The following is a 72,089-nucleotide window of genomic DNA, read 5'->3' as shown; positions in this document are numbered from 1 at the left end:
CCCTCACTATTCTAAACTCCAGTGAAAACAGTCTGTCTAACCTTTCCTCATAAGACAACCCGCACATTGCAGGTATCAATCTAGTAAACCTTCTCTGAACTGCCTCCAACACATTTACATCCTTCCTTAAATAAGGAGACCAAAACTGCACACAGTATTCGAGAGGTGGTCTCACCAATGCCCTGTATAACTGAAGCATAACATCCTTACTTTTATTTTCAATTCCTCTCTTAATGAAGGATAGCATTCCATTAGCCTTCTTTATTACCTGCTGTACTTGCATATTAACTTTATGTGACTCCTGCACTTGAACACCTAGATCCCTCTGTACCTCGGAATTCTGCAGTTGTTCTCCATTTAAGTAATACTCTGCTTTTTTATTCTTCCTGCCAAAGTGAACAACTTCATATTTTCCCACATGATACTCCATCTGCCAGATTTTTGCCCACTCACTCAACCTACCTATATCGATCTGCAACTTCCTTATGTCCTCTTCACAACACCCCCCTCTGTCCTATCACAGTTCTTCCTTATTGTTCTTCTTCCCCCTCTCTCCTTTTCACTTGCTCAAAGACTGTTACATTTCTAACTTTTGCCAGTTCTGATGAAGGTTAACTCTGTTTCTCTTTCCACAGATGCTACCAGACCTGCTGAGTATTTCCAGCACTTTCTGTTCTCATTTCATAAAATAAAAACAATCCTGCGCTTGGACGGTCTGAGGGCTCTCCGTTTCTTCCTTGAACAGAGGTCCAACCAGTCCCCATCTACCACCACCCTCCCCCGCCTGGCTCATGGGCCCCAAACCCTCCTTCCAGGTGAAGCAGCGATTTACTTGTACTTCCTTCAATTTAGTATACTGTATTCACTGCTCACAATGTGGTAGCCTCTACATTGGGGAGACCAAATGTAGATTGGGTGACCACTTTGTGGAACACCTCCGCTCAGTCTGAAAGCATGACCCCATGCTTCCGGTTGCTTGCCATTTCAACACACAACCCTGCTCTGCCATTTCAACACACAACCCTGCTCTCATGCCTACATTTTTGCCCTTGGCCTTCTGTAATGTTCCAGTGAACATCAACGCATGCTCGAAGAGCAGCACCTCAGCTTTCGATTAGGCACTCTACAGCTTTGTGGACTCCACATTGAGTTCAACAATTTCAGAGCATGACTGGCCCTTTTTTATTTTTTAGTTATTTTATTTTTTTAACCATGTGCCTGTTTTTCATGTTGTGCTTTTGGACACAGCTGCTCATTATTCTGCCATTAACAATTTCTCTCGACTAATGCTTTGGCTTTCACCACAATCATTAACATGCTCTTTGCCTTTATGATAATTGTACAATGTTGAGTGGCAATCACAACTCCACAGATACCAAAGCAGTCCATGTCAATATGCATCAAGATCTGGACAACATTCAGACTTCAGCTGATAAGTGGCAAGTTACATCTGCACCACATAGGTCCCAGACAATGATCTCCAACAAGACAGAATCTAACCATCTCCTCTTGACATTCAACAGCATTACCATCGCTGAATCCTCCACTGTCAACATCCTGGGGTTACCATTGACCAGAAACTGAACCGGAGCAGCCATATAAATACGGTGGCTACAAGGGCAGGTCAGAGGCTGGGAATTCTGTGGCAAATAACTCACCTCCTGACTCACCAAAGCATGTCCACCATCTTCAAGGCACAAGTCAGGAGTATGATGGAATAGTCTCCACTTGCCTGATGAGTGCGACTCCAACAACATTCAGAAAGCTCGAAACCATCCAGGACAAGGCAGTCCGCTTGATTGGCATCCCATTCTCCATCTTAAACATTCACTCTCTCCACCACCAACATTCAGTGGCAGCAGTGTGTACCATACACAGGATGCACTGCAGCAACTCACCAAGCCTCCTTCGACATCACCTTCCACACCCGCAGCCTTTTCGACCTAGATGGACAAGGGCAGCAGACATGTGGGGACACCATCATCTGCAACTTCCCCTCCAAGCTACACAACATTCTGACTTGGAGCTATATCGCCGTTCCTTCACTGTAACTGGGTCAAAATCCTGGAACTCCCTCCCTAACAGCACTGCGGGTATACCTTGTTATGATGGAGGTGGGAGGAGTTTCAAGGTTTCAAGATGGCTCCTGGGCTGGAAGCTCCCTAGGAAGCTCCCTTGCTGTTCAACTCTATCCATGGCCATCTGCTCCCATCCCTAACGTTTTCTCCCCCAATCTGCCCTCTTAAACTGTTTAAATTCCCCTGGCTCTTTAAATCAGTTCATTTTAGCCCTATCTAAAAGTTAACAGTTAGTTTAGTGTATGTTACCTGGGCCCACTGCCCTCCCCCAGCCACACCTGCTCTTTGTTTTCTCAATGAAATTGATCCGGATGAAACTGACGAGCACAGCTGCCGATACTTTAATCTCCGATCCTGCTGTCTTCACAGTCCAGAGTGTCTGCAGCCACGGCATGCGGTAAGTCCATTGAGGTGAAGAAGGAGCTGCGGGACCCGAGAGAAGTCCTGTGAAAAGGTGCCCCGAACACCCAAAACATCCACGAACGGCCCCCCCGCCCGCAACTTCAAAGCGCCCGCGGGAGATGGCTCGGAGAGCATCTGCAGCGCACTGTCGGCAATGCTGCATGCCTTTATTTAAACCACTGCAAAAAAAAAACCCTTAGCAAATGTAATCACCTCTAAGTCTGCCAAATGATGCTTCACCTCCCGAAGGACGTGGATGAGCTTTCCGGACGTCGATGGTGGGCACTGAGGAAATGGCTTATTTACCTGCACCAGATTCCACCCCCCCTCCCCCCCCTTCCACCCCCCCCCACCCCCCGTCCCCTTCCCTGCTCCACCCTCTCAGCTCACCCCCTCACAACCCCGTCCCAGCCCGCCCCCCCCTCGCACCATCTTCACCCCGCACCCCCTTCCCCTGCACCCCCCCCCCACCCCCTCCCTCTACCCCTCCCCCTTGCATCCCCTCCTCCCACCGGCACCATCCTACACCTGTGTAGGGGCCCCAACAACCCCACTGCCTTGTGGGCGTCTCGGGAGAGACCAAGGCTAAGGGAGTAAACCCTAACAGAAAATCCGGAGCGGAACCCCGTAGGCGGTCATGTGTCACCTTTGGCATGTTTCCGGCAGTTCCTGCAGCCATACTGGTGCCAAACGTCGTGTCCTGCACTCCTTTGGACCCCACCAGAAAGGCCGAGAGGGGGGTTTTGACGACTGGGCAACTCTCAACCTCCATAAATTTGCCCAGGCATGCGCCATGGAGAGGTCACTCCATAGTTGCCTCACAGCGACTGAAACAACACGGAAGGCAGCAGTTACGGGTTATAAGTCCAGATAAATTGGCGTAGAAACTGGGCGCCACGGGTTGCCTTTGTCGGTGGGAGAGGTCATTGCACCTCACTGGACAGCTACCGCCCGCCTCAAACCGGGCAGCCCCCGGTCAATAAGGTTCTGTCCCGCCACAGTCTGCCTGCTTCAATGGGTGCTTGGAGCTCAGGGTCATTGCCCGAAAGGTGGACTGATACACCGCACCAAACAACATGAAAAAAGGAAAGAAGGTACCAGCCCTTCGCTTTGCAAGCTGGAACGTCAGAACTATGTGTCCTGGCCTGTCGGAAGACCTTACACAAATCAACGATTCTCGGAAGACCGCCATCATTAACAACGAGCTCAGTAGACTCAATGTGGACATTGCAGCACTTCAGGAGACTCGCCTCCCCGCGAGTGGCTCTCTAGCAGAGCAAGACTACACCTTCTTCTGGCAGGGCAGGGATCCTGAAGAACCAAGACAGCATGGAGTGGGCTTCGCCATCAGAAACTCCTTGCTCAGCATGATAGAGCCTCCCTCAAATGGCTCGGAACGCATACTGTCCATCCGACTGCTCACCACCTCTGGTCCAGTACACCTACTCAGCATCTATGCTCCAACACTCTGTTCCGCACCTGAAGCTAAAGACCAGTTCTATGAACAACTCCATAACATCATTAGCAGCATCCCCAACACCGAACACCTATTCCTGCTGGGGGACTTTAATGCCAGGGTTGGGGCCGACCATGACTCATGGCCCTCCTGCCTTGGGCGCTATGGCGTTGGAAGGATGAATGAGAACGGGCAGACACTGCTTGAGTTGTGTACCTATCATAACCTCTGCATCACCAACTCGTTCTTTCACACTAAACCCTGTCACCAGGTTTCATGGAGGCACCCAAGATCACGTCGTTGGCACCAGCTAGACCTCATTGTCACAAGGCGAGCCGCCTTAAACAGTGTTCAAATCACACGCAGCTTCCACAGTGCGGACTGCGACACCGACCACTCCCTGGTGTGCAGCAAGGTTAGACTCAGACCAAAGAAGTTGCATCATTCCAAGCAGAAGGGCCACCCGCGCATCAACACGAGCAGAATTTCTCACCCACAGCTGTTACAAAAATTTCTAAATTCACTTGTAACAGCCCTTCAAAACACTCCCACAGGGGATGCTGAGACCAAGTGGGCCCACATCAGAGACGCCATCTATGAGTCAGCTTTGACCACCTACGGCAAAAGTGCGAAGAGAAATGCAGACTGGTTTCAATCTCATAATGAAGAGCTGGAACCTGTCATAGCCGCTAAGCGCATTGCACTTTTGAACTACAAGAAAGCCCCCAGCGATTTAACATCCGCAGCACTTAAAGCAGCCAGAAGTACTGCACAAAGAACGGCTAGGCGTTGCGCAAACGACTACTGGCAACACCTATGCAGTCATATTCAGCTGGCCTCAGACACCGGAAACATCAGAGGAATGTATGATGGCATGAAGAGAGCTCTTGGGCCAACCATCAAGAAGATCACCCCCCTCAAATCTAAATCGGGGGACATAATCACTGACCAACGCAAACAGATGGACCGCTGGGTTGAGCACTACCTAGAACTGTACTCCAGGGAGAATGCTGTCACTGAGACTGCCCTCAATGCAGCCCAGCCTCTACCAGTCATGGATGAGCTGGACATACAGCCAACCAAATCGGAACTCAGTGATGCCATTGATTCCCTAGCCAGCGGAAAAGCCCCTGGGAAGGACAGCATTACCCCTGAAATAATCAAGAGTGCCAAGCCTGCTATACTCTCAGCACTACATAAACTGCTATGCCTGTGCTGGGACGAGGGAGCAGTACCCCAGGACATGCGCGATGCCAACATCATCACCCTCTATAAAAACAAAGGTGACCGCGGTGACTGCAACAACTACCGTGGAATCTCCCTGCTCAGCATAGTGGGGAAAGTCTTTGCTCGAGTCGCTCTGAACAGGCTCCAGAAGCTGGCCGAGCGCGTCTACCCTGAGGCACAGTGTGGCTTTCGTGCAGAGAGATCGACTATTGACATGCTGTTCTCCCTTCGTCAGATACAGGAGAAATGCCGTGAACAACAGATGCCCCTCTACATTGCTTTCATTGATCTCACCAAAGCCTTTGACCTCGTCAGCAGACGTGGTCTCTTCAGACTACTAGAAAAGATCGGATGTCCACCAAAGCTACTAAGTATCATCACCTCATTCCATGACAATATGAAAGGCACAATTCAACATGGTGGCTCCTCATCAGAGCCCTTTCCTATCCTGAGTGGTGTGAAACAGGGCTGTGTTCTCGCACCCACACTTTTTGGGATTTTCTTCTCCCTGCTGCTTTCACATGCGTTCAAATCCTCTGAAGAAGGAATTTTCCTCCACACAAGATCAGGGGGCAGGTTGTTCAACCTTGCCCGTCTAAGAGCGAAGTCCAAAGTACGGAAAGTCCTCATCAGAGAACTCCTCTTTGCTGACGATGCTGCTTTAACATCTCACACTGAAGAATGCCTGCAGAGTCTCATCGACAGGTTTGCGTCTGCCTGCAATGAATTTGGCCTAACCATCAGCCTCAAGAAAACGAACATCATGGGGCAGGATGTCAGAAATGCTCCATCCATCAATATTGGCGACCACGCTCTGGAAGTGGTTCAAGAGTTCACCTACCTAGGCTCAACTATCACCAGTAACCTGTCTCTAGATGCAGAAATCAACAAGCGCATGGGTAAGGCTTCCACTGCTATGTCCAGACTGGCCAAGAGAGTGTGGGAAAATGGCGCACTGACACGGAACACAAAAGTCCGAGTGTATCAGGCCTGTGTCCTCAGTACCTTGCTCTACGGCAGCGAGGCCTGGACAACGTATGCCAGCCAAGAGCGACGTCTCAATTCATTCCATCTTCGCTGCCTTCGGAGAATACTTGGCATCAGGTGGCAGGACTATATCTCCAACACAGAAGTCCTTGAAGCGGCCAACACCCCCAGCTTATACACACTACTGAGTCAGCGGCGCTTGAGATGGCTTGGCCATGTGAGCCGCATGGAAGATGGCAGGATCCCCAAAGACACATTGTACAGCGAGCTCGCCACTGGTATCAGACCCACCGGCCGTCCATGTCTCCGTTATAAAGACGTCTGCAAACGCGACATGAAATCGTGTGACATTGATCACAAGTCGTGGGAGTCAGTTGCCAGCATTCGCCAGAGCTGGCGGGCAGCCATAAAGACAGGGCTAAATTGTGGCGAGTCGAAGAGACTTAGTAGTTGGCAGGAAAAAAGACAGAGGCGCAAGGGGAGAGCCTACTGTGCAACAGCCCCAACAAACAAATTTCTCTGCAGCACCTGTGGAAGAGCCTGTCACTCCAGAATTGGCCTTTATAGCCACTCCAGGCGCTGCTTCACAAACCACTGACCACCTCCAGGCGCGTATCCATTGTCTCTCGAGATAAGGAGGCCCAAAAGGAAAAAGGAAAGGGAGGAGTGCACTGTTTTCTTGGCTGGTTTTCTCCAACTGCCTTCAAAACAGTTCACACCCCAACACACTACCCAAAGCAAAACCAAAAACAATACCTCAAGAGTCAAGCCTCCTGGCCCCTATAAATCTTGACCTGTCACTTCTCCGTAAACATCTCCCCCAAATCAAAAGTCCCTGCTGGCTATTTATCTGGAAGACAAGTGATTTCCAGTAAATGTTGTTTTCAAACAAGACCTCTCAGTGCCTTTTCGATGACCCCAGTGTAAAAGGCATCCATGGAATCCTTTGCAGCAGTTCTGATGAAACGTCACAGACCTGAAACGTTAACTTTGTTTCTCTCTCCACAGATGGTGCCAGACCTACTGAATAATTCCAGCATTTTTTGTTTTTATTTCAGATTTCCAGCATCTGCAGTATTTTGCTTTTATTTTAGTCCATAATTCTAAAATACATGAGTCCTCAAAAAAACTTAACAAAAAATGGAAGCACTTTCGTTAACAACTCCATCCTTGCAGGAATGAAACACCCTTTCCAAATGCATTTCATTCCAAAGTATGGACAAAACAAAAGATGAAAAATATTAAAACACATTTACACACTTTTTACCTGTAGCTAATACAGTTCTGCTTTGTACCATCTTTGTACTCAGATAACTCAAAGCAATGTTAGATTCTAGACAAAGCATCCACAATCACACTATTTTTTCTCGCAATGTGGATATTCTTTAAGTGATAAGGTTGCAATAGCAAACTCCATCAGAATAGTCTGGCATTCTAGTTTTTGAATTTTTCCACAAAGGCTAGGGGGTTATGATCAGTATATACCAGTGCCTCTCTGTAGTCGTGGCGGACATAGACTTTAAAATGCTTAAGAACTAGTAATAAGCCAAGAGTTTCTTTTTCCATGGTTGAATATCTTCTTTGATGTCGCTTTTTGCAATAGTATTCCACTGGCCTTTTTATGCCTGATTCATTGTCTTGTAACAGGAATGCACTGACCCCCAGGTCACTAGAATCAATTGCTACCTTGAAGGGCTTAGTGAAATTTGGAGCAGCCAACACTGGTTCATTAATCAAAATGGCTTTCAGCCTCTCAAAAGATGCTTGGCATTCCCCTAACTACACTACCTTGGTTTTCTTTTTTCATAGCAAATCTGTCAGTGGAGCAGCTATAGTACTAAAATCTGGTACAACTTGCGGTAGAAACCACACATCCTCAAAAACCTCATGATTTCTTGTTTAGTCTTAGGGGTAGGGAATTTCACCAATGCTTGTACTTTTGCTGTTCCTGGCAACACTTGTCCTTGCCCTACTATATGCCTGGGGTAGGTTACTCTCACTTTTGAAAATTCTCTTTTGGCAAGGTTGATCACTAAATCAGCTGATTGTAATTTTCTAAACAGAGCTTTTAGTTGTTCCAAGTGCTCCTTCCAAGTGCCACTGTATACCATCACATCATCAAGGTAAACTACACAGTTAGGAACACTAGCTACCACTTGGATCATTTGTGTCTGAAAAGTGGCTGAGGCATTTTTAGCCCGAATGGCATCACTCAGCATTGGAAAAGACCATCTGGTGTGACAAAGGCAGATATTTCTTTAGCTCTGGCTATTAAAGGAACTTGCCAGTATCCCTTCAACAAATCTATTTTTGTAAGAAATGTGGCACTGCCCACTCTGTCATTACAGTCTTCCAAGCGAGGAATTGGATAGGAGTCTTCCTTTGTTACTGCATTAATTTTTCTGTAGTCTATGCATAATCTAGTTTAACTATCAGGTTTAGGCTCTAACACCACTGGGGAACTCCAGCTGCATTGACTGGGTTCAATTAGGTAGTTTTCCAGCATGTATTGGATTTCTGCTTTTACCTGGACCTTGAATTAAGCAATAAGGATGCTGTTTTAGAGGAAAGGACATCGACATCATGTGTGGCTAAGGTTGTACATCCTGGCTTGTCCCTACAGACTCCTTTAAATTCTGTGAGTAGCCTTGTTAGGTCTTCTCGTTTTTCTGCAACTAAATATGAAAGCATAGTGTCCAATTTTCCTAACAATTCACCATTAGCTAACTGGATAGTAGGAGGTTCAATTTGAGAATTGTCTAGGTCTCCTTCTGCCTCATCCTCACTATCCCTCTCATCCTTCACTGTCCCTACTACCGGACATACCTGTGCTTGTTTATCCTCCTCCCGGCGATGATATTGTTTCAACAAATTGATATGAGATAGCCGATTTAGTTTCCTGCTATCTGGGGTGTCCAATAATTTACTTCACCAATTCTTTTGACCACTTGGACCACTGAATTGTGCTTTCAGCAGTTCACCCTGTAAAGGCAGTAATACTAACACCTCATCCCCTGGTTGAAATGTTCAGATCTTGGCATGCCCGTCTGCCCATTTCTTCATGGTTGTTTGGGAAGCTTTCAGGTGTTCCTGAGCCACTTTGCAAGCTCTTGTGAGCTGTTCCTGGAACACAGATACATAATCTAACACAGAAGATTCATTAATCTGCTCTAAAAACCTTTCTTTAAGTAGTTTTAGAGGACCTCTTATGTCCATAAACTAATTCAAAAGGACTAAAACTGGTGGACTAATTCGGTGAATCCCTAGTGGCAAACAAAAGAAATTCTAGCCCTTTATCCCAATCATGGGGATATTCATGACAGTATGCCCTGATCGTTTGAGGATCTGATGGTGCCGTTCTAAAGCCCCTTGTGCCTGTGGCTGGTATTCTGAATACTTTAACTGTGTTATACCCAAATTATCCATAACTTCATGAAAAATTTTGGACATAAAATTGGAACCTTGATCCAACTGAATCTCAATCAGTAATCCATATCTAGTGAAGAACTGGGTTAATTTCTCTACCACTACCTTAGCAGAAATTGTTCTCAAGGGAATTGCCTCTGGGACTGAGTAGCCGTAGCCATATCCATGATAGTGAGTATATATGCTGGTGTCTCGCTTTTGTTTTTGGTAAAGGTCCTACACAGTTTACCAACACCCTGCTAAATGGTTCCCGAAAAACTGGTATGGGAATTCGAGGTACCGGTTTTATGGCAGGTTGCAGTTTTGCCACAATCTGGCACATATGGCATGTTTTACAAAACTGCACCATGTCCTTGGAAAGACCTGGCCAGTAAAAATGTCCACCTATAAGTGACTGGATCTTCTGGATCCTCACATGTCCCGCCATAGGAATTTCATGGGCTAGCCTTAATATTTCCCGGCGATACTTGGGCGGTACCACTTCAGAATCTCATTTTTAATATAGTAGCCTTTTGGAACTCCCTTTGCCTCAAATTCCGTTAAAGCCGATTATGCCAATTTATTTAACTCTGGATCAACTTGCTGAGCCTTGATTAGAGAAGACTTATTGAAGATTTCCTTCGGATTATCCAAACCCCAAAGAAAGTTTCAGATATTCGACCATCTGACTGTGGTGCTAATTTTCCCTCCGACAATGGAACTTGTCTAGCCATTGCTCGGGTCACTACACACGAAGGAAAAATTCCAGGAACCTTTTCTTTTCTGTCTCTTTAACTTCACTTTGGAGAAGCTTCTACCTTCGCTCCGGCAAAATCATTACCCAGAAGTAGGTCAACTCCGTCTACAGGAAAATTATGGACAACTCCTACAGTTACCGTTCCAGACATTAGGTCAGACTCTAGGTACACCTGATACAAAGGTATGGGTATGTACTCTCCACCAATACCATTCAATAAAACCTTAGCATTCAGTGTGCTCTCTAGTGGAAAGGTTATGCCTTTTACCAGGAAAAGAATCTGGGTGGCTCCTGTATTCCGAAGTATAACTATAGGTTTACCTGCTTCATTTGAGGAATAAAGAGTTATTTTTCCTTTTGACAAGAATTCCCTATAACTCTCAGGTATCTTATTCACGTCCCCCACACTCACAGTAGTTTTTGCAATTGGCCTTACAGCTGCAGTCAGAGCTACAGCCTGATCTGTTGTACTCTCGGTCAAGGCCTCTTTCTCTACATTGACTTTGCATACCCCAATAAGTCCCATGAGTTTACCCCACAACTTTCAGCATTCTGCACAAAGCTGCCCTATCTTGTGAAAATGGTAACACTTAGACTTGTGGATCTCACTTCCACCCACAGCATCTTCCTTTCTGGCCTGAGGAGGAGAGCCCGGGGCATTCCCAGCTGTCCTTTCTTGTCCCCGGCTACTTGCCTTCCTCTCACCCTCCCACATTCTATCCTTCTTGGGTTTGTGGGGGTGACGGACAAAGGGTTTGGGCTTATTAGCAAGCTCATAATCATCAACGATTTCCGCTATCTGTCTGGCTGTTGAAACGTTCTGATTCTCTACCTGGGTTCTTACCAACAGAGGGAGTGAATTTTTAAATTCTTCCAGGTGAATTAGTTCCCTAAAGGTTCTCATACGTGGCCTCTACCTTCAGTGCCCACATCCAACGATAAAAATTAATTTACCCTCTCAAATTCTATATAAGCCTGCCCAGACTGCTTCCAGTGATTCCGAAATTTCTGCCGGTAAGCATCAGGGACCAACTCATAAGCAGCGAGAATAGACTTTTTTGCTATAATCTGCAGAGACCTCCTCAAAGCATGGCATAAACTTCATGAGCTCTACCCATCAACCTGCTTTGCATAAGCAGTTTCCAGCTTTCCTTCGGCCACTTCATCTGTCTGGTTATCTTTTCGAAAGAAATTAAAAATGCCTCTACATCCCTTTCCTCAAATTTCAGGAGGGCTTGCACAAATTTAAACAGCTCTCCACTGGTTCCTGGGCTGGAGTCAGATCTTTCCTCACCAGAATTTTCCTTGGAGCCAAGGCCACTCTTTTGACAATTCCAGTTTTGAATTCCCGTTGTTCTCTTTCTCTTTGAAATGCTCTCTCTTTTGTCCTTTCCTCTCTGTCAAGTTCAAGTTTTTTCATGGTCAATTCTCTTTTCTGTTCAAGCTTAAGTTTTTCCAATTTTTCCTACTCAAGCTCATTTTTTTTCATTACCATTTCTTTTTCTTTGTCAAGTTCAAGCTGCCTCATCTGCAACTGAATTTTAGCTAATTCAACTGAACTACCTTTACGCCTTTTCCTTCATCCAATTTCAAATGCTGTGCTATTACTTCAATTATGTTTGCTTTCTTAGCCTCTGGGTTTTAACTCAAACACCAACAATTCTGCCAAATCCTTTAGCCTAGCCTTGATTAAGTTTCTCAAATCACTCAAGGATACATCCTCATTCCCCAGAAAGGTCGTAGCAACTAACAAAGACATTCCGGTAGTGTTACCTTTACTCTAATGCACAAGAAACCTGTTTTTTTATACTTTTCCTCTTTTCAATTATTATTACCCCACTTACAATTGTATATCATCAGTGTTGGGTTATCCTGCACAGAGCCCCCAATTATATGTTATGACCGAGGGTGGGTGGAGTGCACTGTTTTCTTGGCTGGTTTTCTCCAACTGCCTTCAAAACACACTATCTCAAAAGTCAGGCCTCCTGATCCCTATAAATCTTGACCTGTCACTTCTCTGTAAACAACTCCCCCAAGTCAAAAAGCCCTGCTGGGTATTTATCTGAAGACAGATGACTTTCAGTAAATGTCGTTTTCAAACAAGACCTCTCAGTGCCCTTTCAATGACCCCAGTGAAAAAAATATCTGTGGAACTCTTTTCAGTTTTCCCAAATTAAACAATGTCCATAATTCTAAAATACGAGTGCTCAAAAAAAAACTTTACAAAAAATGGAAGCATTTTCGTAACAACTTGCACCAGATGGTCTGCAATTGGGTTCAAGAAGGCAGCTGACCACCACCTTCTCCAGGGAAATTAGGGATGGGCAACAAATACTGGCCTAGCCAGTAAAATCAAATTAATTTTCAAGTACTCTTATTTCTCCTGTGCAAAGCTAAAGCAGTATGAGACCAACTTTTCATGAGTACAATAAATATTTTTAACTGTTAGCAAGTGACTTCTGTAACTATCTGTTACCTTCTGGGTTAATGTTGCCATATGATTTGGTGATTTCGATGAAAAATTGGAAATTGGTGTGTACTGAAAGAACTGTCTTGTGTCTATTTTGAACAAGTAATTGTCAGTGTCACTATCTGGAAATCGCAATGGATACTGTTAGTTGCAAGACTGTTCTGTTCATGTCACTATCTAATAATCTCACTGCCTGGTGATAAGCATGTTACTGTCCTGATTGTTCTGTTTAATTGACAGTGCTAGTAGACCAGTGCTAGTCCAAATAGGACAGGTGAGGGTGAGAATTTGGCAGATAAGCAGTAATAGTTCCTTGGTCCTTCATAATTTCTGCTTCCATGGTAACCATAGCACATTGGTGTTGGGCTGTTGAGAATGTCTGATGGGATTAATGTGACTAAAAAAAGTTACATCTATGATACAACTGCAATAACTTGTGCTCATGTGATTTCTGGAAACCATAACAGTCCCATAACAGAGCCATTTGAATTATTTTTTCCAGAGAGATAATATGTTGGCTTCAAAAATGTTTTGCTGGGGCCATAAACAATATAAACAGGGAGGAAAGACTTCAACACCTCCAACTGCCTCACCAAGTCAAACAGCCATTTTTCCCCAAATATTTTTATTTCTATTAAGCTAATATAGTCAAAGAAAATGAAAAAATAGGCAAACACAGAATGCCCCTACATGCTTTCTCCCGGGTTGCTTGCAGGAAGCGTCCAGGAGATTAATCATTAGTTCCTGGAGACTCCAGCATAATCCAGAAGGCTGAGGGAGGCTAAAAATTGCCACAGAGGACAACAAACATAAGGGGTGAAAAGACCAAGAGTCTTTAGTTGCTAAAGTTGGCCAGTTATGTTGGGCAGGCATTAAAGTTTGAATAGGGTCACAGATGGGTCGAAAATGGGAAAAAATCCTAAACTACAGAGACTGAGGAACAACGTGCCTTCAGCTGTTGGTAGCTATACAAGGAATTAGGGAGGTTCCACCATGCCATTTAAGGTAAAAAGGAGATATTAATAGTGGAATTCCCACTAGGATGCCATCTCGTGACATCATAGGAAATTGTAACAGACAAATCATAAATCATATAAATGTAACATTTAAGCATTAGCATTTTAACACTGAGATTCCCAAAATGTTTGCATAGCATTTTACAAAGTAAAATCATAACACAGAAGGCAAGGGTTTCTGAATACAAAGTGCAAGCCATACTTACTATTACTTATACTTGGCAATCTTTCATGTTGCAGAATTGTATTCAACCACAATCTGTAACCTCATGGCCCTGCACATCCCCCACTCTACCATTACGATCAAGCCGGGGGACCAACCCTGGTTCAATGAAGAGTGCAGGAGGGCATGCCAGGAGCAGCACCAGGCATACCTAAAAATGAGGTGTCAACCTGGTGAAGCTACAACACAGGACTATCTGCGTGCCAAACAGCGCAAGAAGCATGCGATAGACAGCGCTAAGCAATCCCACAACCAACGGATCAGATCTAAGCTCTGCAGTCCAGCCACATCCAATTGCGAATGGTGGTGGACAATTTAAAAAACTAACTGGAGGAGATGGCTCCACAAATATCCCCATCCTCAATGATGGGGGAGCCCAGCACATCAGTGCAAAAGATAAGGCTGAAGTATTTGTAACAATCTTCAGCCAGAAGTGCCGAGTGGATGATCCATCTCAGCCTTCTCCTGAGGTCCCCAGCATCACAGATGCCAGTCTTCACCCAATTCGGTTCACTCCACCTGATATCAAGAAACGGCTGAAGGCACTGGATACAGCAAAGGCTTTGGGCCCTGACAACATTCTGCAATAGTACTGAAGACCTGTGGTCCAGAATTTTCCGTGCCCATAGCCAAGCTGTTCCAGTACAGCTACAACACTGGCAACTACCTGGTAATGTGGAAAATTGCCCAGTTATGTCCTGTACACAAAAAGGACAAATTCAACCCGGCCAATTACCACCCCATCAGTCTACTCTCGATCATCAGCAAAGTGATGGAAGGTATCATCAACAGTGCTATCAAGCGCCACTTGCTTAGCAATAGCCTGCTCAGTGATGCTCAGTTTGGGTTCTCCCAGGGCCACTCAGCTCCTGACCTCATTGCAGCCTTGGTTCAAACATGGACAAAAGAGCTGAACTCAAGAGGCGAGGTGAGAGTGACTGCCCTTGACATCAAGCCAGCACTTGACAGAGTATGGCATGAAGGAGCCCAGTAAAACGGGAGTCAACGGGAATCAGGGGGAAAACGCTCCGCTGGTTGGAGTCATACCAGCGCAAAGGATGATGGTTGTGGTTGTTGGAGGTCAATCATCTCAGCTCCAGGACATCCAGGAGTTCCTCAGGGTAATGTCCGAGGACAACCATCTTCAGTTGCTTCATCAATAACCTTCCTTCAATCATAATGTCAGAAGTGGGGGTATTCGCTGATGATTGCACAATGTTCAGCACCATTTGCGATTCCTCAGATAGTCAAGCAGTCTGTGTAGAAATGCAGCAAGACCTGGACAATATCCAGGCTTGGGCTGATAAGTGGCAAGTAACAGTCGTGCCACACAAGTACCAAGCAATGACTATCTTAAACAAGGGAGAATTTAACCATTTTCCCCATGACATTCAATGGCATTACGATTGCTGAATCCCCCACTATCAACATCCTGGGGTTACCATTGACCAGAAACTGAACTGGAGTAGCATAAATACCATGGCTACAAGAGCAGGTCAGAGGCTAGGAATCCTGCGGCAAGTAACTCACCTCCTGACTCCCCAAAGCCTGTCCACCATCTACAAGGCACAAGTCAGGAGTGTCACTTGCCTGGATGGGTGCAGCTCCAACAACACTCTAGAAGCTCGACACCATCCAGGACAAAGCAGCCCGCTTGATTGGCACCCCATTCACAAACATTCATTTCTTTCACCATCAACGCACAGTGGCAGCAGTGTGTACCATCTACAAGATGCATTGCAGCAATGCACCAAGGCTCCTTAGACATCACCTCAGGACAAGGGCAGCAGATACATGGGAACACCACCACTTGCAAGTATCCCTTCAAGCCACACACCATCCTGACTTGGAACTATATCGCCATTCCTTCACTGTCACTGGGTCAAAATCCTGGAACTCCCTTCCTAACAGCACTGTGGGTGTACCCACCCCACATGGACTGCAGCAGTTCAAGAAGGCGGGCTCACTACCACCTTCTCAAGGGCAATTAGGGTTGGGCAATAAATGCTGTCCTAGCCAGCGACACCCACATCCCAGGAACAAATAAAAAAAAATGATGTTGTTGCTTAAGGGAAGTCAAGACAAAATGGAGCCTTTAGCTGAAGTGGAGTTAGATGAAGAAGAATTAGAACAGGGCATACAGATGAAAACCAGCCCCACCTTTTAGAATCAAATACTTTACCTTTACATAGTATTTTATTTAATATTATAGTTAAATAGGATGCTTACTGCAATTTGGGAAGCAGAGTAATTAAGTTGGTTAGCGCTTACTGGTTTATTTGTAGTACAGGCCAAGGAGTAAGAAGATCCCAAACTGAAGTGCAATAATGTCAACCTTGGTGAGAAGACATAACTACAGCACACGTTTGCATAGGCAGTTCCCATTATAAATCTTGATTTTTACTTCTAAGCATCGGGAGTGTAAAAAAAAGAGAACCAATCATTTCCTGCTAGACTTTCCAAACTTAATCTGACCTTTACCTAGGGGCTGAAGCTACAGATTTACAAGCAGCTGTCACACTACATAAACTTCAGTCAACAATGAGTGGGATGTGCCTATTTATACCATATCCATGCAAGGCCTTTAAGAGCAGTAAATGTGTGAACATGTATCCAAATATACAATAGCTTTGTGCGTGTGTGTGTGTGTATACTTCCTTGAGAATCAAAAAATACAATCAGATTGAAAATAGGTCCATCTCTCAGCAGATCAACATCACAACTCTGCTCCAGAAACCAGAATATTATAAGCAATGGTAAAGAAGGGTAGATGGCATTTGAGTTAAGAAAAACTTTTATTTTGCTTCATATACTTTGGGGAGGTGAGGTAATTTACTCCTCCCTGTTATGTCTTTTCCTCATACCATGCAACCATTCCCATTCCATTAGCATCTGTGATGTATTCCACAAGACCACCCAAGATTGATTCCCACCTATTCTCCTTTTTCCCTCTTCTAATGCAGGGAAATACTTCTCAATCGCTCAATACTATTCATTGGAGTGCCATCACATAGGGAATTGCACATAAATATACTTATATAATAAAGATGGGAGGCAGGTCAGAAGATTGGACAGAATATAAAAAACAGCAAAGAATGACTAAAAGATTGCTAAGGAAGGTAAAATTAGAGTATGAGAGAAAGCTAGCGAGAAATATAAAGACAGATAGTAAGAGTTTCTATAGATATTTTAAAAAGAGATAACAAAGTGAGCATTGGTCCTATAGAAAGTGAGTCTGGGGAATTAATAATGGATAATAAGGAGATGGCAGAATTGAACAGGTATTTTGCATCAGTCTTCGCTATTGAGGATATAAGTAACATCTCAGTATTAGCTGTAAGTCAGGAAATGGAAGGGAGGGAGGAACTCAAGAAAATTACAATCACCAGGAAAGTGGTACTGAACAAATTGTTGGAGCTGCGGGCTGACAAGTCCCCGGGACCTGATGGACTTCATCCTAAGGTCTTAAAAGAAGTGATGAGTGAGATAGTTGATGAGTTCGTTTTAATTTTCCAAAATTTCCTAGATTCAGGGAAGGTTCTGTTAGATTGGAAAATAGCAAATGTAACTCCTTTATTCAAAAAGGCTAGGAGACAGAAAGCAGGAAACTACAAACCAGTTAGCTTAACATCTGACTTAGGGAAAATGTTAGAAGCTATTATTAAAGATGTTATAGCAGGGCACTTAGAAAAATTCAAGGTAATCAGGCAGAGTCAACATGGTTTTGTGAATGGGAAATCATGTTTAACCAATTTATTGGAGTTCTTTGAGGGAGTTACATGTGCTGTGGATAAAGGGGAACCGGTGGATGTATTGTACTTAGATTTCCAGAAGGCATTTGATAAGGTGCCATATAAAGGTTATTGCAGAAAATAAAAGCTCTTGGTGTAGAGAGTAACATATTGGCATGGATAGAAGATTGGCTAGATAACAGGAAACAGAGAGTAGGCATAAATGGGTCATTTTCTGGTTGGCAAGATGTAATGAGCGGTGTGCCACAGGGATCTGTGCTGGGGCCTCAACTTTTTACAATTTATATAAATGACTTGGATGAAGGGACCGAAGGTATGGTTGCTAAATTTGCTGATGACACAAAGATAGGTAGGAAAGTAACTTGTGAAGAGGATATAAGGAGGCTACAAAGAGATATAGAAAGGTTAAGTGAGTGGGCAAAGACCTGGCAAAGAGTATAATGTGGGAAAGTGGGAAATTGTCCACTTTGGGAGGAAGAATAAAAAAGAAGCATATTATCTAAATGGTGAGAGATTGCAGAGCTCTGAGATACAGAGGGATCTGGATGTCCTAGTGCATGAATTGCAAAAGGTTAGTATGCAGGTACAGGAAAACTAATAGAATGTTATTGTTTATCGTGAGGGGAATCGAATACAAAAGTAGGGAGGTTATGCTTCAACTATACAGGGCATTGGTGAGACCACATCTGGAGTACTGTGTACAGTACTGTTCTCCTTATTTAAGGAAGGATGTAAACGCATTGGAGGCTGTACAGAGAAGGTTTACTAGACTAATACCTGAAATGGGCAGGCTGTCTTACGAGGAAAGATTGGACAGGCTAGGCTTGTATCCGCTGGAATTTAGAAGAGTAAGAGGCGACTTGATTGAAACAGGGTGAATGTGGAAAGGATGTTTCTCCCTGTGGGAGAATCTAGAACTAGGGGTCACTGTTTAAAAATATGGGGTCGCCCATTTAAAACACAGATGAAGAGAAATTTTTTCTCTCAGATGATCGTGAGTCTTTGGAGTTCTCTTCCTCAAAATGCGGTGGAAGAAGAGACTTGGAATATTTTTAAAGCAGAGGTAGCTAGCTTCTTGATAAGCAAGGGGGGGGGGTGAAAGGTTATCGGGGTAGGTGGAAATGTGGAGTAATCAAAACTATTGAATGGCAGAGCAGGCTCGAGGGGCCAAGTGGCCTACTCCTGCTCCTAATTTGTATGTTCATAAATTAAATGCTAAGCAATCCATGAGGTACATCTGTGATGTAGACATCAGGATATAAATGTACATCTGTACTTAGTCTTGTTAATTTCCATGAGATTTGATGATTACAGCTTTGGGGGGAAAAGTTCATCGGTTTTCATGTGTTACATTGTGGAAAACAAATAGATCTATTAGTTTCACTATATTTTTTGGCAATAATTTAATCTTGATAATTTAGTAACTCACAAAATATTTTGAATATTTATAAAGACTTAATAAAGATTGCATTGTCCTAAATATTTATTCTTTCATTAATTTTTTTGAATAACCTATTTAAAGCCTTTACACACCCTAGCATGCAAATTAATTTTTTCAACAAGACATACTGTGAGCTGTTCAAAAATAGCTTTGCCAAAAGCAATGACATCCTGTCTAAAAGAAAAATCGGTAAATGGCATTATCCTCCCATGACAAATTTCCTATGTGTGAAACAAACATATAATCAAAGAAACAAGACAGCTAACAAATCAATTCAAATGAGCGAACCTGTATTATTTTACTTCAAATCAGCGAAATAGTTTTTAAAATTAAGGTTTGTAAAACATGACTTGTTCCATTTGTGGTATCCTTCACTGACATGAGAGACTTTTTTCCTGTTTTGTGGTATCTTTTTAAAATATTTTAAATGTAACAATTGCAAAAATTTGTGGGATGGGTTTGAGGTGCAATCCATCATACCACTGACTTTTTAGTCTCAGCTGAATAACTGAGGAAAGATTAGCATGAGGCTTTGTTGCATCTCACAATAGCTGTCTCCAACCAAAACAGACAAAGGCCCAAGAGCAGGTAGCCCACCCGTCCTGAGACTGGCAGGTCGACTGGAAGATGTGAAGAAAATAACAGAAAAATCTTACTTTCTGTCATGCAGTCCCCCACCTGCCAAGAATGAGGCATATTAATTTTGTCACATGGACATTAAATTTCAAATTGTTGCTGGGAAGAAGAGAAGGCCTGTTAGAAGGAGCTGCCAGGCCCCTGGCTGGAGGGACATTTTTGCATATTAACAGGCAGTGCTTGTAAACAAAGGAGCTACTCCCTGCTCCAATTCAATCCACAAACAGATTGGTCAGACCAGTTAGTCACATGACTGACTGGCTGTTGCAGAGTTTGAACTGAGAGCTTTAAACTGGAGAGACAGTGTTTGAACTGGCAGAAAGCAGAATGCTCCTGGACTGAAGAAGACTTCCTGTCTGCTCCCATCTCTTTCTCCCGGAACTGAAACCCACTGAAGACACATGAACCCCGAGAGAGAAAAGTCTCCTACAGTGAACAAGGTTTAAGAAGAATACTGGGCCCCAGCAAAAAGCAAGATCTACCTACAAAAGGCCTCTACAGTGAGTTTGAAGACCTGTAACAAAAACTCTTCTGATATTACCTCAAACCTTTCCACTTTAATTTTTCTTCTGCTCTTTTCTGTCTCTATTTGCATGTGCATATCACGTATGCATGCTAGAGTGGGGTGCAGCATGTATCCGTAGGCGTTAATGAATTAGAGTTTTAAGTTTAAGTTTAATAAAATTTCACTTTTCTTCTTTAAACCTGAGAAAGCCTGTTTGTGCTCATTTTTTTGCCTTATAATTGGAAAGCTGTGAACAAGGAGTCACCAAGGGCGAGCTAAAAACAATGTGTTTAAAAATAAAACCCTGTTACAGTAAGACCTGGTGAAGGCGGAAAGGGAACCCTAGATCTCTTTCTCACCTGATCATAGCATAGAAGAAAAATTATCCCTTCAACAGGGAGTTCTATTTGCCTCGACATTAACTTGGGTCTGAGAAACAAATGTCAGGATATCCAAGACAGTAGTCACTTAATCACAGATGCTGCCTGGAAAATCGGCTTAAACTGATGTCCAGGGGCAGGAGAATGCAATTTTGTTACCGCGACCAGCCATCTTATTTTACCTCTATACAACTGGGAAATGTCTAGAATCTGCTCTGTGCCTTCCCTGATAAAACAGTCAGCTCAGAATTGAGACTGTGAGCTTGAATTCATCAATCCAATGCAAAACATGTTGAAGCACCAAACCAAAGTTGCAACTTCAGTTGAGTTACAAGCCTACTCCGAATAGATTGACAAAAAATTAAATAGATTGGTTAAAATAGTTAAATATCACATGCATCTTTTTTTCTAAACCAGAAACTCACAAACTCATCAATGTTTTTAATGCCTGTGTCATGTTTTTTTTTTATCATGTTAGAGTACCCTGGGAATGGTAGAACAGTGATAATGTTACTGAACTAGTAATCCAGAGGCCTGGACTAATGCTCTGGAGACATGAGTTCAAATTCCACATATAGCAGCAGGGGAATTTAAATTCAATCAATTAAATAATTTCTGGAATTTAAAAAGTTAGTATCAGTAATGATGACCATGAAACTACTGGATTGTCATAAAAACTCACCTGGTTCACTAACGTCCTTTGGGGAATGAAATCAGTTGTGCTTAGCTGGTTTGGCCTACATGTGACTCCAGACCCACAGCACTACAGTTGACTGAAATGGCCTAGGAAGCCATTCAGTTGTATTGAACCACTAAGGAAAAGTCAAGTAAGTATAGCAATTCTGTAAAATTCAATGACTTCACTGCAAATATTAGTTGCCACTAGAACCATATAAATAATGACCTTTGCATTACATGAGGAGAAAACTGAAATAATGAGATGTGGAATACTAAGGAACCTATTAGTATTAGAAAAATATTCGCAGCAAAGTTTATAATCAGCAACAGTGATGACAATTACAAATCCATTTAAATGGATATCGTTCTGTTTGTACAAGTGACATATGGGTAACTTTTTTGCATCAAAATGTGTGCATATCACACTGAATGAGTAGCACTTGTCAGGTCTAGATTAACACGTTTTGTTTGTGCTGTACCTTGAATTCTGTGATCAGTCCTGGTTACCATGGCACATAGGAAACACCAAGCCTTAGATGCAGTGCAGAGAAGGAACACAAGACTGATCCTTAATGTTAGTAGAAGACTGAGCTATGAGAAACAGCCAGAAAAAAACTGGACTCTTTATCCTTGAAAGGAGGCAAATGAAAGAAGTCCCGTTTCAGGTCGATGAGCTAGTTCTGATGAAAGGTCACTGACCTGAAATGTTAACTGTTTCTCTCTCTCCACAGATGCTGCCAGACCTGCTGATTATTTATAGCATTTTCTGGTTCTATTTCAGATTTTCAGTACTTATCCTCAGTACTTCATTTTGGTGTTAAATGAGAGAGGTCATCTTGCAAAGGTATATACTAAATGGACTAGAAAAGTTAATCCTGAGCACCGATTCAAGTTAAACCACATCTGCAGAACTCAGGAACACAGGTACAAATGGCTATAAGACAAGTTCAAGATTAGAAAGCAATGCTTTCGTGCAAAGTGATCAATATCTGGAAATGGCCATCCAGCTAGATTGGTTGATGCAAAAATTCTACAAAGTCATTCAAGAGACAGTTCCATGCTGTAGTGGGGAAACCCACAAGTTTCTTTCCACAGAAGGATGAGCTAGTGGGCCAAATGGTTTCCCCATCTGTATTATCTTTTCTGATATTGGCCCCTGCAGCCCTTTACTGTGTTTCCTTTACTGTGTTTATGTGTCTGCCACACATTAAGAAATTACATTTACAAAAGGTAAGATTACATTTTCAATAGGAATTACTGCATCTGTTTTGGCAATGTCACTACAATAACTAACATGAGCAAAGTAAACATTATCAATAGTGACAGTGATTACAACCACATGCATAGAAAGCAATGCTTCTTTTTCAATGAAGTATATCAAAATAGGTTACAGTGTATTTAAAATTGGACATTGGCAGTGACTCCTAATAAGTGACACTTAACAGTTTGATTGTCGCGTCATAGACATGAAAGATTAAAACATAGGTCATTTTGCTGACGTTATTACATATGCTGAACGGATACAATTCACCTTGCTAACCACCCTATTCTCAATTACATTACCAGTACTTGGGTATCTCTGCCTGAGGTATCCTAAAATTTGCCTGGATAGAAGGGAAATTGGTGAAACTTGCTATCAATAATTCCCTCAGGGATGACGCCGACGAAAACATAAGATATAATAAGAAAAAAAATGTCTTCGTTCCCTTCTTTCTCTCCTCTCTTACTCCCAGCCCCCGATCACAAACACGGCGGCACTTCATCGACCAACTAAGATGAAGCAGTGCGGGGTCTTGTGTGGTGTTGTCGCGCTGACGTTTCTCACCGAGTTGTCCGTTTTGATTAACCGGCCTCAATGGTCGGGCTGCGCTGATGTGAGCAGTTTGTTACTTGGGGGACGGAGTGAGAATCACAGCGAGGAAGCAGTTGGAACGTCCTGTTGCAGTCTGGGCGCGAGGAACGCGGCTGCCATGGTTTCCCTGGGTAAGTTCTGACACAGGATTCCTTTTTGGAAGGTTGAGGCGGCGCTCACTCGAGCCGCGATTGTTCTGTCCGGCCTCCACATATGACTTGCAACATATAATCACTTTTGATCATCTTAGTTTTCTGGCAGGTTTTTTTTTTAACTGGTCGTTTAATACGATTTCTCATATTACAATCGGCTCCGATTTTTTTGGAATTTAAAACAAATTATTATTATTGGTAGCGTCAAAGGTGGCCAAAATTACGTTGTCATGGTGTGATTCGGAAGTCAGCTCTGATCGCTGAAATTTAGAGAAGTTGTTGCCCTATTTATTAAGCCAAGTGGAATATCAATCTGATTTGATTTGTTTAAGAATGGGTGGGGGGTTGGTGTTGAAGGAAGAAGTAAATGCTGATGGCTTTAACTTCCTGTCATATTAGTTCGAATTTCAATCCGTGTTTCGAATAACATGTTCAGTCCTCCGATCTGTGATTAGAAACACTTATATGCCTCTCCACAAATGTTCTTTAACTTAAAAGCTGTTGTACAATGAGGATCAGTTCAGGTTAACTGGTATAAGCATTACCAGTTGTATTGCTTTTTCCCACCAAGGAATTTGTTTTCATAAGTAATGTCCAATGGTTTTAATTTAGATCTCTGTTAAGCCTCGTTCACTTTGAATAGCTGACTGGTAGTTCAATATGAATTCTTATTTGAAAAATTGGTTATTCTTTGACAACAGTAAAATAAAATCTTAATTTGCATTTTCTTTAATATCTGTGGTTAATGACAGAAACTAGAAATCCAGTGGCAACCATAGTGGGCAACGTAGTTATTTTAAAAAAACGTTGGCACACTTTCCTCATCTCTTGAAAGCATGGCTTATGGTGGCTTACAGTTCCATAGGCTCCAACAACCTTTCCATACTTCACCTAAACAGCCAATTTCATGTATGAGCTTAGAAAGAGTGTTGGTAGGCAATTCAACTGTGGGAAAAATTACAGTTAAGCTCAAGTCTATCCTTATTTAATTTCCACTTGTGCTCTTTAACAACACTTACATTTGTGATCATAAGTAGGAACCTTTCTAGTTTCAAAAAAACATCTTCCGATCCAGGAATTACTATTCTTGTGTCCCACCACTACCTCAGCTGAAATTGACGTTGAGATTCAACGCAAAGCAAGGATCTTCCTGGTATGAAGAATTCAGTACCACAACACATCGTGCATTGCACCTCTTGGAGTCTTTTTCCTTCCAGGTCTCATCAGGGCTTAATAATTAGCATTTTTGCAATTCACACCCTACTTATTTTGTGTGACTTTACAGTTTCGTGGATTTAAAAAAATTTTAAATGTGGAACCTTCTGCCGATGTGTGTTCCCTGCAAATGTTTGCACACTATCTGTCCTAACTTATGAAACACAGTGACAGCTACTCAAAGGAAAACAATAACGTCCATTTTTATAGCACCTTTAACAGTAAAATATCCCAAGACATTTCACAGGCGTGTTATCAAACAAAATTTGACACAGAACGATATAAGGAGATAATCGGACTGGTGATCAAAAGCTTGGTCGAAGAGGTAGCTTTTAAGGAGTGTCTTAAAGGAAGAGAGAGAAGCGGAGAGATTTAGGGAGGGAATTCCAGAGTTCAGGGCGTAGGCAGCTAATTCTGCCAATGGTAGAACGAAGAAAGTTGGGATGTGCAAGGGGCCAGAATTGAAGGAGCCAAGAGATCTTGGAGCATTGTAGGGCTGGAAGAGAGTACAGTGAAAGGGTGGGGTGAGGCCATGGAGGAATTTGAAAATAAGGATGAGAATTTTAAATTGAGGAATTGCTGGACCGTAAGCCAGTCTAGGTCAGTCATTACTGGGCTGGTGAGTGAGAGGGATTTGGTGAGAGTTGGGATATGTGCAGCAGGGTTTTGGATGTCATTGCAGAAGATGTCTTTTCTATTGGTGTGCAGCAGCAAAAATAACAAATAAATGAAATGCCAAGCAAAATCTGAAAAATTAATGACAGTCAGAAATTGTTGACCATCGGAACAACCCCGAAATCTCCTTTTAGACACCCTAAGAGCCAGACATTCCAGTTTGAAAACTTATGATTACCTGTAGGCCTGCCTGAAAAGACAGATTAGTATTCTGGTTCCAAATTACTGTCTGCCACTTTATGAAATGAAACTACATGTTTGCCTGATCAACGTGTGCAGTAGGCAGTGACTGTGGTTCCACCACCATAAAGTTGTGGTGGACTTTGTGAATACCGCATTGATTTACTGTGGAAGATCCATGCATGTTGTTATGGTACTGAAGGTTGATCAATTATATTGCTTTATCTTGGATATCAACAGTTTGACTGCCTTTAAATAATGGTAATTCTGAGATGAGTAGATTACCATATACTAAAAGGAATAAACTGGCAGAATGGTTACCTGCAATTCCATTAGTATAAAACTAACCTGAGCATTCACAAGCCTCAGAATTGATGTGCTGCATCCTGTACACCAGGGCACTCTTGTGTTCCACTCCTGGGCTTTTTGTTGATTTTTTTTTTCCTTTTTGTACATCAACGCACCACTCCAAACTCATGCTCTGCATTTGTCAAACTTTAAGCGAGTTTGCAAAAGCAAATATCCACTCTTCCATAAGTCTTGGCTCTGGTTTCTATCTGGAACCATCCTCCCCACACCTGACTCCACCAGGCACACAGTTCATATAGTAAAATGTCCTCAATCCATGAGCATTATTGTGGGAGATATATATCTCTAATTGTAGTCTGAATTACAGTACTCAATCTTGGCAGAATCAAAAATTCTTTAAATATTTCATAATGTGAGTATTGATGACTTTAAACTTTTGACTTTAGTCCATTGAAGTTTCAGGGCATTTTGATTTAGTATATAAAATGTTGATATAGATACTTAAGTGTTGTCATTGAATGGGGCGGCACAGTGGTGAGCACCGCAGCCTCACAGCTCCAGCGACCCGGGTTCGATTCTGGGTACTGCCTGTGCAGAGTTTGCAAGTTCTCCCTGTGACCGCGTGGGTTTTCGCCGGGTGCTCCGGTTTCCTCCCACATCTAAAGACTTGCAGGTGATGGGTAAGTTGGCCATTATAAATTGCCCCTAGTATAGGTAGGTGGTAAGGGAATTGAAGGAAGGTGTAGATGGGTAGGAATATGGGATTAATGTAGGATTAGTATAAATGGGTGGTTGATGGTCGGCACAGACTCGGTGGGCCGAAGGGCCTGTTTCAGTGCTGTATCTAAATAATTAAATGCTAAAAGTAGGCAAAGCTTTTGAACATTTAGTGTATCAAGACACAACTTGATGGAGTGTACTATGATTCAGCGGAAACCAAACAGAAGTCCAATGCTTGAAAGTATTAGAAGCAAAACAAATAACAGATCATAGCAAAGAGAATGAAGTTAACAGTGTGATAGAACTAGATTTTGCACGTTTACTTCCTTCTCTTGATACACAGTGACATTGGTTATGGTAGTCAATAAACATGGTATTCCAAACATGGTAGCACTTCTGGCCTTTAGAATGAGTTACTGAGCTAAGCTAAGCAAAAACATTTTAGGAGGATCACTGTCTACTTCAGAGGGCAAATCTGCACTCGTTTTTAAAACCTTTTTTTGCCGTGGCACTCATGAGTTATTGAACCTTTCTAAACTGATATTTCTAAAGTTTAGTTGAGCCATACTACCACGTACTAATCTCATTGTGGCATATAATCAGCTCCTTGGGTACTATATCCATTTCATCGCAGTGGATGAGCGTGTCTGCCTTTTACAATTTGGATCTGATCAACTTTATTTCAGGTGTTTTTCTGACTCTTCTAAGAAACCAGCTTAGGAGAAGGTCCACAGCACCAGACGACATGAGCAGGGGGCAGGGGTGGGGGAGGATTTCTGTATTTGCTTTTATTTTTTAAAAACCTGTTGGTCAGATTATGATTGGGAAAGTATTATTTGCCTTTTGACTTTATTTTTTGTCTCTCTTTTAGGCTCTGACTACCTCCGGTATAACACTGTGGTATAGTAATCAATGATGGATAAGATACTGGAAGCCCTTATCACTTCTTCACACCCCCTACCCGTGAAGAAGGGGATTGTGAAGAAAGTAGTAGATGCAGCTGAGAACTCAGTTGACCGAGAGCAATGCAAGGCGATGTTTGATCTAACTACACGGTTAATTTTAATTGGGGAGGACAGTTTCCAGAAACAAGTGGGTCATCAGGTACTTGATGCCTATGCCAGGTACCATCGTTGTGAATTTGAAGAGTTCTTTAACAAGGGCTTTATTCTAAATCTTCTGCAACAAGGTTATGGATCATTAGATAAGAAAGATATTGCCATCATTGACTATATCCACATGGGACTAAAACTTATAATGAGCTGCCCTTCTGTGCTTGAAATCTTTGGCTTCATGCACACTGAGGTATTGCGATTAGTTTGTGAGAGACCAGAGCCTTTGCTGTGTGCTAGGTTGAGTGAGTTGTTATCTGACTTTGTGCACTGCATTCCAAGGGGTAAATCAGCGGTGCTGTTCTGCCAGCAGCTAGTAAGGACTATAAGTCAGTTCCAGTGCAATGCAACACAGGAGGAAGAGATTCGTGGATTTATTTCTCAGGTGAACAAAGTAAGCAATTTGCTGCAAAGCATTTGGAAAGCTGAACCTGGTGCACTTCTGCCTTCTCTACAAGAGGTATTCGTAATAATCTCTGCTACAGGTAATGAACATAGCAAAGATTGAGTTTTTAAAAAAATTTTTGTAGACCTATTTCAGCATTCGCTTTTAAATGTTTTTAAAAGGAGATTGTGCCATTCCCCCATTTTCCATTCTCCTCCTAAAGATATAGACTGTACTCCGATACCTCACAAACAGTCGATCTTTGTGTCAGCAAACTAATCAACTATTTGTAGCGTCAAAATCAAGTCTGATCATTTTGCTACAGGACTTTCACACTCATATGCGTTCTACAGGGAATCTCAAAATTTTCAGTGCAGCTGGGATTTGGACTCATTTTCTTTTCACCTCAGTCTTCAACCCAAGGATAGTGAAGCCAGTTGGAGAACCCCTGCCTTTATCCTGACTGAGAGGAGCTTAACTCTAATCTCTGGAGATGAAACCAGGGACCTTGCCTGTGTATAGTTCAGTTCCACATCCAACAATTGTCACTTTTATTTCAAAATTAACTTCATTTAAGTAACTATTGTTTATTTTATTATATTTTCTCTCTTTTTAAAAAAAAGTTTTCCTTTGCCTTCTATGATTCTTCCCTCCACAGACTATTCTCTGACTGGGGGCAGGGAGTAGGTAGTCAGTCCACATTTGGGTCCACATTTGTGTGTTTTTTTTTTTGCTTACTTTGAAAGGCAAAATTTTGATTCTAATATTCCTACCACCACCCATTCCAAAGCTGTCTGTCCAGGAGTTGGCTTGTTGAGGTGCCGGTCAAACCACTACTCTCCTGTGTGGTGGTGGGGGGGGTAGGGGTTCCCTGTCAGCTACCCACTCTACTGGACTCAAATAAATGGAACTGTCCAAACAAATAAAGGTCATATATTTCAAAAGTGCCTGTTACTTGTATGTTCCTTCCCCTTTAAGAATGAGTGACAATGATGTTTTAGAATTCTTAACAAAATGTGATCAATAGACAGATAAATTATCATTATTGAGTCTAATTTTCAATTCTCTCTCATATATAGGAGATCAGTTATTGAATGCTTTCTGCTTGCTGTTATGGTTTGGAATCAAGTTGCTGTCCAAGTTCTACATTGAATTGTTTCACCAAACCAAAAAAGAGGCCTGTATCTGCTTGCTTTACAGATTCCACATTTGAACCATCTATTGCCCTAGCAAGTCTCGTACAGCATATCCCATTACAAATGATTACAGTTCTTATTCGGAGCCTAATCACAGATCAAAATGTTAAAGATGCCAGCATGACGTGTGCTCTCTGCAGGTAAAGAAGGAACTTGTATTTAAGTAGCACCTGTCACATCCTTTAGGATGTCCCGAAGCACTCTGAGCTAGTGAATTGTTTGGAAACTTATAGTCACTCCCGTTATGTGGGCAAATGTGGCAGCATGTTTGTGCAGATATTGTTTAAAGCTCATAATCAGTGTGATGATTAAAAATTGAAGGGTGGCAAAATTCGGGAGAAAAATGTCGAGTCTATTATGAGAAGACGTTTTTTTTTCTTACCCCTGTGTATGTCATAGGGGGGGGGGGGAATGATGGGGGGAGTTACAGAACAAGAGGGTACAATCTTAGAATTAGAGCCAGGCCATTGAGGAGTGAAAGCAGGAAGAATTTTGCCACATAAAGGGTAATGGAAATGTGAAATTGGCTCCCCAGAAGACTGTGGATGCTGGGCCAATTTAAATTTTCATGACAGTGATAGACATTTTTATTAGATAAGGGTATCTAATTTTATGGAACAAAGGTGTGTAAATAGAGTTGAGGTACAGGTCAGCCATGAATGGCAAAACAGGCTCAAGGGGCTGAATGGCCTACTGCTGTTCCTATGACATGAGCGCACCCTTGTAGAAGATTTGGATGCAAAATGGGAGAGAATGCAGTAGGCCCTTGCCATAGTGCCTTCTCATACAGAGGAGAGTTGGATATGATGTACTTCAGTTGTTAAAAGGGAAACCATATAAACTACTCTTTGTTGAAATATGCTCCATTATATGTTCTCCAAGATGAGCATCCAAAGTCTAATTCTTTAAGTAGAATAGAATTTTTGTTGAGGCTGTAAGAAAATAAGATTCTTTACTAGCTTTCTTTTAAAATATTCACCTTTTTGAAAGCACTTGTATAATTGAATATAACTGGGTAGAATTTCTGCTTTGGACGGAATCAAGAAATTGACCCCAAAATGCATTTAAAGTTGCACTAGTTAGGTTACTGATGAAGCTTCCAGTAAAATAAATTTGCATGATTACAAACGTAAAATCTTCCATGAACCAGCTTAATCGGGCAGTGTAATTAGATTAGATTAGATTAGAGATACAGCACTGGCTCTTTGGCCCACCGAGTCTGTGCCGAACATCAACCACCCATTTATACTAATCCTACACTAATCCCATATTCCTACCAAACATCCCCACCTGTCCCTATATTTCCCTACCACCTACCTATACTAGTGACAATTTATAATGGCCAATTTACCTATCAACCTGCAAGTCTTTTGGCTTGTGGGAGGAAACCGGAGCACCCGGAGAAAACCCACGCAGACACAGGGAGAACTTGCAAACTCCACACAGGCAGTTTCCGGAATCGAACCCGGGTCCCTGGAGCTGTGAGGCTGCGGTGCTTACCACTGCGCCACTGTGCCGCCCTAGAATGTAATTGTTCCTTTTTTTTCCACAAAGAGTATTCCTTGATATATTTAAGTATGGCAACCTGATGCAGTTTTATTAATACCACTGAAAATGGATTTATCTCCTAAAATATTATTTTTAGTAAGGGTGTCCTGTTCTCCACCTGTGAATAACCTGGTTAAAAATCAGCAAAAATTACTTTTAAAAAAACTCAACTGAACCATTTAATAGTTTCATTGGTGTGCACCAGTCAGTTTCTTACTAAATTTTTAAAAAATATTTTGATATAAAAAAACCTATTAAAACGTGCCAACTAATGCCTGTGTGCCGAACAAAATCAGTGCAATTTGAAGAACCTTCCCTGATCAGCAAAATTGGCAGAACCTCAGTTTTTACCTGGGGGTGTGACCAGTTATTGGGGCCTGGTTCAGGTGAATTGAATCTTGAACCAGTGTAAAAGGTCATGGAAAACATGAGCTTAAGTGGCCATGGGTGTAATTCACCTATGTTTTAAATTTCTCTATTTTTTGCTCTGGTTTGGCTGACTCCATGCCGGTTGCGCTGGAAGCTGGGTGCAAAACTGGTTAAAAAAACAAGTGGAAATTTCCTCCCAGCGAGTCAAAGCTTTATCATATTGAAGTGGTATGGGAGGTCACTTTATTGTATCGTCAGTAACCTTTCACCTCTGGTACCTGATTTCACATTCAGCTCAAATTGGTCAGATAAATGTCTCCTTTTTCCTGGAAGTAATTATTCTACATAATATGGCATTTTCAACCCAATTTCCAGTGCCATTGCCCCAAGCACAAAGCAACAACAATTAGCATTTGTATAGCACCTTTAATGTAGACAAATATCCCAAGGTTCTTCATGGAGGTGTGTTCAGGCACAAAGTGATTCCTGACAACGCAGCCGGCCACTGACGTCATCAGCCTGCGCCAAGGTGCGCACATGCGCAGACGGGCTCCTACTCTCTGCGACTGTGCTGTGTTCCGACTTGCCAGGACTGGTTAGTGCATGCGCCGATTACATCATCGCATGACGTGTGCATCTTTGGGCAATGTGCCTGGTCGGCCTCTGCGCATGCGCTTTACGCATACAGCAATGCAACGCTAACGGGTATTCACCCATGCATCAAGCTCCGCTCCCTCCCTCGCTGCTCTCTCCAACCGCTCCGCTCCCCTGACCCGTCCCTGTCCCCAGCTCGCGCTCTCCCTCCTGCCATTGTGTGCTGTCATGTGTTTGGGTTAGGTTGCCTTTGTGTGATTATTTGAGCAGCGCCATCTTTAGTCCTGGCAGCTGCCTGAAGTAGCAGACTGACGTTTTAGTGGCACACGCTGCATTTGCGCATGTGTCACTGCAGCGCCACCTAGTGGTAGCATTGTCAGTAAATGCAGCCATTCAGACAATGGATGATGAGCCAAAGGAGAGATATTAATTAGAAAGGATAACCAAAAGCTTGATCAAAGAGCTGTGTTTTTAAAAAAAAAAGTCTTGAAGGAGAAAAGGGACGTGAAGAGGCGAAGAAGTTTACGGATGGAATTCCAGAGCATGGTGCCCAGGCAGGAAGCAGAAAGGATGGCCACCGCTCCTGGGTAATGGTGGGAGGATGCACCAGAGGTAGAGAAGAGGAGAATTTAGAGGGGTTGTAGGGATGGAGGAATGTTCTCTAGGTAAGTGATGGGGCTAGTCCATGAAGGGATTTAAACACAAGTATGGGAATATGAGAAATTTAAATTTATGGCATTAAAATTTAAATTGACAGTCAAAAACTATGATTTTGGTCAGTGCTATGGCAGAAGTGAACACCTGTTTGGAGAGAGTCAGGCATGGAGCTGGGGGAAATATGGGCACTATCTACCAAGTTAGTGCCCATTCATGCTAAATTTGAAAGTTTCCTTTTCCCCTCACTCCACTCTGGACTACAGGATTGCTGGTGCAGGAAACTGGAAATGCTATTCATTAGAGGATGCTTTTCTGAGGATGGGGGGGAAGGCACATTCTTGGGGCAGAAAAGAAGGATATTTATTTCCAACTTTTCTGTATCTGATCCCCTGAATACTTGGCAGTGATGTAAAGAGATTATATTTTCTCAACACTAATAATCCGTATCTTGATGAAAACAAATAATTTTGGTAGGGGGCAGTTGAGGGGCGGGGGGGGGTGGGGGGGTGGTGGCAGAATCCCAGTTGTTGGCACAGTGGAGGAGGCACAGACATGAGCATAAACTGAAGAAAAAGGATGGAAAGAGATTGAGGGAGGTTTTTTTTTCTTTGCAATCTGAACAACATTACTTCTAAGTGCTGCAGACTGGCAGTCTACTAGTTGTGTCAACTTAAAGATTAGTTCCTGAGTTGAAAGGATTGTCCTATGATGAGAAGCTGAGTAAACTGGGACTATACTGTCTGCAGTTTAGAAGAATGAAAGGTGATCTCACTGAAACAGAGAAGATTCTGAAGGGACTTGACAGGATAAACACTGAGTTTGTTTCCCCTGGCTTGGAATCTAAAACACTGGGCATAATCTCAGGATAAGGGGTGGATCATTTAGAACTGAGATAAGGAGACATTTCTTCACACAGAGTGTTGTGAATCTTTGGAATTCTTTACCCCAAAGGGTAGTGGGTGCTCCATCATTGAACATATTTAAGGCTGGGATAGATAGATAGATTTTTGATCTCTCAGGAAATCGAGCGATATGGGGAGTAGATGGGAAAGTGGAGTTGAGGCAGAAGATCAGCTATGATTGTAGGAGGCTCGAGGGGCAGTATGGTCTACACCTGCTCCTATTTCTTACGTTCTTATTTGAAGAAAATATTAAGCAAATGGAAATTGGCCTTTTGGCTAATTTATTGGAAGGAGAGTAAAAAGCACGATAGGAAGCTTTTGTTTAGGAAAGAAATTGTGGAAGACTGACTTAAAACCCATATAATACAGCGTCAAATTGGCACAACTAAATAAATACTTATTCCCTTCTATGCTGCATATTCTAGTATTTTAAACATCCATACCTAGAAACCATGGAGAGAGTTTAAATGTTTCTGGTTCTATATTTTTGTCTCCTGAAGGATGATTGATTGGCTGTCGTGGCCATTAGCTCAGCATGTTGAGACGTGGGTAATTGCACTGCTCAAAGGATTGGCTTCTGTCCAGAAGTTCACTATCCTCATAGATGTCACTCTGCTTAAAATCGAACAGGTAAGTGGAGCTTGGGGGGATAAACCAAGTACAACTATTCCATGAAGAGAATAGGAGGGTGGAAATTACTGCTGATGTGATTGTATGAATGCTGGTGCAGAGGTGTTAATTCCATTTAAAATAGTCGGGAGAGAAATTTTGTATGACCATTTTGTGAAGACCTATACACACCTGTTAATATGACCTTCAGCTTCTTCCAAAGAAACTGCAGACAGATCAATATACAGAACAGCATGTTTAATAATAATGGGTATCTCACTCACACACTAAATAATGAATTACTATTGAATTAACACTGATGAAAATTATGAATCTTAAGAATTAAAGACTGCTTGCATCACTTCATAGGAAACTGCCTGTTGAAAGGTCAGCATTGGAACACTTCTAGCTGTTGACATTACTTGTTGCATTAATTGTATGGAGAGTGGGAAATTAAATCAAAGCAAACCATTGCATTACAATAACAGTATCAACAGGAAAGGTAATACAGGAAGCCTGAAAGAAATTTTAATACGTTGTGAAGATGTCAGTAAAGCGAAATGATGAACATTGCCACCTACCAGTTGAAGGACTTGTACATTTTTTTTCCTAATCTACTGATAACCTGAGACCATTTCAATTCAATGAAGACAGTTTACCCATGCTACTCAGTGAGAGTTAAACCATTTGATAACCCCAGCATCACTTCAAACAATTGTGAACCCATGCCTCTGGCAAGTATGCATGATATCAGGAGCAGGAATATGTCAGTTGCAATATATGTGCCCTGAAAGAACACTTTATCTAATATCCTTTTTAGTCTTGCATTTGCTTGTTTGCTGCAGGGTTAGAATTTATTGTACTTGTTCTGTTCACTCAGTATGCCTACAGCTGCTGATAATATAAATGCAATAAATTGTCTTGTCTTGGCTGTGTTCCTCAGACACCACTTTATTTGCAATTCACTGAGCTCGTAACTGTATTTGCAGAGTCTTGTGTGTTTAAAAATGGGGGGAAGGTGGAATTTTATGGACACTGCAAGAGCGGATTTGGTGGTGTGGGAGCTGATTTAATTAGGTGTGAGTTGTTTTTTCAGATTTCCGATGGTTTTTTTTTACTGTATTTAAGTTGGCAGCATGTTTGCGGCGTTTTGGGTGGCGTTTTGCAGCTTTGCATTCATTTACATGCCATGAATACTCATTACCCTATATTAATTCCAATTAAGTTCTACCTGCCAGATTAAGTGAATGGCGAGCGGTATTCCCATGCCACCTGGTTCACGTTCATTTGAACGTGACGTGCAATAGCCAACTTTATGCAGTTTAGTCTGAGGTCCGTGTTTTTCTTCATTGAACTCATCAGCAAAAGGAACGGCAACATTGGAATGGATGTTTGCCTCCAGGCTCGGCCCCAGCAAGGGCGGTTCTTCTTGGGATGGCAGCGAAGGCATGGGTGAGACTACATGGAGGAGCGGGGAGGACAGGGTAGGGTTACCGTGTGCATGGAGAAGCAGGAGAGAACAAAGGGTGGGGTAACCAGCTGGATGGAGGAGCAGGGGAAGGAAAACCACCCTAGTCTATCCAATCTTTACTCACAGCTGCAACTTTCCAGCCCTGGCAGCATTCTTGTAACTCTCCTCTGTACTCCCTCCAGAGCAATTATGTCCTTCCTGTAATGTGGTGACCAGAACTGTACGCAGTACTCGAGCTGTGGCCTAACCCATGTTTTATACAGTTCCAGCATTACATCCCTGCTTTTGTATTCTATACCACAGCCAGTAAGGGAAAGCATTCCATATGCCTTCTTCACTACTCTATCTACCTGTCCTGCCACCTTCAAGGACCTGTGGATATACAATCCAAGGTCTCTCACTTCCTGTATCCCTCTCAATATCCTTTTGTTTATTGTGTATTCCCTTGCTTTGTTTGCCCTCCCCAAATACATTACCTCACAGTTCTCTGGATTGAATTCCATTTGCCACTTTTCTGCCCATTCAACCAAACCATTGATATCATTCTGGAGTCTACAGCTATCCTCTTCACTATCAACTACACGGCCAATTTTTGTGTCGTCAGCAAATTTCTCAATCATGCTTCCCACATTTAAGTCCAAATCATTAATATGTACCACAAACAGCAAGGGACCCAACACTGAGCCCTGTGGAATGCCACTGGAAACCACTTTCCATTCGCAAAAACATCTGTCGACCATTACCCTTTGTTGCCTGTCACTGAGACAATTTTGGATCTAACCTGCCACATTCCCCTGTATCCCAAGGGTTTTTATTTTTCTGACCAGTCTGCCATGTGGGACCTTGTCAAATGCCTTACTAAACTCCATGCAGACAACATCCACTGCACTACCCTCATCAATTCTCCTAGTTACTTCCTCTAAAAATTTAATTAAGTTAGTAAGATACGACCATCCCTTAACAAATCCATGCTGACTATCCCAGTGCCTTTCTAAATGACAGTTTATCCTATCTCAGAATTGATTCTAATAATTTGCCCACCACCGAGGTCAGACTGACCGGCCTATAATTATTTGACATGTACCATTGTTTAAAAAGGGATAACGTTCACAGACCTCCAATCCTCTGGTAGCTCGCCTGAATCTCGTGAGGATATGGAAATGATCCTCCGAGCATCCGCTATTTCCTCCTTGGCTTCCTTTAACAGTCTGGGATTCAATCCTTCCAGCCCTGGTGATTTATTCACTTGCAAGGATGTCAGACGCTCTAGTACTTCCTTTCTCATTATGCTTATCTTTTCTAATATTTCACACTCTTCCTCTTTAACTACAATGTCTGCGTCATCCCTCTCCTTTGTGAAGACAGAGACAATGTACACGTTAAGAACCCTGCTCACATCTTCTGCATCCAAGCATAAATTACCTAGTACATCTCTGATAGGCCCTACCCGTTCCTTTGTTATCCTCTTGTACTTAATGTGCTGATAAAACATCTTTGGGTTTTCTTTGATTTTACCTGCCAATATTTTTTCATGTCCTCTCTTTGCTTTCCTATTTTCCTTTTCTACTTCACCCTTGCACTTTCTATACTCCTCTTGGCTTTCTAAAATATTAGTTTTTTTGTGACAGTCATAAGCTTTCTTTTTCTGCTTTACCTTGCCCTGTATGCTTCTAGATAATCAGGGGGCTCTAGATTTGGCATTACCACCCTTTTTCTTTGTGGGGACATGTCTACACTGTGCCCTTAGAATCTCACTTTTGAATACCCCCCCCCCCCCACTGGTTTGCCACAAATTTTCCTTCAAGTAGCTGTATCCAGTCCACTTTCGCCAAATCACCTTGCAGCCTCGTAAAATTTGCCTTCCCCCAACTTAGAACTTTTACTCCTGTTCTATCTTTGTCCTTTTCCATGATTATGTTAAATCTAACTGTATTATGGTCACCATCTCCAAAATGGTCGCCCACTGCTACTTCATCCAGTTGCCCAGCTTCATTTCCTAAGACTAAATCTAGAATTGCGTCCCCTCTCATTGGGCTTGTTATGTGCTGGCTGAACAAGTTCTCTTGAATGCAGTTCAAGAATTTTGTGCCCTCTGTGCCCTTCACACTGTATCCCAGTTGATAACCAGGGTAGTTGAAACCCCCAACTGTTATTGCCCTATTGTTTTTGCACTCAGAAATTTGCCTACATATTTGTTCTTCTATCTCCCTCTCACAATCTGGGGGTCTATGGTGCACTCCTCATAGTCTGGCTGCCCCTTTTTTATTTCTGAGTTCAACCCATATGGCATCATTTGATGATTCATTTACCATATCATCCCTCCTCACAGCTGTTATTGATTCTTTAAGCAATAATACTACACCCCCTCCTTTTTTATCCCCCTCTCTATCTCACCTGAAAACTCTATATCCAGGGATGTTGAGCTGCCATTCTTGCCGCTCCTTAAGCCAAGTTTCTGTTATAGCAATGATATCGTGTTGCCTTGTGTTTATCTGTGCCCTCAGCTCATCTGCTTTATTTGCTATACTTTTAAATAAATGCCCTTTAACACTGCCAAATACCTAAGCTGTACATTTTTTAACCTTTGCTTCTTCTGTCTTTCTGAGTCAATCGCTAAATTTCTGCCTCCCATTCCCTGCTCTGAACTTGTCCTATCTGAAACTGCCTTCAGATTCCCATCCCCCTGCCAATCTAGTTTAAACCATCCCCCACAGCACTAGCAAACCTTCCCGCAAGGATATTTGTCCCAATCCTGTTCAGGTGTAGACCATCCGGCGTGTACAGGTCCCACCTTCCCCAGAACCGGTCCCAATGCCCCAGAAATCTTAAGCCCTGCCTCCTGCACCATCTCTCCGGCCATGCATTCATCTGATGTATTCTCCTATTTCAATATTCACCAGCACATGGCCTTGGGAGTAATCCGGAGATTGCTATCTTTGAGGTCCTGCTTGCTAATCTCTTTCCTACCTCCCTAAACTCAGTCTGCAGGGCTTCATCCCTTTTTCTACCTGTATCATTGGTACTAATGTGGACCACAATCTCTGGCTGTGCACTCTCGTCCTCCAGAATGCTCTGTAACCATTCAGTGATATCCATGACCCTTGTACTGGGAGGCAACATACCATCCTGGAATCAAGTCTGCGACCACAGAAACGCCTGTCTGTTCCCCTAACTATAGAATCCCCTACCACTATTGCACTCCTGTCTTTTCTCCTCCCTCCCTGCACAGGTGAGCCACTCATGGTGCTCTGGTCATGACACTCGCTGCACTATCCAGAGGAACCCTCTCTCAAATCGGTACTCAGAACTGAATACTGGTTAGAAAGTGAGATGCCCTCCAGGGACTCCTGCACTACTTGCCTTGTCTCCCTTGTCTGTCTGGAAGCCATCCGGCGAAAACCCACGCGGTCACAGGGAGAACTTGCAAACTCTGCACAGGCAGTACCCAGAATTGAACCCAGGTCGCTGGAGCTGTGAGGCTGCGGTGCTAACCACTGCACCACTGTGCTGGTTATAAATATAACGAACAAATGAGTAACCACCTACCAACTACCGGTATTTTAGCATCTACTTAGTAGATAGACTTGAATGTTAGAGGAAAAGAAAATAAGCAATTAAGAAAATACGCACCAGATACTCGTCGACTGGCTCCCTGTGCCTCACCGCTCTCTTTCCCTTCTAATGCTGTTTGTAGATCTGAAGTCTTACTCAGCCAATCACCTACTTGCTTCCCTGTGATATCACACCTCGATTTTTCTTTCTGAACGCCGGCAGGCTGGCAGCAGCCCCACTCTGATCTCGCTGTTTCCCAGTGAACTCTCGCATGTGTTCTCTCTCTCTCTCTCCCCCTCCCCTCTGGGCTCTTTATGCCTGCTCTGGTCTTGCTGTTTCCTGGTGAGTGCGCTCTCTCTCTCTCCTGGGCTCTTCATGCCCTGCTCTGATCTTGCTGTTTCATGGTGAACTCTCTATTCTCTCTCTCTGTCTCTCCCCTGAGCTCTTTGTGCCCGCTCTGATCTCACTGTTTCCCGGTGATCTCTTTCTTTCTCTCTCTCTTTTTTTCTCTCTCTCTCTCTCTCCTTCCCTCCTTCCCTCCCATGAGATAAAACCCCATGTGCACTGGCCACTGTCTGGTACTGAGATTCAATCTTCGGTCTGTACAGAAGTAGTTGATGTCACCTCGGCAGTAGTAGATGCCCTGTACCTGGCTTCAGCGTCACAGGATCACAGAGAAGAAAATCGGCCAGGGCTTTTGCTCTTGATTGCTATCAGTATCATTTGCTAAAAGTACAAGTGTGAGATTAGGTGAGGGCTGCATCTGGCTCAGCTGCGATGTTCCCCTAGGTCAAAAAGTTTGAATACTTGCTGTGTAAACTTGCTGATGAGTAATAACGACTTGAGTGAGGTACCGGAGGATGACTGGCACCCTATGATCCATATCTCAGCAAAAGGTCAAGGCCTTCAGAGCATGTCCGGAATAAACAAATTGGTGGGAAAATCATTATTTCATGGCTAATTATTGACTTTATATTGTGTTAGGTATTTGATCGCCTTTGGTATCCTATTGTGCGGCCTGGTGCTTTAGCAGTTCTTTCCCACATGCTGCTCAGCTTTCAACATTCTCCAGAAGCCTTTCATTTAGTAAGTTATTCTACTTGCACTGTTTTCAAAGTAAAACTGTTCTCTTTACCAGTTAATATCTTTGCTTTCCATGTGATTGTTTCATTTAAGGCTTTAGAAAATATGTGTAAGATTATTTATGTGACTAAGCAACAGGGAAGAAATATAACAAAAAATTAAACTGGCCAAAATGAATAGCAGTTGCTAAATATTTCCTGGTTTCACTATGAGCTTTAACTATTCTTGTTTTTTTTTTAATGTTTTATTAATGATCTGCTGTCAATATCAAAACCAAATTAAGATTCTTAAACTTGGAACACTAAATTAGGAGCAGTAGAGAGAAGACACAACAAAAGATTTGTAGAAGGGTTTAGTTCTGTTAAGCAATTGGGCAGAAAAATTGCAAATTAAACTTGACATTAATAAATGTATTGCTCATAGGTGGGGAGGAATATACAGTAAATAAAATTAGCGACAGAAAGTAATTGTTTCATTGTCAAGATGATGTACAGAAGCATTTTTTTTTTAAAGTGCTGGAATGTATAGTAAAAGCTGTCGAGTATCGGTCTCCAGAGGTTACCTTGAGACTCTACAGTGTGTTCTCAGACCAGATTTTAACATTGTGTTAAGTTCTGGTTGCCACTGTACAAAAAAAAACAGTCGATTTAACATGGGAGATATTTGGGATGAAGTGATAGACATTAAGGAGTGTGCAGTGAGGAGTAACCAGATTGACTCCAAATGTAAAGGAAAGATTAGAGACAGTCAAGTTCTACAGCCTAGAATGAAGGTGGTTAAGGGGAACTTCATTGAGCTATACAAAATGATGTAGAAATGGTAAATCAAGAATGCTACTTCAGAGTAATCGGGAGAGTAGGACGAAAAGACATAAATTAAAATTAGTGAAAAGATAATTGAAAACTGGTTTTAAGAAGGTCTTTATTCAGTGATATATGTTTGGAATAATCTGCCATGCCAAATTGTAGAAACTAAGATATTGGAGAACCAGCAAAATATGGTTGAATGCTGAATTGGAGTGCAAGAATATTAGACAGATGAGCTTGAATGGGCCAAAAGACCTTTTCTCATCCTTGATTTTTTTTTTAATTGTTGCTCTTTTTCACTGTACTCTTCAAAAATGCACAGTACAAAATTATGAAACAAAAACAGATTATAGAAAAACCAAGGTCCATCAGCATTTGTAAAGAGAGAGTCAGTTTAATATTTTGGTTGTAATCCTTTGTCAGAAGGACACTGCAATCACTATCCCGGGATATGTCCTGTCCCACCAGCGGGACAGACCCAGCAGAGGTGGTGGGACAGTGGTCTACAGTAGGGAGGGAGTTGCCCTGGGAGTCTTCAACATTGACTCCGGACCCCATGAAGTCTCATGGCATCAGGTCAAACATGGGCAAGGTAACCTCCTACTGATTACCACCTACCGCCCTCCCTCAGCTGATGAGTCAGTACTCCTCCATGTTGTACACCACTTGGAGGAAGCACTGAGGGTGGCAAGGGCACAAAATGTACTCTGGGTGGGGGACTTCAGTGTCCATCACCAAGAGTGGCTCGGTAGCACCACTACTGACCGAGCTGGCCGAGTACCAAGGGACATAGCTGCTAGACTCGGTCTGCGGCAGGTGGTGGGGGAACCAACACGAAGGAAAAACATACTTGACCTCGTCCTCACCAATCTGCCTGCCGCAGATGCTTTTGTGCATGACTGTATTGGTAGGAGTGACCACCGCACAGTCCTTGTGGAGACGAAGTCCCACCTTCACATTGAGGATACCGTCCATCGTGTTGTGTGGTACTATCACCGTGCTAAATGGGATAGATTTTGAACAGATCTAGCAATGCAAAACTGGGCAGCCATGAGGCGCTGTGGGCCATCAGCAGCAGCAGAATTGTACTCAACCACAATTTGTAACCTCATGGCCCGGCATATCCCCCACTCTACCGTTACCATCAAGCCAGGAGATCAACCCTGGTTCAATGAAGAGTGCAGGAGGGCAGGCCAGGAGCAGCACCAGGCATATCTCAAAATGAGGGGTCAAACTGGTGAAGCTACAACCCAGGACTACTTGCGTGCCAAACTGCATAAGCAGCATGCAATAGACAGAGCTAAGCAATCCCATAACCAACGGATCAGATCTAAGCTCTGCAGTCCTGCCACATCCAGCCGTGAATTGTGGTGGACAATTAAACAACTAACTGGAGGAGGTGGCTCCACAAATATCCCCATCCTCAATGATGGGGGAGCCCAGCACATCAGTGCGAAAGATAAGGCTGAAGCATTTGCAACAATCTTCAGCCAGAAGTGCCAAGTGGATGATCCATCTCAGCCTCCTCCTGAAGTCTCCAGCATCACAGATGCCAGACTTCAGCCAATTCAATTCACTCCGCGTGATATCAAGAAACAACAGAAGGCACTGGATACTGCAAAGGCTATGGGTCCTGACAATATTCCGGCAAAAGTACTGAAGACCTGTGCTCCAGAACTTACCACACCCTTAGCCAAGCTGTTCCAGTATAGCTACAACACTGGCATCTACTGGTAATGTGGAAAATTGCCCAGGTATGTCCTGTACACAAAAAGCAGGACAAGTCCAACCCGGCCAACTACTGCCCCATCAGTCTACTCTCAATTGTCAGCAAGGTGATGGAAGGTGTCAGCAACAGTGCTATCAAGCAGCACTTGCTTAGCAATAACCTGCTCAGTGATACCCAATTTGGGTTCCGACAGGGCCACTCAGCATCTGACCTCATTACAGCCTTGGTTCAAACATGGACAAAAGAGCTGAACTTGTGAGGTGAGAGTGACTGCCTTTGACATCAAGGCAGCATTTAATCGAGTGTGGCATCAAGGAGCCCTAGCAAAACTGGAGTCAATGGGAATCAGGGAAAAAACTCTCTGCTGGTTGGAGTCATACCTAGCGCAAAGGAAGATGGCTGTGGTTGTTGGAGGTCAATCATCTGAGCTCCAGGACATCACTGAAGGAGTTCTTCAAGGTAGTGTCCTAGGCCCAACCATCTTCAGCTGCTTCATCAATGACCTTCCTTTAATCATAAGGTCAGAAGTGGGGATGTTTGCTGATGATTGCACAATGTTCAGCACCATTCGTGACTCCTCAGATACTGAAGAATACCGTGTAGAAATGCAGCAAGACCTGGACAATATCCATGCTTGAGCTGATGTGTGGCGCAAATGTTACTTGCCACTTAAGTGCCAGGCAGTGACCATATCCAACAAGAGAGTATCTAACCATCTCCCCTTGACATTCAGTGGCATTACCATCGTTGAATCCCCCACTATCAACATCCTAGGGGCTACCATTGACCAGAAACTGAACTGGAGCAGCATATAAATACCGTGGCTCCAAGAGCAGGTCAGAGGCCAGGAATCCTGCAGCGAGTAACTCACCTGCTGACTCCCCAAAACCTGTCCACCATCGACAAGGCACAAGTCAGGAGTGTGATGGAATACTCTCCACTTGCCTGGATGGGTGCAGCTCCAACAACACTCAAGAAGCTTGACAACATCTAGGACAAAGCAGCCCGCTTGATTGGCACACCATCCACAAACGTTCACTCCCTCCACCACCGATACACAATGGCAGCAGTGTGTACCATCTACAAGATGCACTGCAGCAACGCACCAAGGCTGCTTAGACAGCACCTTCCAAACCCGCGACCTCTACCACCTTGAAGGACAAGAGCAGCAGATGCATGGGAATATCACCATCTGCAAGTTCCCCTCCAAGTCACACACCATCCTGACTTGGAACTATATCGCCGTTCCTTCACTGTTGCTGGGTCGAAATCCTGGAACTCCCTTCCTAACAGCACTGTGGGTGTACCTACCCCATATGGACTGCAGCGGTTCAAGAAGGCAACTCACCACCACCTTCTCAAGGGCAATTAGGGATGGGCAATAAATGCTGGCATAGCCAGTGATGCCCACATCCCATGAATGAATCAAAAAAACTACAGGATCATCTAAATTTGAACTTTTTAAACTCTATTTCCATGTTTCTCTGAATATCCTCCTATTTTAAATAATGAGTATATAAATAATATTTGATTTGTTGCTTTAAAATGACTCAAAGCACTTGACACGTTAAAATTGCCAATCTTTGAGTGCAGTGACTATTTTGTAGACAGCAACTGATTTGTGCCAGCATTACACAAACAGGCAGTGAATTAAATAACCATGGTTTATTATTCCATAAAGACAGTTAATGAGTTACTTCATTTTTACAGTCCACTCTCCGTTAATGAAATTACATTCTGGCAAACTCTCAAGAAAAAGGTCACTTCCACTATGAGTCGAATACAGCTGAATATTTTTGGAGTGGGAAGGTGTTCCGTTGCAGGACTATTGGTTCACCATAACAAAAAAGTCTGTGGGTTAGCTGTTGGAAACAAGAAATTTGACATTGAAATATGTATGATCTTGTCAGCATGGTAAACTTTCTTTGCTGCTTTGACACCGAAGAATCTTGCTATCTATGATTCTCCATGTCAGTTCCTCCCTGCGGTTAAAGTTAGGTTAATTGCAGGTGATTATAAGCCTCGTTGAGAACAGCAGAGTATGAACCTAGGTAGATGCAATGGAGCCGGAAGTGACCTGGAGTTGCAGTTACCAATCTGCATGTAACAGTAGTGAGGATTGGAACTGGGGGTCCATGTCGAAAGGCCTTCAGAAAAGAGAGCAGGTTGTATCAGAATCCAGGGTATATGGAAACTTTACATAAGAAATAAGAACGTAAGAAATAGGAGCAGGAGTAAGCCATTCAGCCCCTCAAACCTGCTCCACCATTCAATAAGATCATGGCTGATCCAATTGTGGCCTGAACTGCACTTTCTTGCCAGCCCCCCATAACCCTAGATTCCCTTGTCAATGAAAAATCTGTCCTATATTCAATGACCCAGCTTCCACTGCTCACTGGGAAAGAGAATTCCAAACACTAACGACCCTCTTAGAGAAGAAGTTCCTCCTCATTTACATCTTAATTTACCCTGTCAAGCTCCCTCAGAATCTTATGTGTTTCAATAAGATCATCTCTCATTCTTCTAAACTCCAATGACTAAAGGCCCAACCTGCTCAACATTTCCTCATAAGACAACCCCTTCATCCCAGGAACCAACCTAGTGAACCTTCTCTGAACTGCTTCCAATGCCAGTATGCCCCTCCTTAATTAAGGTGACCAAAACTATACACAGTACTCTAGATGTGGTCTCACCAACGCCCTGTACCGTTGTAGCAAGACTACCCTACTTTTATACTCCGTTCCCCTTGCAATAAAGGCCAACATTCCATTTGCCTTCCTAATTACTTGATGTACCTGCATGCTGCCTTTTTGTGATTCTTGTACAAGGACACCCCTCTGTACCACAGCATTCTACAGTCCCTATCCATGTAAATAATAATATGCTTTTCTGTTGTTCCTGCCAAAGTGGACAACCTCACATTTTCCCACATTATACTCAATCTGCTAAATTTTTGTCCACTCACTCAACCTATCTATATCCCTTTGCAGACTCTTTGTATCCTCCTCAGAACTTGCTTTCCTACCTATCTTCATATCGTCAGAGAATTTGGCTACGATACATTCGGTACCTCGTGTTTCTTTTGGGCCTCCTTATCTCGAGAGACAATGGATACGCGCCTGGAGGTGGTCAGTGGTTTGTGAAGCAGCGCCTGGAGTGGCTATAAAGGCCAATTCTGGAGTAACAGGCTCTTCCACAGGTGCTGCAGAGAAATTTGTTTGTTGGGGCTGTTGCACAGTTGGCTCTCCCCTTGCGCCTCTGTCTTTTTTCCTGCCAACTACTAAGTCTCTTCGACTCGCCACAATTTAGCCCTGTCTTTATGGCTGCCCGCCAGCTCTGGCGAATGCTGGCAACTGACTCCCACGACTTGTGATCAATGTCACACGATTTCATGTCGCGTTTGCAGACGTCTTTATAACGGAGACATGGACGGCCGGTGGGTCTGATACCAGTGGCGAGCTCGCTGTACAATGTGTCTTTGGGGATCCTGCCATCTTCCATGCGGCTCACATGGCCAAGCCATCTCAAGCGCCGCTGACTCAGTAGTGTGTATAAGCTGGGGATGTTGGCCGCTTCAAGGACTTCTGTGTTGGAGATATAGTCCTGCCACCTGATGCCAAGTATTCTCCGAAGGCAGCGAAGATGGAATGAATTGAGACGTCGCTCTTGGCTGGCATACGTTGTATCAGGCCTGTGTCCTCAGTACCTTGCTCTACGGCAGCGAGGCCTGGACAACCTCGTGTAAGTCGTTGATATAGATAGTAAATAGTTGAGGTTCCAGCACTGGTCCCTGTGGCACTCCACTAGTTACAATTTGCCATCCTGAAAATGACCTATTTATCCCAAATTTTTGTTTCCTGTTAGGTAGCCAGTCCTCTCTTCATGCTAATATGTTCTCCCCTACACCGTGTGCTCTTATCTTGTGTAATAACCTTTTATGTGGCACCTTTATTGAATGCCGATTGGAAATCCAAATAGACTGCATCTACTGGTTCCACTTTAGCCACCCTGCTTGTTACATCCTCAAAGAACTCTAATAAATTCCTCAAACACGATTTCCCTTTCACAAAACCATGTTGATTCTGCCTGATTGTGTTGTGATTTTTCTGGATGTCCTGCTACTACCTTTTTCTTAATGGATTCTAGCATTTTCCCAATGACAGACATTGGCCTAACTGGTCCATAGTTTCCTGCTTTTTGTCTCCCTCCTTTCTTGAACAGAGGTGTTACACTTGCAGTTTTCCAATCCAGTGGGACCTTTCCAGAATCTAGGGAATTTTGCAAGATTACAAGCAATGTATCCACCCTCTCTGCAGCCAGTTCCTTTAAGACCCTTGGATGCAGGCCATCAGGTTTAGGGACTTGTTAGTCTTTAGTCCCATTAGTATTCCCATTACTTTTTCTCTCGTGATGGTGATTGTTTTAAGTTCCTCACTCCCTTTTGCCTCTTGATTTTACTGGGAGCATTATCCTGATTGGGGAGCAGGATATGAGTTGTTGGAGCCAAGTTTATGGATTTGTTGATTTTTATATGATTGATTCTTATTTTTATGAATATATAGTGGGGTGGGTGAGCAACTATGATGACAACGGTATTCTATATGTGATTGGTGTAACAACATTAAACTGGGAGGAAAGGGCTTCGTGAAATATGATTGCTGAATAACAATAAGTAGAAAACAACTAACAACCAATTAGAAAGAAAATAATGGACTCCAATCATGATGTTGGCAATTGGCAATAGTAGATTGCCAGAATAAACATGAGAAATGTTATTTTGCAGATATATAGATATGACATTTTACATGTTTAACTCCATGAACTGATCTCTCGCTTCACAGATTGTTCCTCACATTATAAAGCTAGTTCAGTTTCTGAAAGATGAAGAATCGCCTACGAGTAAAATCTTCCTCATGCAGTTGACTGAGTTGGTGCATTGTATGATGTATCAGTATTCTGGGTTCCCTGATCTCTATGAACCTATTCTTGAGGCTATTAAGGTAAGAACCTGAGCGCTAATTGCAAGGAACATCTGATTTCCGTCTGAGATTTTAGTTTGTCCTGTGTTTGGCACAGTTTATAAAAGGAGTAGGTCACAAAAATGTAGGTCACAACCAAATTAACTTGCAGCTTCATGGAAGGTAATGGAATTAATGCCAATTATTCAATATTTATTCAATATAAGTTTGCGCTGAGCTTGGCCATCTGAAGCAGAGCTGCAAATTGACAGATCAGTAAGGTCTAAGAATCATATCTCATTTAATTTCTATTCACTCCATACGATGCAATAGTGCAATTCATTGCATTTTTAGGAAAAAAAACTTTACAGGCATATGATGCACAGATATATTTCATACTTTGTGGTAACCCCCATTCAAAACATAAAGCACCTGAAATAAAAGAAATGCAGTAAATGCTGAAAATGTATAGGCCAGTATATGGAAGATAGGTTAATGTTTTGAATCTGTTATTAGAACACCCTGAAATGTTAATCTGTCTTGCACTTTCAAATGCTGACTCACCTGGGTTGTGGTTTATGTGTAGGAATTTGTTATTTTCCATTGTCCTCCTTAAAATCCTCACCCACCCGTCTGTTAGTATCTTGTGCTTCCCCGGGTTGGATGTTGGAAGTTAGTGATGGTGATGTCAATATTTGACAGAAGTGCAAATGCTGGAAGTTGTGTTGATGGTAAATTTATTTTGTTACATATTATATTAAGTGGAGGACAGAACCCTGATTAGTCCTAGCATTCTTGTAGGCAATTCAAACACTATTATTTCCATAAAAAATAACCCAACATAGAACATAGAACAGTACAGCACAGTACAGGCCCTTCGGCCCACGATGTTGTGCCGACCCTTTAACCTACTCTAAGATCAAACTACCGACATACCCTTCATTCTACTATCATCCATGTAGAGAGAGAGAAAACCCAGAGAGAGAAAAAGAAAGAACTAGGGCTAAAGAAAAGTAATTGGATTTTAGGTTGGTTGTTCTGCCAACTCATAACTATTTGTATAAGTAGGAACCTACCACAAGCACTCCTATTGGGAGGATGGGAATCTGAACATATATTTGTAGCTCCAAAACAAATTGCAACCAGTTGTTGGTTTGCAGTTTGATCACATTTCATAAGTGCTACCTGATGGAATGGGGTGAAAAAGGGGTCAGTGATTAGTTATTTTAGATCACAATACTAATGTGTATGGTTACTCATCTTTAGTCAGGTTTGTAACAGGCTCCCAGCAGATATTTGCATATATATATATATATATATATATATATATATATATATATATATATATATATAATATGCAGTGGAAATTATGTCACATATGTATTGACATTGTTTTCCAATCTCTATGTTGGATGTGTACACCATAATTATCCACATATAAATTGTGCAACCAGGGTTAGTAGACTGTGCCCCGATGAGCAAATTTGTTGGCAGATTTCAAAGACATCGAACAAAAATAGAGTAGTAATATTCAGAGACTATACCCTAATATAGCCTGGGAAAATCATAGTACTAAAGGAGAGGGAAGAGGAATTTCTGATATGTGCACAGGAGAACTTTGTTGATCAGTATGTCTTCATATCAACAAGGAAGTAAAGAGTGTTGGATCTGGTTCTGAGAAATGAAGTAGAGAAGTGGAGTATTACAGTAGGAAATCGCCGAGCTAACAGTGACCACAGCAGAATTCAGTTTAAAATAATTACAGAAAGAGACCAGAAAATGTTGAAGGTAAAACTGCTCAACAGGGGAAGAGCTAATTTCAGTGATTTTAAGGTACCTAGCAAAGGTAGATTGGAAAAGGCGATTGCAGGGTAAAGCAGTAATGGAGCAATTCATGGCACTCAGGGAAGAGAGTGTTCAGGTATTGGGAAAAGATCTAGATGGGAGATGAGGAAAAAAAAATTTCTCTGGGAGTTGTTGGTATCTGGAATACTCTACCTGAAAACGTGGTGGAAGCTGATTCCATAAATATTTTTTAAAAGGGTGCTCATCCTTAATTGCCCTTGCCTTCTTGAACTGATTTGCTACAACTGAGTGGCATGCTGGGTTTTTCAGAGGGCAGTTAAGGGTAAACCACATTTCTGTTAATTTGGAGTCACATGTCAGACAGAGCAGGTAAAGATAGCAGAGTTCCTTCTATAAAGGACCTTAGTGAACCAGATGGGTTTTTACGATAGTCATTGTCACCATTACTGATACTAGGGCCTTAATTTTACACCCCCCCCCCCCCCCCAAAGAGTGGGATGGTGGTGGAGGGGTGGAGTGGGGGGGTAGGTGGCATAAAATGGAGTGGAGGCTCAGCGGGGGGTGGGGGGGGAAGGAGGTGGCATAAAATGGAGTGGGAGGCTTGGTGGGGGAGTGGGGGGGGCCCCTTCCTGACCTGCTCCAATTTCCACCGCCATTTTACATGGGGTAGCGGTGAGAAACGGCCCACCCGCTCCAGGTCAATCAAGCCCTTAAGTGGCCAGTTAACAGCCACTTAAGGGCCTCTGCTCGCCATCACGGGGATTTTACCATTGGCAAGCAGACGCCCCAAGCCCGAGAAAAACCATCTGTGCCCAAAGGAGGGCCGTCCCCGATGCCTCAACACACTCTCCCCATCCCTCGAATCGACACCCTTACCTCGCCGTGGCCCGACCTATCACCCCCGGTGAGACCCCAAGAACTTAACTTTTCCCAGGGCCGTCATTCCTCTTTTTCTTGAAGCTGGGTTGCCGTCCCAGCAGTGGCCACCGCTCCGGTGGCGCTGCTAGGACTAAGAGCTGATTGGCCGGCAGCTGCAGAGGCTGGGCTAACTGCCTCAATGAGGTGAAACTCCCGCCTCAGACCAATTAAAGGCCAGGGGACCGTAAAATGTGGTCTGGATCCTCAGGCCTGGAGGAGGCAAGATCGCCACCGACTTTTCAGTCAGTGGACATTTCCCGTCCGACGAGAGTAAAATTCCGGCCTAGGTTTTTATTTCAGATTTTATTTAATTAACTGACTTTAAATTCCCCAACTGCTGTGATAGGATATGAACTCGTGTCCGGATCATTAGTCCAGGACTCTGGATTACTAGTACAGTAACATACCCACTTTGCGTCTGTACCTATAAAGTACTTGAGGATGAGAAACTTACAGGATTACAGACAAAAAGTGGGGATGTTGGACTAGGCCCGACTGCTCTTTCAAAGAGTCAGCACAGGCACGATGGGCCGAATGGGCTCCTGTGCTGTAAGTTTCTATGATTCTTTTTTTCTTCCCTTTCGAGCCAACTCAATGGCTAAAGAAGGTTTGTAGTGGATTTGATGGTCATGCATTTCTTGTTTCGTACCTACAAATCAGGTAATGGAAGGGAGGGAGGAACTCAAGAAAATTACAATCATCAGGGAAGTGGTACTGAGCAAATTGTTGGAGCTGCAGGCTGACGAGTCCTCAGGTCCTAGGGGACTTCATCCGAGGAAGGACTTCACCCTGACCCTAACCCGAGGGTCCTAAAAGAAGTGATGAGTGAGATAGTGGAAGCATTGGTTTTAATTTTCCAAAATTCCCTCGATTCGGGGAAGATTCTATTTGATTGAAAAATAGCCAATGTAACTCCTTTACTCAAAAAAGGAGGGAGACAGAAAGCAGGAAACTACAAGCCAGTTAGCTTAACATCTGTCTTAGGGAAAATGTTAGAAGCTATTATTAAAGATGTTATAGCAAGGCACTTAGAAAAATTCAAGGTAATCAGGCAGAATCAACAGGGTTTTATGAAAGGGAGATCATGTTTAACCAATAAATTGGAGTTCTTTGAAGAAGTATCGTGCTGTGGATAAAGGGGAACCGGTGGATGTACTGTACTTAGATTTTCAGAAGGCATTTGACAAGGTGCCACATCAAAGGTTATTGCAGAAAATAAAAGCTCGTGGTGTAGGGGTAACATATTGGCATGGATAGAAGATTGGCTAGTGAACAGGCAACAGAGTAGGCATAAATGGGTCATTTTCTGGTTGGCACGATGTAACGAGTGGTGTGCTGCAGGGATCAGTGCTGGGGCCTTGACTTATAACAATTTATATAAATGACTTGGATGAAGGGACCAAAGTTATGGTTGCTAAATTTGCTGTTGACACAAAGATAGGTAGGAAAGTAAGTTGTGAAGAGGACATAGGGTATGAAGGGATATAGATAGGTTAAGTGAATGGGCAAAGATCTGGCAAATGGAGTATAATGTGGAAAAATGTGAAATTGTCCACTTTGGCAGGAAGAATAAAGAAGCATATTATCTAAATGGTGAGAGCTTGCAGAGCTCTGAGATGCAGAGGGTTCTGGGTATCTTACTGTATGAATCACAAAAGGTTAGTATGCAGGTACAGCACATAATTAGTAAAACTAATACAATGTAATTGTTTATTGTGAGGGGAATTGAATACAAAAGTAGGGAGATTATGCTTCAGTTATGCAAGGCATTGGTGAGACCACATCTGGAGTACTGTGTTCGGTATTGGTCTCCTTATTCAAGGAAGGATGGAAATGCATTGGAAGCAGTTCAGAGAAGGTTTATTAGACTAATACCTGGAATGGGTGGGTTGTCTTATGAGGAAACGTTGGACAGGCTAGAGTCCACTGGTGTTTAGGAGAGTAAGAGATGACTTGATTGAAACATGTAAGACCCTGAGGGGTCTTGACCGGGTGGATGTGGAAAGGATGTTTCCCCTTGTGGGACAATCTAGAACTAGGGGTTACTATTTAAAAATAAAAGGTCGCCCATTTAAGACAGAGATGAGGAGCAATCTTTTCTCTGAGGGTTGAGAGTCTTTGGAACTCTCTTCCTCAAAAGGCAGTGGAAGCAGAGTCTTTAAATATTTTTAAGGCAGAGGTAGATAGATTCTTGATAAGCAAGGGGGTGAAAGGTTAAGGTTATCAGGGATAGGCGTGAACGTGGAGTCAAGGTTACAATCAGATCAGCCATGATCTTATTGAATGGCAGAGCAAGCTCAAGGAGCTGAGTGGCCTACTCCTGCTCCTAATTCGTATGTTCGTACAGACAATGGTTGTTCCTCTGAAGGAGGTAGTGAGGTGTAGCAGACCCGATAGATTGCACCATTGGATTGTGCCCACATGCTATTGTGTGCTCACCAGAACTACAGGCACACTTGTCTTGATTTTTCTAAGGATTTCTCGTAGATTCCATTCACAGGGGGAAACTGTCTATATTGTACTTTATGCTGTAATCTGACATGGAGCTAAACCCTGCCATAAACAGGTACTGCCAATGGCTGCAGAAATCACTCCAGTGCTAAACTTTTATGCATCGTGCTCCCTACAGACATGTTGACCAATCTCTCTTAGGAAGGTACAGAGGAGTGCCAAATGGGGCAACACTCCATGCATCCAACTCTCGCATCATAATTTCCACCATGTCAGCCAGGAAAAACAACTGGTCAGCTGCTCAAGTCTTTGCCCACAAAAATTCCTTTCCATGTCTCCACATTGGGTAACCTTTCACTTCATTTGTGTCTGACACTTCTGCCTCCACCCCGCCCTCCCAACTCCCAGTCCCATCAAAGGTAGAACTGCTAACATGTTGACGTATCCTTTTTAACCTTTGTGGGGAATCTTTGCACCCCCTCCCCCCAACCCCTGCCAATTGTGATCACTTGCCTTTAGGTGGTCACATCATTTTAAACTAAATAAAAATCAATATTGTTTTTGGTTCCTCTGCTTCCATTACGCCTCCTACAAAAGGCCAGAATTTCACAGGGAGCTATGAGTAATTAGCCAAATCCTCAGACCATGAAAAATTATGAGCAATCAGCTCAGTGCACTTTAGACTAGCTTTGCATTAGTTCTTGGTCCTTCTGAACTGAACTTTGTTGAGACCATCAAATCTACCCTGATTATAGTGCTTATGCCAGTGCATTCCCCAGCTAGCGGTTCAGAAAAATTATGTAATACTTCATATTCCACTACTAACTATAAATAAACTTAACTTTACAATATTGCACATGTCTTTCAAGTACTTCATGTATGTTTATAGGAAAAAAGCTTTCCAGCACTGTCTGTGTAATTGCTTCTTTAGTCACTTTACAAAGTGACTGTCGCTGACATTTTATGACCTTGCCATTGCTTTCCAAACATTCACTTGGCTTGACTTTATTTACTCACTTCAGTTATATTTTCCTGTTGCTATTTTTCATATTTCTTTTATTGTGTTTATCTGTTGCTCAGGACTCAACACTTTTTCATAACTTGTGTGTTTTTGATGCCATACAGTAGGTTATGAAACTATATATAATTCGATAATTAAATATAAGTTGGTGTTTGTAGGATTTGCCAAAACCTTCTGAAGAAAAGATGAAGATGACTCTTAATCAAAGTGCCTGGACATCGCACTCAAATTCTTTGGCATCTTGTTTGTCACGGCTTTCTGGAAAATCTGAAACTGGAAAAACTGGGTTAATAAACCTGGGCAATACATGCTATATGAACAGTGTCATTCAAGCATTATTTATGGCTACAGAGTAAGTGATGGAATTTGCTTCAGTAGAGCAAATAAGGCTATAATAACAACTGTATTAAATTTAATTTGATTGTAACTTGTTAGCACATATGTGGATTCAATGTGGAGATTCAGGACCCAGTTATATTGTCATTTTTGCACAATACAAAACTATTTTGGATGAGTATTAATATCAAAGTGGCATAATAAGGTAAGAGTCAGTGGGAACCACCTGCTGGAGACCATCTCACAATGGATTGATTCTTATCAGATGCAGTGTTAGCGCATTTTAAAAATACTCAGGAGGACTATTGGACCTCCTGGATATTTTAGAAAGTTACTTTTCTATGTTATTTTAATAGGAAAGCAGACACTCCCACCTTGCACACTTTTCTAACTATAAAAATTAGCTGTACGTGCAGAGCTCCATTCTTGCTGAACTCAGTTTGACCTGCAGTTGCTGATTCTGAGCTGTCCACCATGAATCCCAGTCTGAAACTGGTAGCTGCAGTATAACTGCAAGCATGTGATATCAGTGAATGTTCAGTAGAACTGTGAGCTTTTCTTCAATTTTTTTTTAAAGAGAAACTTTAACAATTCTGTAAAAGTAGTTGGCCACAGTTTATCAAATTTTACTTTTTTTATGGTGAGCGGGGGGCAATATTTCAAAAATTAGATTTGTGTTCTTAAATGTTCTTAAAACAAAATCCTTCAGTTTCAGAAGGTCTGTTTTATCACTGAATCTAAATGGAGCTCGTTCTTTGATGAGAAAGCTGCAACTTCTGTTTGCCTTTTTGGCTCACACACAGGTACTTTTTTTTTTTAAAACTACCCTTTCAATAAATGTTGTAATTCCATGTGATGGGTGAACAATGGGTGCTTTTATCTTGTGACTGCTAATTTAGAAACCTTAGTGGTACAAGTTCTTTTTTGGCTGGATATGTTGGGAAACGGTTTTCACTATTTTTCTGACGTTAGCAACGTTTTTGCCATTAATACTAAACTTGGAGATGTGCAGAACAGGGGAAAGTGACTACTTTTTTTTTTAACAATAGTAGACATTGTCACATCTGCAGCTTGATCACCCATGATCAATGTATGTGTTCTTAACCTTGGAAAACGGAATGATTATTCAACATAGACACACAGCATTATGAAATGTGATACGCAAAGCTGAAGTTAATGTATTTGATATAAAAGCAGAAAATTCTTAAATACTCAGCGAGTCAGGCAGCATCTGTGGAGAGAGAAACAGAGTTGTCATTTCAGGTCTGTGACCTTACGGTTCTGATGAAAAGTCACAGACCTGAAACGTTAACTCTGTTACTCTCTCCACAGATGCTGCCTGACCTGCTGGGTATTTCCAGCATTTTCTGTTTTTATTTTGTGAAACAATTTCCATTACTCTGCCAACAGAGAGCAGCATATGCTCCACAGAGCTTCTTTGAAGAATCAAGACCACCATGGTTCACCCCTGGATCCCAGCAAGACTGTTCGGAATACCTCAGGTTCCTTTTGGATCGGTAAACACTGTTCTTGTCTAGTAGCCATTGTTCTATAACAAAACATGTTAAATTCGGTCAGTTTAGTCCTTTTTATGCATTGTGCATATTATAGGAATGCTGCACTGTTGTCTACGGAGAGAGTACAGTGCAGTGTCATAATGTCCATTTTTCCAATGTAACTTGGAGTTGATGGTGTTCCAATGATCTTGCTGCCCTTGTCCTTCTTGATGGTAAAAGCCATGGGGATTGAGAGGTACTGTTTCAGTAAAATGAGTTGCCGCAGTTCATCCTGTGGACAGTGCACCAATGGCGGAGGTGGTATATATTGTGTCTTTTGGTTGGACTGTCAAGAATTCTTCAATTAACCTCAGTACATAACACTGATTAATTTCACAAATTCCTTTAAACAAAAGAAGTAACTTTATAACTTATTGGAATAGAGTGGATATTTCATTTTGATTCCCTTAAACAGATTTAATTTTATTAGTGGGTTAGTTAGGAAAAAAGGACATACATTCAAATAGCACATTTCACTACCTGAGGACAACCCAAGAATTACTTGTGAAGTGTAATCACTCTTGTATTGTGGCAGCTAATTTTGTAAGATACCACAAAGAGCAATGAGATACATTTCCAGATAACCTGTACCTGGTGGTGTTGGTTGATGGATAACTGTTGGCCAGGACATTGTGGGAACTCCCCTGCTCTTCTTCAAACGGTGCCATGGGATCTTTTATGTCCACCTGAGAGTGCAGACATAAGATCTAACATCTCATCCAACAGACAACACCTCCTGAGATTGCAGCACTCCCTTAGTCCATTGAAGTGTCAGCCTTGTGTGCTGAGGTCTTAACAATGGGGCTTGAACCCATGACCTTCTGGCACTGGTGACAGTGCCAGCCACTGACCCTCTTATCCTACTTGAGTGACTTTAATAAAAATAATTGAGATAGCTAGTGCAGCTGTGTCATCTGAAAGATGTATTATTGGCAAAGGGTGGAAGTAGGTTCCCTGTATGGTTCCTCATGGTGCTTGCCATAGGGAAGTTTGAAAGGGAGAATATATTTTGTTTTGCATTGTGATCTTCAAGTACTACTTTACTCAAATTTAATGTCAGACATTTTATTAGAAAGTGGTAAGCAGATTATAGCAATTTTTTTTATCTACATCTGAAGGAAGCAGAATATTACAAAAAATGCATTCATTGAGTTGAAATATTATGGGAGTTCAGAAATGGCAGTTGTCGTGGAACCGCAGTGTGAAGTGATGCATTTTGAAAGGAAAAATGAGGAGAGGCAACATAAACTAAATGGTGCAATTTTAGAGCAGGAACAGAGAGAGACCAGAGAATTCACATTTACAAATCTTTGAAAGTAGCAAGACAAGGTGATGAGGCTGTATTTAAAATAAATAAGGGATCCCTGGCTTTGTAAATAGAGGCTTTGGCATGAAGTTTGCAGGGGCCTGGGTTGACAGGGAACTGTCAGCATTTGCTGTCATTCTCCTTTTGAAACTGAATTTTTTTCAAAATATTTTAGCTTCTGCTTTCACCCCTTGTGTATGTCCCATCTTCGATTTACTCTATGTAAAACATTTTTAAGTGATTTTATTTCAGTGCTTTTAGTTTCTTGTTTGTGTGTCTGTGAAAATCCTTTTAATGTGATTGGCAGTCTGATGACATCACTCCAGCCCCACACCGTGGGCTGGATTTAATGCTTGCCCTGTGACGAATTTGAAGGCAGTGAGAGCATTTAATCAGGCAGGATGGTGTTAGGTGGGGACCCCACCACCTTCCCACCTCCACCCCAATTAGGTCCGTGGTGGGAAGGCCTGTGGGTGGCCTACCTGCCCTGCCGCCAGTTGAGGCCCTTAAGTGGGCAATTAAGGGCCTCTTCCCGCCGCCGCCATTATTAGCCCAGCAGTGGGCAGGCCTCTCGCCACGCAGCGAACATGACGAGTAAATCTGTACGAGTTGCTTGCCGGCTCCCAGGGCGGTCTCTCATTCGCGGGCTCTGAGTGCCTGATTGAGGGACCTGGCATCGGGAAGTGGGGTGCCTGCTGAGAGCCACCTCCCTGTCCTTGCTGCCGATCCCCCTAGAACCCCCTCCTCACGAAACCCCTCCTGCCCTCACTCACCTGTGGCCTGGGTCCATTAACGATCCTGGGTCTCGGATGAGTGTATTACTGGCAGCAGCCGCTGCCTCCACGGTGGCGCTGCTGAGTAATAAGAGCTGCCAGCATCTAATTGGCTGGTACCTCTCAGCGGGCGGGACTTCTGTTCGCAGGGTCCTTATTCCTGGGGAAGGCCCACTGCTTCCCAGTTGAGTTCTTGATTGACATGTAATGCGGCAGACCATCCCGCAGAGAGGCGACAGGGGCTCACGCCCTTCAGCTGGCGAGTGAGACCCCCCCCCCCCACCCCCGTGTCGCCTCCATTAAATACTGCCTTGTGAATGCCCAGTAAATAACATTGCAATCATTTGTAGTGCCATTGCACAGCGATAGAGGTGAAATTCTCGCCAAAGAGATTGTTTGATCGCTCAGCGAGACTTACTTCGAGGTCATTGGCAAGTGCCCTTGCCTCGGTGCTGACAGAACTCGGGGCCCTTGAGTACAAAAGCAAGGATATTATGCTAAACCTTTATAAATCGCTGATTAGGACTCAGCTGGGGTGTTCTATCCAATTCTGGGCACTCTACTTTAGGAAGGATGCCAAGGCCTTAGAGAGGATACAGAGAAGATTTACTACAATGGTACCATGGTGAGGAACTATAGTTATGTGGAGAGACGAGAGAAGCGGGATTGTTCTCAGAAAAGGTAAAGAGATTTATTAGAGGTATTCAAAATCATGAGTTTCGATACAGTAAATAAGAAGAAACTTCTTCCACTGTCAGGAGGGTGGATAACCAAAGTACACAGATTTAAGACAATTGGCAAAAGAGCCAGGTGCGAGATCAAGAATTTGTTTTATTTAGCGAGTTGGAAACATATTCAACAGTAACTTTAAAAGGAGAATTTGATTTATACCTGAAATGGAAAAAAAAATTGCAGGCCGATGGGGAAAGGGCAAGGGAGAGGGCTTAATTGTATACCTTTTTTTAAAAGACACAATGAACTGAATGATGACCTTCTGTGCATTCTGTATATTCATAACACCTACAGAAACTCAAATTTTCAATGCAGCTGTACTGGATATACCTTGCAATTCTTTCTCATTAAGTCCAAGGAAAAGAAAGTCAATGGAATTATTTTTTGTTCCAAATATTCCTCATTTCATAGAGTAATATAATAGCCAGAATTTTGTTTCAGCTTTAAACAAGCAACTTTACCTGCCTGGAGATGCTCTAATAAGATATTCCCCTCTACTAAGCTTTCCCAGTGATATCACTCTTTGGGAATGTGTCTATACAAACAGCATGATATGCTGTTATTTGTGGATTCAACTGTTGGGAGGGAAGAAAGAGTGGAGAAGGCTAAACATCTCAAATAGCTATAATAGGGTGAGGTGAACAGAATGACATGATGTCCATTTTTCTTTTTGCCTTGTCTTAACTCGCACCAAGTCCCGTTCCCCAATCACCCCTGTGCTCGCTGACCTACATTGGCTCCCGGTCAAGCAACATCTTTATTTTAAAATTCTCATCCTTGTTTTCAAATCCGTCCATGGGCTTGCTCCCTCCCTATCTCTGTAATCTCCTCCAACCCCACAACCGTCCAAGATATCTGCACTCCTCTAATTCTGCCCTCTTGAACATCCCTAATTTTAATCCCACCATCATTGTTTGCCATGCTTTCAGACGACTTGACTCTAAACTCTGGAATTCCCTTTCTAAACCTCTCTGCCTTGCTACCTCTCCTCCTTTAAGATGCTCCTTAAAACTATCTATTTGACCAGGTCATCTGTCCTGATATTTTCTTCTGTGGCTCGGCGTCAAAAATTTTTTTTTGATATTGCTCTTAAGTGCCTTGGGATGTTTTGCTATGTTAGATAAATGTAAGTTGTTTTCGATTGGTCAATTGGTAATGACCACGTTAGATCCATTTTCTGTATTGTTTTCTTAAAGGCAGAGTGCCTGAGTTAGGCCTGTGCTCTTATTAGGTTGGCCTTCTTTGTTCACTTCGTGTAACAGTTCATTTACAGTCCATCATGAAATATATTTGGCTCTTCGACTAAATGTTTGAAAAAGAAAGTAGGAAATCTAAGATTAACCATCCTAATGTTCCCATCTGGCAATATCCTAAAATGGGAATGTTAGGGTGTTGGGGCACTGTAAGTTTGTTCACTATCTTTTTTTTTGTAAACTTAACAAATTACAATAATATTCCTAAAATGTTTTAAGAAAAGTATTTACAAATCGGGCCTCTTGCCCAGGATGGAACCTGCTGTTCATGTATCTGGAATTTACACGTATATACAATATACATGTATATGGAAAATACCCGTGTAAAATGGAGGGCAGATAAGTATGGCTTCTAAATAATACAAAAGATTAACTAATCACAGGTGAGGCCAATCTTTCAAAGGTTTCAACTCATCAGAAACACTACAGTTCTCGCACATAACGTCACCCGCTACCTGTCTCTAAGTTTCAATCACTCCATTTGACCCAGCATGTTGTTTTCAAAATTCTTATCCCTGTTTTTATATCTGTCCATTGCCTGACTCTTCCATACCTTAGTGACCTCGCTCTCTCTGGCCCCCCTCATGCACCCTCCACTTAAATTTAACACTAGGCTTCTGTTTGTTCTTTATCCCACCACTGGTGGCAGCTCATTCTTATCCTTGAAACACTCTACCTACTTCTCTCCACTTTGCCACTTTCCTCCTTGCTTTCAGGACACATTTGTGTCCCTTCATGTCTACACAAGTGGGGAATTGGAATTCAGGTAAGCACTGATCTTCTTGGGACACATGTATCCTATGGGCCTCATTTGCAGCAAAGTCTTGCTAGGTCAATATGGCTTAAAAAATTTGGAGAGATCTGGCACTCGCCATTGCTGATTACTCTAGGAACATGGGACACTCCAAATAAATCGGAACATTAGAGTAGTTTTTATTTTTCCCCCTGAAGAATGGAAGACTATTAAATAGACCTATTAACATAAGAACTAGAAGCAGGAGTAGGCAATTCAGCCCCTCGAGCCTGCTCCGCCATTCAGTACGATCATGGCTGATCTCATCTCGGCCTCAACTCCACTTTCCTGCCCGTTCTCCATAACCCTTCAACCCTTTACTAATTAAAAATCTGTCTATCTCCTCCTTAAATTTACTCAATGTCCCGGCATCCACCGCACTCTGGGGTAGTGAATTCCACAGACTGACGACCCTTTGAGAGAAGTAATTTCTCCTCATCTCTGTTTTAAATCTGCTACCTCTTATCCTAAAACTATGACCTCTTGTTCTAGATTGCCCCACCAGAAGAAACATCCTCTCTAAGTCTACTTTGTCAATCCCCTTAATCTTTTATACCTCAATTAGGTCTCTTCTCATTCTTCTAAACTCTAGGAGACTAAAGGCCTAAACTGTTCAATCTCTCTTCATAAGACAAACCCCTCATCCCTGGAATCAATCTAGTGAACCTCCTCTGAACTGCCTCCAATGCAACTATATCCCTCCTCAAGTAAGGGGACCAAAACTGTATGCAGTACTCCAGGTGCGGTCTCACTAATGCCTTGTACAATTGCAGCAACACTACCCTACTTTTATACTCTATTCCTTTAGCAATAAATGCTAAAATTCCATTTGCATGTGACAACCTGGATCAGAGAGAAGGGTCTTTAGGGAGTGTTTGGAAAAAAAATCTGAGGTAAATTTTGTGCTGGTTACCAAGTTAAAGAGAAATTATCTGTAATTATAAATCTGCCCAGTTCAGGGTTTTTCTTAAGTTTGCACACCTGGCAAAATATCCCGGTTGATTCCTATATTTATGGAGAACAGCAGATGTGAGGTTTTCTTTTGGCCAGTGTTCCCCTTTGATCTTTCTTTCGGGGTCCTCTAGTTCTTGAATGTGTGACCCCCAGTTAAGAGTTTTATTCGTAACCCCATCCCCTGCCTCATCCAGGTCTTCCACCTGGGTACTGGGAAGAATATGTTAATTTAAAATATGGACAGGAAAAACTGGCAGTAATTATATTGTAGGAGAAATTCATGCAGTTTAAAAACAAAGTTGTGCATTTACAATGAGTGTGTGTATATAGACTTGGAAGGATCATAACCATAATGCATTTATAGACTTAAATCAGGATCTTGCTTAGGGGAAGATTATCTTGTGTTTTTTAAATTTTGCTTTAGTGTCCAGTAAATCTCTCTTTGTTTCCTATTCTTCTCCAGGTTACATGAAGAAGAAAAAACTTGTAGAATTCTTCTTGAGAATTCCCCCCAAAGCAGTAGCAGTCCTGCACATGATTGCAGTTCTCGAGAGCATCCCAAGGAAACACCACTTCTCTCTGAATCAAATCTGCCAAGAGTTGATGAAGGGAAAACACTAATAGAGAAAATGTTCGGAGGCAAACTGCAAACCACAATACGCTGTCTAAACTGTAAAAGCACCTCTCAGAAACAGGAGGCTTTCACTGATCTTTCACTGGCCTTTCCGCCATGCCTTGAAGATGTTATAGAAGCAGGATCCACACATTTGCTTGCCGCAGCAGATTGTGAAAGCACAATGCCTTCGTGTTGTACTGCAGTAGTCTCTGATGCTCTTTGTAGCGAGTCTCCTGTAATTCACAGCCTTCAGGTGGAAGAAATTGCACCCGGAGCAGAAATGGGGGATGAAATGCTTCAAAAGTTTCCATTGCAACCTATTTCTTCTGTAGATTCCTGTAACCTGCCAGTGCCATCTGATAAACTGGTCACAGTTCACAGCAATAAATCTATTGAGCAACATGACAATACTAAGTCTGTCCCTAATCTAATAAATTATTTTTTGGCCCCTGAGATTCTCAATGGAGAGAACAAGTATTACTGTGAAAAATGTGCCTCGTTGCAAAATGCGCAGAAGGTTATGCAGGTAGTGGACGAACCTGAATACCTCATTCTCACTCTCCTGAGATTTTCATATGATTCAAAGAGTCACATAAGGCGGAAAATTCTGGATGATGTCGCACTTCCTCTCATTTTACAGCTGCCAGTTGAAAAGACTTCTCCAAAATCACCTGCGATCAGCCAGTCCTTGCTGTGTGATTCACCTGAAAACCTGCCTAAAAAATTGAAGTCCTCTGGTTCAGTAGAATCGATTGATTCACAGCCAGTATCTTACCTCCTCTCTTCTATTGTGGTGCATTCTGGAATGTCATCTGAGAGTGGGCACTATTACTGTTATGCTAGAAACACCAGTTCAGGATCTGTAGGGCAGTTATGCTATAAGACTGATCTTGCAGATTTGTGCTCCTCTCAGGATTGTGCAACAGATAATGAATCTAGTACTTCGGTTATTTGGCATGATCCGAACTGCAAAGAGGCATCAAAGGAGTGGTTTCTGTTCAATGACAGCAGAGTGACTTTCACATCCTTTCAATCTGTTCAGAACATCACCAACAGGTTTCCTAAGGACACAGCATATGTCTTGTTTTACAGGAAACAGGGTGCTAATTGTGGAGTATACCCAAGTGCAATAAATGGACTATGGGTAAACGGAGAGCCGCCACTGCAGAAGGAACTCATGGATGCAATTACTAAAGACAACAAACTTTATTTACAGGTATTTTTTGGTGAATTTTTGTGCTCTTCAAGGTGTGGGATTTCACCAATGAGAAAGGAACACTGTCAAATTTTATGCACGCAGTGTTAGCAGCAAGCACTCTTGGGTCAAGTGCAGCACATCTAGATGCTGCATAAAACTTCCTCTACTCTAATAATATCATCAGAAGAGCACCTTCCCTTCCCCACACCCCACCCTCTAGCAGACAAGTATACCAGCCACAATTTTGTGAGTCAGTGGGCAGGATTTTATGCTGCCCTTGGAGATGGGAACTGAGGTGGCTGGCGGGAGGGGGGAGGTGCAAACAAAATGCCAAAGGGTGCTATTCCCATCGGCCTGGCCCCGTGCCATTTTGTCCAGGGCAAGGAAGGCCGAGGACATCCTTTCCACCCCAGGCCAATTAATGACCGCTTGAGGGCCTCCCCACTCCAATTTTGTGTAAGATGGAGGGGCCTGCCACTGAGTGGAGACACCGCCAGGTAAGACCTGGCAGCCATCTAGGGGCCTTGGGCAGAAGGGTCCTTCCTTTGGGGCAATCCATCCACCACCAACTCCAAGCCCTACCTGCCTTCGTCAGGGCATGCCTGACTGGCCCCAGCAACCCCGTCCCCACTCACCTGCCCCAGGGTCTCCATACTCTTCTCTTCTGAAGGCCTCCCACAATACTGGCAGTGGCCACTGCTCCTAGTGGTACTGCAGATCTGCAGTTCATGCATTTCGCCAGCAACTCTGGAGGAAGGAGCTCATCCCTTTAATGGAACATGTCCCTGACAGCGAGCAGTTAATTGCCTGCCCGCCGTTAAATTGCAACAGGGGTCCGACAGAGGGCCAAAGCGAGTTCTGCCCCTACTTTCCTGCCTGCAGCTGGGATTGCCATCATTGGAATAAAATCCGTTCCAGTGAGTAAGGGCCAAATTAAAAGCTCTTTTGTGATGTAGGCCTGCTGCCATTGGGAGGTAGGTTTTAATGCCAAAATTCATTTCACACGAAACCCCTACGACTATCAGAGTAAAGTTCTCATCCTATTTGGATAGGTGAACACTGTTCTTGTCTAGTAGCCATTGTTCTGTAACGAAACATTGTAAACTGAGTCACTTCAGTCCTTTTTATCCGTTATGCGTATTATAACTGTGGAGAGCTGGCATGGACTCAATGGGCTGAATGGCTTCCTTCTGTGCTGTAAATGACTATGACCTATAGGTCAGGGCTGAATTAGAGCCCAGTTCCAGATAGAGGTGTGCAAAGGAAACCCGACCCAAGTCTGAATGCTGGATCCAGAAGCCCGACCTGACCCGAACCCGACACATGTCGTCAGATCCCATTGGGGTCAGGTCGGGTAGCAGGCCTTTACCCATGTACTGAGGTAAAGGCCTGCCACCCGACCCGACCCCACCCCGACGACGTGTCGGGCTCGGGTCAGGTAGGCTCGGACTTCTGGGTCCGGAATTTGGGCTCGCTTCGGGTTTCCTTCTCACACCTCTAGTTTCAGAGATGTGCAGTTCAGTCCTTTACAGGTATATTTTCATGCTATGTCACCCTGACTTTTAAAAATCTGTAAATTTTTAAGTCCCTACTGTGAGCCCATGAAGTACAGTGGAATTCTATTATACAACTGTTGGCTTCTCCTCCTCCCCTAACCTCTTCCCCAGTAGCTCAGTAAGTTTATCTAGAGAGTAACTGAACCATACAGATGAGTAATGTCAGTAAGGTCTGCGTTGATCACGCCTGCAGTGAAAGTAGCAATGGAATAATTGGCTTCAGCTGGGTTAGAGAGGGGAAAAATCATCAGGTTCCTGCCTGCAACCCAGCAACCAGAATTGGAGTGTGGACACTAAATGAGAACAAGATTGTGACGACCTCCACAATCAAAGCTTGCTGACACTCAATCCCAAGGTTCATAGAGATTGACAGATTTCTAAATATCAATGACATAAAGGGATATGGGGATAATATGGGAAACGGGCGTTGAAGTAGATGATCAGCCATGATAGTATTGAATGGCGGAACAGGCTCGATGTGTTGAATGGCCTACTTCTGCTCCTATGTTCCTATATGCCTAAAGGCTACTTCGGCAAAATACTGGAGGATGACTGGCATTGATGGAACTATCCCCAGCAAAGAGCCACTATGTTTGGAAGGGGAGGGGAGATATTTGGCAAGGGGTTGAATTTCTACAAGTGTTGACTGAGGGCAGGTGGTGCAACATACTGGACTGTTAACACGCAATGCTGTGGAATGGTAAGATGAAGTTTTCTTTTTCCTCTTAACTCGACTGAGTTCTTTATTTGAAACCTAGTGATTCAGGGAGGCAGTAAATGGAGACTAGTTGCTTCTCACATAGACAGGAAAAGGAAATCAGCATGGACCTTTTGTGGACCTCCATATGGTCAGCTCAAGTGGCCTTGTGAAAGAATCAGAATAGGCTACCTATCTGACATCTCAGCCACTATAGGTGCATGGCCTGGCAACATGACGTAAAAAATTGTTAACAAACCCTCAAAAAATGAAATAATGTATTTAACAGTCATTTTCAATCTATGAGCTATTGAAATGGCCATGGACCTTGACTTTATGGCTTTTATGTAAAAATGGATGCAATCACACAACTCCAACTCCAGAACACAAATAAAAGTTCCAAAATCAGATGCAATAAAAATGGAATTTGACTGGCTCAGTCAATCAGTACAGAAGTTGTCCTGGAAACAAACAATATTGGCCTGGATTTTTCTCTTAGCAGTGCAAGAATGACTTACGCCATTCTCCTCACTTACAACTGCCCACAGATATTTTTGTGGGTTTGTCAACTAAGATTTCCATTAATCCGCCATCTAATTTGGTGCAGTGCCCTCTCCAGGGAATCTAGCATCTGGGAACAGGGAAAGCAATGGTGAGGCTCTTCAACCAATCAGATTGAAGTATCCTTACCGAGCCACACAGTTCAAACTAGGAAGTAAAAAACTGGAAATATAAATTATATTTAAACATGTGCATGAAACAAAATAAAGATTGGCAAATACAGATAGAATTAAGGGAGAGAAAAATTGTAAAAAAATTAAAATCTGCAACACTAATTTTCTTCTAAGAGAATGAAACTCCACACTTGTAAAATTAATTTTTCAGGGCCATACAGGCTGTTCAGCAGTAATCATTACTTATTCCACGTTGCTTAAAACTCAATCTTAAATGTATCAGCCCTAACTTTTTCAGTTATTTTCTGTTTAGAACTTTTGGGTAAGTACTCCAAATTCATGCTGTTACAGTGATTCATTGTAGAGTCTATCGGTGAGGTCTGGTACAGCCCATCCTGTGGAGGAGCAGTGAATCTCTAACAGCAATCTCTGGATTTCCATTTTTAACTGCACATGTGCAGGCACCAGAAGTTGCTGTCAGATTTATCCTGCAATAAAGATGAGCGCTGAAAGCCTTGTTGTCACAGTAAAATCCAGGCCACTGTGTTATGAGCTTTAGACACCACTGCACATTGTAAACATTCATTTTATCCTCCTGCCCTAAACTGCCTTTCATATGTGTTTTATCATTTGACTGTTTATTGTTTAGGTGGTGTTTTCGTCTTCATTTCCACTGGCTCTGGATTCTGTACGCTAGTATCTTTCAACTGTTTTCAATCATTTTAGACCAATTTCCACATTATATTACACTTACTATAATTATATGTTACTCTGCGGTCCCTACCCCCTTAAAAATACTGATGCTCCAATTTTCTTTTTTAAATGCCCACTGCAAACTAACTGAGCTGAACCGCTACACCATCTCTTTTAAAATATAGGTGAATTGGTACTTGGCACTCTGGGTGATTGTGAGCCATTTTAGACAGCATATGTGTACTCCTTCAACTTCACTAAACAGATTTCAGTAAGTGATCCTATACAATGGGCCAAGGTGAAATTTCCAACTAATTATAATTAGGTAGTGAGCCCTGAACACCTTATTGGCTCTGTGTTATGAGCATAGTTCTAATCTATGCTTTGTGATATCTATTCCTGTTCTGAGTCCAAGGACGTAATAAAAGATTGGGACCTTGCGTTGTGGGACATTGGAAGTTTGAATATGTTTACTATTACTGCATGGCACTAATTGCCCCTCTGACCACTGTATTGCAACACTAAGTTGGCATAAACATTGAGCTCTGTAATTAAAGACTTTCTTCCAAGTGGTATACAGTAGTACTGTGGAGATAAAATAGAAATTGACTTTTTATTTTCCTTCCCACAGGAACAAGAGTTAAACGCCCGTACCAGAGCATTGCAAGCATCCTCTACTACATGTTCATTTCGTCCACACGGTTTTGATGATAGTGACCCACCAGGGAGTTGTGGCCCAAGTGGTGGTGGGGGAGGAAGTGGTGGCTTTAATACTATTAGCCGGCTTGTCTTCTGAGACTCCTTCGACAAGACCAACTTTTTCTTCTCTCCTCCCTCCTGCTGATAAATGGGGAAATTATATAACTTGTACATCAGGTCACTCTATGGGTCAGAATCTATTAATGAAGTCTTGAGATGCTTCCAACCATTATGCTTGTTTTCCTGGCCTATTTGGGATTTGGAGAAAAAATTGACTTGTACTAGCTTTATTTCCCTGTTAATTCTTAAAGTAGGAAAAAAGTTGGGAAAAATATTCATGATTGCAATAATTTTTAATGTTTGTGGGTTTCTTAACCTTACAGCTGAATTTCACCCGATTTGCATGTTTGGATTAATTTTGTAAATAAGACATTCAGCATTGTAATGTGTATTTGTATAAAGGCTGTAAATACATTTCAGGTGAACTTTTCAAACTCATAGTAATCAAAATATGGAGGTGGTAATTTTTTTAATTGCCACATTTCTGGTATTGCATTTCTTGGATATTATTTTTGAATGTGTAAACAGCATCTTGCAATTTCAGGGAGCAGTATTTGTCACAGATTTGATAAAGTCATTTTGCTCTTTTTTTGTGTGCACGTGTGTGCCTTGAGATCTGTACAGACTAGGTACATTTAGGATGCAAGAACAGAATTTGAAAGTTATATTTTTACTTTTTTTGAAAAAGGCACATCCTTGGGAGAGGGAGGAGAATTACTTGTATGTTTGTCATAGATGTAGCTTAACATCTTAAACCTTGTTTACGTTTTGAAGTTTCTAAGAAACCCTGCCATCACTTGAAGAGATCTGAGATTTATTGCACATGTATACTGAACATAAAAGACTAACAGAAGTGGTTTCCCCTTTGTTCATGGCTGATGCAGTTATTTAACTACGAAATAATTATAAATATTGTCAAACTTATAAATGTGCATTGGGCTAATTACAGTGTAAAACTGAATATTTATAAATATTTAAATGTCTCAGGCACATGACTGGGAAAAATCAAGTTACTGGTAAAATGTTGGCTGTTATTCGATGACAGCTTTACACTAAATTAATTTTTATTTTAGAAATGCACTGCTATACTTGAGGATATGAAATTAAAAAAACTTTTACACCATTTTAGATATGATTTTTTTCCAACTTCAGTCAGAGACCAGCAATATTCAGTGACTGCTGGGTAGTTTTTTTTTTTGCAATAGTTTTCCTTCAATCGATATCTAATATAAAACACTGATGATGCAACAAAACTATTCATTGTATTTTATATGATCTTTATTGGCTTATTTTTAAAATAGCTTTATCAGTTTGTTCTCTTTTTCCCTAGCTTTTTTTGTAAAATCTTTATCTTTAAAAAAAACTGCACATAATATTTGTGCTGTGCCCATTTTATACCACAGGGCCTTGACAAAGCAGAATGCTTGTTACATTTTCATCGGGCTTCATCATCTCAAACCATTCCCACTCACTTCATTTGAAATATAATTTCAATCCAGACATCTAAGAATGACCAGGCATTGAACAGAGACTTTATTGCAGCTTACTGCTATTACCACATGCCCTAGTGTGATCTCTGATTTCAGAAAATGCCAAATTAAGTGATAATTGATTATGATTATAGATTTTAACTATTTAAATTTAATTTACCATTCACACCAAATTAATAAGTTAACAGTAGCAATGATGCAGAGGTTTTACAGTAATTAAACTTGTATCTCGTAAGTGGAAAATAACAAATAATTACAACTGCTTTGCTGAACTATTATTATAAGGCAGTTCTTCTCGTGATCGATAAAAGCTACGTGACCATCGTTCTCCAATAGTAGACTATTCACTTAGAACCAGCCAGGCTGAGAAATAGTTTCCAGAAAATGGCTAAGACCAAAAACAAGTCAAATAATTTGTTACATTCAAAAGGAAGCTGCCAATCAGGCATATTTCCAAGCCATGTTATGAAATGTCTATTTAGTTTGAATGATATTGTCCTTCTCTCAGATGCCTGTGAGGACAAAATAACTAATTGAAACAACCATATCAAAAATAAATCTGGGCATGTGTTCCATGAGTGAAGCTGATATTTGACGTTTAATGTAGCATGACACAATTTAAGAAGCCAATACTATTTTGAATCTTGGACAAAAATGCTTAATATTTGCCCCACTAATGTACAAAGTTGTTTTTGTGAATTTGATGAGGCTTGCCTGAATGTTGGGGAAGTCTTGACTGACTAGTAATACCGACTGGCAGTGTTCTGGCCATCAAAGGCAACCCTATAGTATAAAGAGGATGGCAAAGGGGGCGGTAGGGCCATTTGCCTATTCAGTTAACAATTTTTTTCTGGTATTTCTGGAGCCAAATATGGAAATCAAAATATTTTCTTAATGGTGAGAGTCTAGGAGCTGTAAAGCAAAGGGACTTAGAAGCCCATGTAAACAAATGACTAAAAGCTGGTACCAAGGTATAAAAAGTAAATAAAAAGGTCAATGAAATGTTGGCCTATATCTTAAGCGTGGTGGAATTCAAAAGTGCTGCGTTCAGTCTTGGACATTGCAACTCAAGATAAATTGACACAAAAGCAAAATACTGTGGAGCTTCATTGGAACAGTGTAGGATGCCATGGTCAGAGTTGGAATGTGGAGGTTGATCCATTCAATGTGAAGGCAGGTGGCGATAAGGGGAAACCCTATCGTGCTCCTGAAAAGGTGGGGAAGGGGTGATAATAGTATGGGAAATTGGACAGATGTGATCGAGGGCCCAATGGAGGGGAATCCTCAGTTGAGGAAAAAGGAAGACATATTGGAAGCACTGGTATAGAAGGTGACATCATCAGAACAGGTGCTATGTTTATTCTGGTAAATCTGCAAGCATGACCCGAAGTTTCCAGAAGCTGAAAACAACAAAAATAATTTTATTTGAATAGCACCTTTAATGTAATAAAACCTCCCAAGGCACTTCGCAGGGACATTATAAAATAAAATATGACACTGAGCCACATAAGGAGATATTAAGGCAGATGACCAAAAGCTTGGCCAAAGCGGTAGATTTTAAAGACTATCTTAAAGAGGAGGAGATGTTGAAGGAGGGAATTACAGAGCTTAGGTCAAAGGCTGCTTAAAGCATAACTGGCAATGGTGGAGCAATTAAAATTGGGGATACACAAGTCGGAATTGGAAGAGTGCAGAAATTTCAAAAGCGTCTAGGGCTGGAGGACATTACAGAGATAGAAGCAAGGTTGTGTACAAACTTGAAAACGAGGATAAAGATTTTAAAATTGAGGCATTGCTGGACCTGGAGCCAGTGGAGATCAGTAAACACATGGGTGATAGGTTAACATTCTTGGAGTAAATTAAAATACAGGCAATAGATTTTGGTTGAGCACAAGTTTATGTAGAGTGGCAGATAAGAGGCCAGCCAGGAGAGCATTGGATTAGGCTGGAGGTAATAAAGGCACTGTTGAGGGTTTCCCCTGCAAATGAGCTGAGACAGGTCGGAGTCAGATCATGTTACATGGGCAAAAGTAGGCAATCTTTATCAATGTCACTTTGTAACTTCCTGCTCCCAACCACACAATTTACTTCATGTCATCTGTAAATTAGGATCATCAACTCCATTCCTTCATCCAAGTCATTTAGAAATACTGAAAAGCTAAGGCAGCAGTACAGATCCCTAGGTAACACCATTTGTCACATCCTGCCAAGAAGAGAATGAACTTCATCAATGTGTCAAGAGTATTGATTTTCCATGGGACAATTGCAAAAGTTCAGGATTTAGTATCTTAAAAACTGCTTATGGTCTGGTCACTCAAGCAGTTGACCTTTTTATGGCCTATTGAAAGGCTGTGAACTTGGCTTCTCCAGCTGCCAGTTGGTCAGACTGCTTCCCTTAATTGACTGAATTTCACCATTTTGTTAGTGGTATTCCCACAAGGTGTTAAAAAGCTGATATTAAGATCGCTAATTTGAATTGTGTTTGACAGTGAGAGGAGGTGCAAAAATTAGGGAAATTAAACATAAGAATTGAAATCAAACAGGGAAGTATTAAAATAATCAGGTTTGGAGTAAGGAACAAATATTGATTTATAAGAAAGACGAGAAAACAATAAAAGGATAAAAAAGATTTCAGAGAAAAAAATTGCTCTCAAATGTGTGTATTATCGTGTGCATCTTCCAAAAACAGCAGGGGGAGCCACCCACCCATTTACAATCAATTTTCAAATTGAAGGGAATTGAAATGTCTTCTCAAAGCAACTTGCAAGCTCCCTGGAAGTGGAGAGTTGAGACAACAGTATAATTAATAGAAGATACTGCATCAAGCACAATCTCACAAATCACGAAGATTGAATAACTAACATTTCAAACAGAAATCACTTACAGTAGTTTGTGAACTTCAACTTATCCACTACCTACAACTACAGTTGCGAACTCTGGTTGAAGGTTTGATCAAGGGATATTCTGACCACATGACATGTGACCATGTAATGCCTGATCACATGGTTTTTACACCTGAT

At 42.3% G+C, this 72,089-nt stretch overlaps 1 protein-coding gene across 1 annotated transcript; it reads left to right on the top strand.

The window, feature by feature from the left end:
* Positions 1–23,232: 23,232 nt before the first annotated feature.
* usp38 (ubiquitin specific peptidase 38) lies at positions 23,233–68,758 on the top strand. The gene is made up of 11 exons (XM_068043075.1): positions 23,233–23,396; positions 27,388–28,113; positions 29,214–29,349; positions 33,780–33,909; positions 39,896–39,997; positions 47,371–47,529; positions 53,842–54,035; positions 54,729–54,822; positions 55,430–55,536; positions 61,850–63,218; positions 67,452–68,758. Exons 2-11 carry the CDS (start codon positions 27,429–27,431, stop codon positions 67,614–67,616), a joined length of 3,141 nt encoding a protein of 1,046 aa, XP_067899176.1. The 5' UTR covers positions 23,233–23,396; positions 27,388–27,428; the 3' UTR covers positions 67,617–68,758.
* The last annotated feature ends 3,331 nt before the right edge of the window (positions 68,759–72,089 follow it).

The sequence above is a fragment of the Heterodontus francisci genome, chromosome 1, assembly GCF_036365525.1.
Source record: "Heterodontus francisci isolate sHetFra1 chromosome 1, sHetFra1.hap1, whole genome shotgun sequence".
NCBI lineage: Eukaryota > Metazoa > Chordata > Chondrichthyes > Heterodontiformes > Heterodontidae > Heterodontus > Heterodontus francisci.
The sequence above is the reverse complement of the archived record's forward strand: the minus strand, read 5'-3'. Positions and strand labels throughout refer to the sequence as shown.

Coding starts and splice junctions, on each gene's coding strand:
- usp38 (XM_068043075.1), top strand. CDS start 27,429: ATGATGGATAAGATACTGGAAGCCCTTATCACTTCTTCACACCCCCTA. Junction 33,910..39,895: donor CTCTGCTTAAAATCGAACAG/GTAAGTGGAGCT, acceptor ATATTGTGTTAG/GTATTTGATCGCCTTTGGTA. Junction 54,036..54,728: donor GCATTATTTATGGCTACAGA/GTAAGTGATGGA, acceptor AAAATCCTTCAG/TTTCAGAAGGTCTGTTTTAT.